General features: G+C 37.3%; 4 protein-coding genes across 5 annotated transcripts; 2 read left to right on the top strand and 2 right to left on the bottom strand.

The window, feature by feature from the left end:
• Positions 1-7,430: 7,430 nt before the first annotated feature.
• On the top strand, positions 7,431-9,447 carry LOC132035013 (factor of DNA methylation 4-like). Its single transcript, XM_059425337.1, has 6 exons — positions 7,431-7,670; positions 8,152-8,220; positions 8,296-8,577; positions 8,965-9,073; positions 9,160-9,175; positions 9,260-9,447. The coding sequence occupies exons 1-6, from the start codon at positions 7,431-7,433 to the stop codon at positions 9,384-9,386; spliced, it is 843 nt and encodes a 280-aa protein (XP_059281320.1). The 3' UTR covers positions 9,387-9,447.
• Positions 9,448-13,751: 4,304 nt separating this feature from the next.
• On the bottom strand, positions 13,752-28,541 carry LOC132032374 (putative F-box protein PP2-B12). 2 transcript variants are annotated; one of them, XM_059421982.1, is made up of 3 exons: positions 28,084-28,541; positions 14,474-14,592; positions 13,752-14,290 (listed from the first exon to the last, which is right to left on the bottom strand). In XM_059421982.1, exons 1-3 carry the CDS (start codon positions 28,339-28,341, stop codon positions 13,858-13,860), a joined length of 810 nt encoding a protein of 269 aa, XP_059277965.1. In that variant the 5' UTR covers positions 28,342-28,541; the 3' UTR covers positions 13,752-13,857. The 2 variants fall into 2 exon arrangements, with proteins under 2 accessions (XP_059277965.1, XP_059277966.1); XM_059421983.1 differs by having other exon boundaries at positions 14,474-14,575; positions 28,084-28,223.
• A 2,344-nt stretch (positions 28,542-30,885) lies between these two features.
• On the bottom strand, positions 30,886-36,042 carry LOC132034282 (uncharacterized). Its single transcript, XM_059424582.1, has 6 exons — positions 35,676-36,042; positions 34,754-34,871; positions 33,887-34,098; positions 32,489-32,516; positions 31,633-31,741; positions 30,886-31,137 (listed from the first exon to the last, which is right to left on the bottom strand). The coding sequence occupies exons 1-6, from the start codon at positions 35,925-35,927 to the stop codon at positions 31,056-31,058; spliced, it is 801 nt and encodes a 266-aa protein (XP_059280565.1). The 5' UTR covers positions 35,928-36,042; the 3' UTR covers positions 30,886-31,055.
• A 32,681-nt stretch (positions 36,043-68,723) lies between these two features.
• Positions 68,724-69,530, top strand: LOC132035014 (NAC domain-containing protein 96-like). The gene is made up of 2 exons (XM_059425338.1): positions 68,724-69,191; positions 69,267-69,530. Exons 1-2 carry the CDS (start codon positions 68,724-68,726, stop codon positions 69,528-69,530), a joined length of 732 nt encoding a protein of 243 aa, XP_059281321.1.
• Positions 69,531-72,089: the final 2,559 nt, after the last annotated feature.

The following is a 72,089-nucleotide window of genomic DNA, read 5'->3' on the forward strand; positions in this document are numbered from 1 at the left end:
GATGAGACGGGTGTGCATTCCCCAATGAATGCAGTAAAATCCATTGTATCGGATAGAGATACAGCTAGCCCGGTTCAAACGGTAACCGGTAAAGACTTATCAAATCCATTAATGGCTGTCACTTTGCTAAAGTGAAGATGAAGGATGTTTATCTCTTCAGACAAGACGAAGACTACCAAAGACATTAACACTAGGAGACAATTCAAAAAAGAAAAGTTTATTCAAAAAAGAAAAAAAATGATAAAATAGAAGACATCGTAAAATAGACATTGGAAAAGTTTTTTCAAGAAAAAATCAAGAGAAGCATATAATTAAAAATCCTAGTCCACAATTTTCTCCTAGTCCAGATTTGTCTCCAGTGCATAGTTCAGACCCTGAAGGATTTATTGAAGATTTTCATAATAGTGCATTCCAAGATTCACAAGACCCAAACGATGTCGATTCGGGAATGAGTTTTGATTCTGTTGCACTACACAATCTAGACACATAAAAAGGGATGATAGACATATAATTATGATAGCTAAGACAAAGAAAAAGCAGATTCGTTGAAGAAAGCAACAAAGACAGATGAAGACAACTTTGATAAAGTATCTTTAATAAAGCAGCTACAGGACCAACAAGGACAATAATACATAGACTCTTCTGAAATTTTCACATGACGATGGGGCCCCAAGCGCACCCGGCTGAATTTAGAAAGATTCTTTAACAATTTGAAATCCGAAGGTGAAGTCGGGAAGCTCCTATAAATAGAGGACATTTGTGAAGACAAAAGACATCATCAACAACACATACAAGCACCAAACACCGAAAAATCCATATTCCTCTTCCCTTTCGCCAAATGCCTCAACTCCTTTTTCCAAACCAAACTTTTGTAATATAAACCTCTAGTATAAAATAGCTTTAGTTTTCCAATAATCCTCCAAGTGTGGGAAATAGTCTCTGGGGTTCCCCGAAAGGGCAACCTCTCTCCGTCTTTAAGTCATGTAAGTTTTTATAACTATGTTTCTGTATTACTCTCCCAGTTATGTACATTATTAAAGTGTTTATTGTAAATCTATGTTATATAAATCTATGTTTAAGTAATTTCTTGTTATTGTGAATCTGTTACTCTTAGTATATCGTATTCTCTTAATTTCTTAATAAACTCGATGGATTAATCTGTAAATTCCTAGGTGTTGAGAGGCCATTAAAATATCCAAAAATGATAAAGGAAGAATTGTTGGCCATGTCCGGGGTATGGTTAAAGAAGAGGATTATTAAGAACAGAGGTTAAGAGAAAGAGATGAACAGTGTAACAAGATTCATAATTGGACAGAGTCCATATTAAGTAAAAAAAAAAAAAAAAAAAAAAAAAAGGGAGATAAATAGAAACCTAAAGATATAACTATATGATAAGAAGACATTTAGGAGTGAGGAAGTACCGAGTAGGATTATTTAAAAACTGAATTTTTCTATCTATCTCTAATTCTTGTGATTTTAAGAAATCGAAATTCTGTTCTAATTTTTTCAAGATTTTCTTTTGTTTATCTTTGCGAAGATTCTATTATGTCTAATATTCAACTTGTATTTTTATTATTTTCTTGAGATTTTTCACTTACGTAACTCTAAAGACAATCAACAAAGATTACAAGAGTTAATAGATATAATATCATGTTTAGAATATAGACTATTAGGATATATAAGATCTCGAAAATTCTCTCAGAAACAAGTACCAAAACGCTTTAAACCATATTAATTATCTTTATATGAAAACACAGCTTTTCGCAAGACAAATAGCTATTAATTATTGGAATTTATATAGAGACATAGAACGTAAACAAGAGCTAAGAAAAATTCATATTCCCCTTCCCTTTCACTAAATGCCTAAACTCCTTTTCCCAAACCAAACCTTTGTAATATAAACCTCTAGTGTAAAATAGTATTAGTTTTCCAACAATCCTCCAAGTGTGAGAAATAGGCTCTGGGGTTCCCCGAAAGGGCAACCTCTCTCCGTCTTTAAGTCATATAAGTTTTTATAACTACGTTTCTGTATTACTCTCCCAGTTATGTACATTATTAAAGTGTTTATTATAAATCTATGTTATATAAATCTATGTTTAAGTAATTTCTTGTTATTGTGAATCTGTTACTCTTAGTATATGGTTATTCTCTTAATTTCTTAATAACTCGATGGATTAACCTGTAAATTCCTAGGTGTTGAGAGGCCATTAAAATGTCCAAGAATGATAAAGGAAGAATTGTTGGCCATGTCCGGGGTGTGGTTAAAGAAGAGGATTATTAAGAACAGAGGTTAAAAGAAAGAGATGAACAGTGTAACAAGATTCATGACTGGACAGAGTCCAGTAAAAAAAAAAAAAAAAACTCACACTTAGAGGATTATTGGAAAACTAATGCTATTTTACACTAGAGGTTTATATTACAAACGTTTGGTTTGGGAAAAGGAGTTGAGGCATTTGGTGAAAGGGAAGGGGAGTATGGATTTTTCTATGTTTGGTGCTTATATGTGTTGTTGATGATGTCTTTTGTCTTCACAAATGGCCTCTGTTTATAGGAGCTTCCGGACTTCAACTTCAGATTTCAAATTGTTAAAGAATCTTTCTGAATTCAGCCGGGTGCGCTTGGGGCCCCATCGTCACGTGAAAATTTCAGAAGAGTCTATGTATTATTGTCCTTGTTGGTCTTGTAACTGCTTTGTTAAAGCTACTTTATCAAAGTTGTCTCCATCCGTCTTTGTTGCTTTCGGCGTCTACACTTACTATAGAATATATACTTTCATTATCAGACATGTATTCGTCCACATTTATTAAAGTGTCTTGAAAATCTTCTATTAATTGAGAATTTCTTGTTTTATTGTTTATTCATTTGGGCATGTATAAGCTAAATGTTCTACACTTCCACAAGTAAAACACTCTAATCTACTCTTGTAATTTCTTTATGTTCTATATTTTCTAACATATATATATATATATATATATATATATATATATATATATGTAATATAAAACTAGGCATAGATAAGGTGATTTGACACCTCTCTATGATCAGCAACGGTATTTATCTTTTTTCTCCTAATTTTGGCATTTTCCCTAATTTTTTCCCATTTATTTGCTATTTTAAAAAAACTCAAAAAGTGACTCATTGAATTTTAATGCTGTTTAAATCGGGTAATTGCTCATTCTCACGTTTCTTCCCTATTAAATCTCTACACGACTACACCGACGTCCCTTGCCCATTAAATTAATTAATATCATTAGCATTATCATTAGCGTCAAGTATAACGTAAGTAATCAATTTCAAAGGTCTGACAACCACACTCATTGCAACAGGCTATAAATATTAGTAGGGGCCTAATTCCATATGCACTGCAAGAAATTCAGTTCAAGAGAAAATTGAACACTGCTTCACGGCGTGAAATAATATTTTTTAGGCTTTTTAGTGGAGTATATTTTTCGTTGATAATTAGACAAAAATGCAAATATCATGGTCATGCCTAGAAGAACTAAGATTAAGTTTACATAAAAATGCGACTTTTTTTTTAATGCCAATAATATAGAGCATCCAATCGAATATTTCTAGGGTGTTGGAGGCTATAGTATAACAAGGTTAAAGGAACTATGTGCTATATCTGAGAATTTAAAGTGAAAATCAAATTAACTAATGGAATTTATTAACTTTCTTAATCACACTCACACTTATGTGACAGATTTAAGTTCGTTATTTTAACTTTTGAGGATCATGTTCATTACTTAAGACTTGAATGATTACAATTCTCACCGAGTCAGGAGTTTTGAATGGTTAATTTAAGATTGAAATGGGAGGATAAAGATAGGATGAAAATCTACAAAATAAATTAAGAAAAGGGAAAGAAAGTATTAGAAACGAGGAAATTTGATCGCATAAATGATGGGATACATTTAATTAATCATTGATCTTTTTCTTAATTTCTTTTCCTTATCTATAACATTTTTCGTATCCTATTCTTTACTTTTTTAGTCTTTATTTATATTTTATGAAATATAAGTGTCAACAATTCATACTACTAAGGCACAATATATTGATTAAGAGAAAGGCCTAAAAAAGAAGAAGAAAAGGTGAGTTATTATTGCAAGGTTACATCCCCAGATTTTACAACACCATTAATTTGTTTTCTTTTCATTACTTTTTTTTTTATTTTTTTTTTATATACTGATCTAAACATGCTATTTTTTTCTGCCCTGCATTATTTCTCAAAATATTATTTCTACCAAAATCAATAAGACGCTAAAAGAATCATGAAAAAAGCTATTTGATTGTAAAATTGATTTTTTTAATAAAATTATGATACCCATGATAAAGTATATATATTTATGACCGCGCGAGCGAAGCGCTACCAAGCACATTAGTTAACTTATCCACGCTTCGCACGGTAAGAAATTACAAAAATCACGAAAGGATATATTTTTTTAAATAAAAATTAGTCGACATAGAAAAAAGATAACTTTAGCAAAACAAAAATTAATATGTAATAGTATAAAACATACGTATAAGGAGATCCACGAATGAATATATAAGGAAAAATACATTAAAACATAAAATAGAAAAGTATACCTAAACAAAAGCCTCCCACTTTTGGTAGTTAAACTCTACAATATGACATTTCTGTTTAGTTTATTTTAGAAATTTCAAAAGTCTCAAAATATACTGCTACTAATAAACATTATTTATAATAATTAATATTATTTGAACAATATATTTTGCATTACTTTATTATAAGAAGTCAAAAGCAACTAAATATACCTACTTAATTTTTCATCTTCCACTAATAGTTACTGTAAATATATCTACTTAACGTTTCCTTTTCCATTGGTAATAGTTAATATCATTATACCTATTCAATCTCTTCCACGGTAATACAGTAGTTATTTAGTATATAGAATAATATTTACCATTAATAATTAAAATTATCTCTACTATTTGTGAAAAATATTTTTTTGTTTTTACCTTGTTTTAAAAGATCAAGAGTCTAAATATAACTATTGAGATATTCCTCTTCCACTATACTATTAGTTTTTACTCGATATCAAAAATCAATTTTTGATCTTTATGACATTATAAAACCTTTTATCATTTTTTTTTATAATTGCTCTTTTGTCAATTATTTTATGTTTTTTAACCACAATATATAACAAATTTTTATTTTTCTGCAACGATGAAGAACGACAATCCTGTATTACCAAAAATTATTTTGCTGAATAACAATCATGCATGTATCAACATTTTTCCACATAAGCCACATGTAGAGTTGTAAATTTAAGTCTTAGTATTTAACTGAAGCAACTTTTAAATCTCAAATTATACGTAGTTCATCTATTAAAAATAATGTTCATATCTCTAAATGATGTTTATCTAATTAGGAAAAATGTATATTATAAAATTTCCATATGATTCGATACCTGAGAAATTAAATAGTCGCACAAACCTACGGCTTCAAGTTGAACCCTCTCGGATAATGAAATGGACTATTAATTCAAATGTCAAATACCTTATTGGAACTATTTGACTTAAGCGAATTAATGAAGGTCTGAAATTTTTGACAACCTTTTTCCATCCATCAATTGTGCTTCTGCAACATCTACTTTAAACTCTTTCACGAAATAAATCGAAATTACAAAAAAAAAAAAATACATTAAATTAAATCAACGACCTCGTGCGAGATTCGACATTCGTCGAGTGAAATTTCACATAAGAAAAAGTGTCTTACTCAGTAATAAGTGCTTTGTAGCCCGAATAAAACTCATTTGTTCTCTGAACATGCTCTTTTCCACAAAATCAACAACCATAAGATCCCAATTGATATGAACTTATACAATTATATATGGAGGAGGACCATTAGTTGTCATTAAATTATACAGTAATAATTTGGAGGTTATTGACATGGAAAGGAACGCACTACTAAAAAAACAGGATTTTCTGACAAAAAAAATGGCAATTTCCGACCTCATGAGGTCGGTTTTGGGCAAAAAATGACCTCAAAATTGGGTCGGAAAATAGTGGGTCGGAATTATTACCGACCTCATGAGGTCGGTAACGTTTTTTCAGTCGGGTATTAATTAAATAAAATACCGATCTCATTAGGTCGGTAAATTATATTAATAATATAATGATATGAGTTTACCGACCTCGTGAGGTGGGTAATTTATATGAATATATGATATATTGCTTTAGATTTCCGTCGTCGTGAGATTGATATTTTATAATTTTTCCAAAATATTTGCGGAGACCCGACCTCATGAGGTCGGTAATTTGTAATTTTTGGGAAATTTTTTCTCGAAAACCAACCTCATGAGGTCGGTAATTAGCAATTTCTAGATAATTTTGAGTTTCTGGGAATATTTTGCAGCAAACCGACCTCATGAGGTCGGTAATTTGCAATTTCTGGGAATATTATGCATATAACCGACCTCATGAGGTCGGTAATTTGCAATTTCTTGGAACATTTTGCAGAAAACCGACCTCATGAGGTCGGTATTTTGCAAAAAAATTGGTAGGATCCAGCAGCTATTCCAGCTGCCCCCTGTCAAGACGAAAACAATTTTATATTCAACTAAAACCAGCTCAAATAGCTGCCAACACTTCACCAAACTACTAAAAAACATAAAACATTAAGCTACTTCAACAAACACATATATTACAACCAATAATACGTCAAATTCAATTCGAAACTACTTCAAAGTTGAATCAAAACGTCATTCAAACATTCCGAAGAGACATTACACTAGTTCAACATTCGCAAACATCTACACAACATTAAACTACTTCAACCTTTGCAAACATCCACAAAACATTAAACTAGTAGATCTACACTAAGTTAGTCTACAACATTAGACTACCTCACCCCTCGCAAACATCCACAAAACACTTACACAAGCCACAAATCCACCACAACATTAACATTCAAACATGACTTTGTGTGTTTGACACGTGAGTCCCATCATCATTCGCACCACTAGATTGAGTATGAGGGTTTCGAGCATTATCAAGACACGAGGGAATCCCCCTAGAAGCAAGTAATGCGTCTAATTGGGCCCTCATACCGTCAAACTGCAGGTCCCTCCGCCTCTCTTTCCGGGCGCCAGACACATTTGTTCTGCAATGAAAAGTAAATGAGTTTATTAATAAGGAATCGATCAATTTAAGCGGATTGTTTAAATAAAAATAATGAATGCATATACCTTAAACGCATAATAGATCTGTCTCTGGCGATTTGGTGACATCTGGCCCCAAGTAGGTGAGTCTTTAAATAGTTTTGCTATCTCATCTGTAAGGAGTCTTGAAGCTTTGTCTGGTAACCAACTACCAAAAATATAAAATTAAACACTTAGAAATTTCTTTTTGTCCATAATCTTTGGATAAAGGCAACTGGTGATAGGAGTTTGCTGAATCAGAATAAGATGGCTCAAATGACACGTATGAATCAACCTAGAGCCTATGTGTTTACCAAGGAGCAATCTGACCATATCCTACAAATGCTGAGTAAAAGCAGTTGTTTCTCAGCAAATATGAACAATGTGAATGCTATAGGATCTGGTGACATCTCAGGTAACACAACTGGTAAGGTTTCCGGTATTTCTAATGAGTGCTTAGCTAAGTTAGCTCAGTGGATCATTGATAATGGGGCAACTAACCACATGGTTTCTAATAAAAACATACTAAACAAGTCATCTATAGTGAAAAAAAAAAATAAGAATCCAAAATCAGTATATGTACTTACCAAATGGTGACATATCCATGGTTACTCACACTGGTTCTAGTTCCATGTCACCTAGAAGTACACTTGAGAATGTGTTCTCACTACCTCAGTTTAAGTATAAGTTGATGTTTGTATCTAAGGCTACAAGAGAACTGAAATGTGCAGCCTTCTCTCCTCCTTCCTCCAACGCACCCATTTTCCATGTTTATGTTACACGCATCTGGAAACTTCTTCGTGCAAATATACTATTCCAAAATGAAGCTACAAGAACCTAGTATTTATTTGCGTCCAACTTTAATTATGTTCTCAGTTTAGCTAATACTGTCTGTCATTACATAGTCAAGGAATATATCACATCTATGCTTGGCCTGCTCTTTCTGTGGAAGTGTTTGGCTATAAAATTTCTCTTTTATGTGTTTAAGAATGATAGAGCAGCAATGGAGCAAAAGACGGTTGATGAAAGTGTCTTAAGTTTTGCGGAAGAACAGAAGGTTTGTATTCCAATTCTGTGTTTTTACTCAGCTTATGTAATTAGTCTCTGACATCTTAGAGAAATTTACTTGCAGAAGGTGAAAGAAACTCTCCGTCAGCAGAACATGGAGCTGCAAAAGAAACTCGACTTGAAGCAAGTGCTGGATTTGGAGATAGAACGTCTCAGAGGGGCTATACAAGTAACGAAGCACATGGAAGATGGCCAAGATGGGAAGAAAAAATTAGAGGAGATCGAAGAGAGCTTAAATGACAAAAAAGAAGAACTAGAAGATCTTGAAGCTCTGAATCAAGCTCTAGTTGTTAAAGAGCAAAAGGCAAATGTTGAGTTAAAAGATGCCCGGAAGGAATTGATCGATGTAAGTACAACTCTCTACAGTTAATGTTTGAATAATACTGAAGCTTTTATTTGTCTTTCAAGGGAATAAGAACATCATGAATGATTAGGAGCAATTCATTTTGACCTGAGAGAGTCGCATGTACATGTTCAGTTATCTGTCAAAACCTATTACGAATTCCCTAGAATCTGCACCATCAACTAAGCTTCTCCCATATTCTATGTTGCTGAACATTCCAGTCTAAATATTTATGGATAACTTTAAGTCATAAGGACTTAGCAAGCAGGCTTCATATCATAATGCATTATGCTGTCATGAAAGTCCATCTTTCAAAGTTAGTTTACTTGGGAAAGTCATTATTACATGGTGAAAATGTGACAAATAAAACATGATTTTCATGGCATTTAGGTAATGAAGCACTACTCTTCTCGAGCTTTAATCGGTGTCAAGAGAATGGGAGAACTTGATATGAAAAACATTTCAAGACATAACCAAGATAAAATTCCTTGGAAAAGATGCTGATTTTCAAGCTGCTCAGTTGTGTTCAACCTGGGAACATCAACTTAAGGATCCCAATTGGTATCCCTTTAAAGATGTAACCAGTGAAAATGATTCCAAGGTAATGGATTATAACTTATAGTTATTTTCCATCTCTTTGAATAAAATACTTCTAACCTACTGCTGTGATGGAGATGAATGAAAGTCCCAGTAATAGTAGATGCATAACAACAGAGATGTGGAATTATAAACTTGGAAGGAAAGCTACCCTCAATGAAGGAATAACATATGTTCTCCAGAAGTTGAAGGCCAGTAAAGCAAAGAGGCGTTAACTTTCACGGTTATGTTTACCATTTTGAATTGCATATTATACCTTTCCAAGAAATTACAATATCTGTTTTAGAGACAAAGAAGCATAAGTTTTTACCTTTTTTCAATGGTTGTATATGTCATGACAAAAGTAATTGAACAATTTTCTAGTCGTGCTGCCAAAGGAATCCAAAGCCTGCTTAGAGAATCCATGGCTGAAGCATTAATCTGTTGGTTTTGCCTTGGTTAGTAGTTGGTTATATGAAGCCAAATTTTCCTTTTATCTTGAGTTTTGTTATTACTTTTAGGGGAAATTATTGAAAATTCAAATTCAAATTCTAAATACTAGTCATGTATACATGTATTCAGGGGTTAACAGTATGAGCCATGTTAGCTATTGGTCACAAGACTTTGATCTATTTCTGAAAAATCAAAGGCACAAGCTAAGTATACCTGATGAAATTTAGTTTTTACCTTGATTTTTCAGAAGCTGGTTTAGCTCCTCGCATGTTAAGCATTTTGAGTACTGATTCATGCATATGCAATTACTGCATCCTCTGTAAAGTATACCCGATAGCTAGCTCTTAATACTTCATTTAACAAATTTCCAGATTGACAAACTTATCTAAGGGGAAACTTCACAGTTATTTCTTTGGTCGAAAGAGTAACAAATTTTTTGTTCAACCAAGTAACTCATTTACAGCTGCTAGTTCATTGTACCCTAGAACTAGACCTCAGAAAAACAAAAGCTCTTAATCTATAACTCATAGGAAGATGGCGATTAGGATTAAGATAAGGTAAGGAAGGCGGCGGCGATGACTAGCAGGAATGACGGTGACGTCGCCGGATTTATTAGGGTTAGACGGAGAGGGGAGAGAAAAGGTGAGAGGAAAAGAGAGAGAAATGGGACTAATTGGATGCGTCTGGATATATTATTTGATTAATTATACCGACCTCATGAGGTCGGTATATTTAATAATTTTATTTTTAATTTAAATAATACCGACCTCGTGAGGTCGGTATTCTTTTAAATTAAAAATAAAATTATAATATTTAGCATCAAATAAATTTCCGACCCAAATTAAAAATAAAAATTGAGGTCGCTACATTAATTTTTTCAAATTTTGGTACAATATTACCGACCTCATGAGGTCGGTTTATTTTAAAAAAAATTAAAAAAAAAAATTACGACTTTACCGACCTCATGAGGTCGATTTTTTTCCGACCTCAACTGAGGTCGGTTTTTTGAGGTCGGAAAATCCTGTTTTTTTAGTAGTGACGGTGGTTATGGACATGAAAAGGGATGGAAGTTATGAATATCATTAATTAATTGTAATAAAGATTGTAATTATGTACAGTTCCTGAGACATTTTCATTAGCCACCTACAATTCATGAAGTCTTTCAATTGCCCATAGTTATTTTCATTAATTGTTGCAATATTTCATTTGTCTTTGGAAGAAAAAAACTTAAGCACATTTAATATAATTAAGAGAGTTAAATGAGTGCTTTTTTAGATTATTTTACATAGACTATAAATGAGAAAAATAGAAAAAAGCCCAAAAAAAGGAAAAAATAGATAAATAAGAATGGTGGTCATAGAGAGGTGTCACATCACCTTATCTATGTCTAGCTTTATATTATATATAGATATAGATATAGATTTGAAAGCATGCTTAGGTTAAAGAGAACAATTTGCATTTGCTAGCGAGAAAAAGGAAAGACCCCTTCTTTAACTGGTCCTATTTGTGTCTTCTAGAATGAACTTAAGAATATACTTTTCAAATAAAAAGGAAGCCAGATAGACTTTTAAATCTTCAAGGGTTATAGGTTCTTGTTGAAACTAAATAAGATTCACAATCATCATTTTAAAAAGGGGAGAGGTGCAAATATACCTCTTGATTTTGCGATTTAGAGCAGATATACCGCCCGTTATACAAGTGGTGTAAATATACCATGCAACTATAAAAATGGTGCAAATATACTTTTTTTGCTGACGGAATTCTTTTTAAAAATCATTTAGTTTATTTTTTAATTAAAAACAATACCACGTGGCTTTAAAAAAAGTCTACCCATTTTTTTTTTAGTAGACATATTTTATTTTATTTTGACAATAAAATATAAATATAACCATACCAACAAATTGAATACACCTAAGGATTACCTAGTACTTAACCACTAGCTGGGGTCAAGAGAAGCCAGGCCTCAAGAAAACTAATTGCAAATTTTAGCCAAAAACTAAGCACATTCCTAATTGCTTTGTATCCTCTAAACATAGTAATTCTCTCCCTAACTATTGTCTTTATTTGTTGAATGAAAAAATCTTTATGTACACACAAAATCTGTACACTCTGCCCTTTGAAAATTTTTCCATTTCTAGCTTGCCATATATGGTATAACACTGCTCCATATCCAGTAGCTATTGTTTCTCATTTAAACTTACTCCACCTCATCTGCTTGAATTGTTGTAGAGTTAGCTGGACACTTCCCAACTGCAACTTGATCCCCAACCAATCTTGTATTCCATCCCACAGCTCTTTAGCCCATTCACAGTCCACCAATAGGTGTGCTGAGTCTTCTTGTTTTTGTGAATTACACAACACACACATGTCATCATCACAGTCAATGCCCAATCGACTTAACCTTGCTCTAGTTAGCAATCTCTGTTGCATTGCCAGCCATACCAGCACTCTATGTTTCGGCAGCAAAATCTTGCTCTGAATCAAGTCAGCTTCTGCAATTTTAGGCCTGTCATCGAGCAATGCAAGAGCGCTCATAGTCACAGAATATTTGCCATTGCTTGTGAGACAGTACCTGTCTTGTGAGTACCAATTGATCATGCTCAGTTTTATCTTGTGAAGTTGCTTCCAATACCAGCTACAGTCTTGCTTTGGGACATGATTCCAAAAATCTACCTCATCTTTCGTATAAATGCCATGCACCCACCTTACCCACAGTTGCTCCTTGCGATGCATAAATTGCCAGATTAGTTTCCCTATAGATGCAATATTCCACAATCTACAGTTTTTCACATTCAAACCACCCTGTTTCTTTGAACAGCATAATTCATGCCAAGCTACTAATGCAATCTTCCTTCCTCTTTAAAACCCCATAGGAACTCTCTACATTGCTTGTTCACCAGTTTCAGTATACTCTGAGGAAGTAAGAATACTGATCCCCAAAAATTATACAAGGAAAATAGCACTGAATTAATTACATGGATTCTACCTGCATATGACAAGTGTCTAGTAGCTGAGGCCCTGGTCTTCTCTGTGAATTGTCCTTTACCCCTGCTATGAATGTGCTTGACTTGTCACTATTTGCAGTTAAGCCAGTGGCATCTGAGAAACATTGTATAGCCTCCATGACTCTAGTTACTGAAGCCTCTGTCCCTTTGCAAAATATCATTAGATCATCAGCAAAAGTGAGGTGAGTAAGCTGTTGTTCCTAGCACATTGGGTGATATCTAAAATCAGGCGGCTTACTCATCCTTGCCATGAGTCTTGAGAAATACTCCATTACCAGGACAAAGAGGAGGGGTGAAACTGGGTCACCTTGCCTTAACCCTCTTCTACCTGGAAAGAACCCACAACCCTCTCCATTAACTTGGACAGAGAACCAAGTTGTAGTCACACACTCCATCACCAAATGAGTAAATTAGTAGACATATTTTTCTAAAGCCACATGATAATTTTTTTCTAGTGGGTCTGGTCTGGTTCGTTTAAAAAAATGGATAGACTTTTTTTTTTAAAGCCTCAGAAATATTTTTTTTAAACGAGCCAAACCCAACCCACCAAAAAAAATAAAAAATTACCATGTCGCGTTAGAAAAATATGTCTACTAAAAAAAATGGGTAGACCTTTTTTTTAAAGCCACATGGCATTTTTTTTAATTAAAAAATAAGCTAAATGATTTTTTTTTTTAAATCTCTTTAGCGAAAAGGGTATATTTGCACTATTTGTGTAAGGGCAGAGGTATATTTGCACCATTTTGTAACGGCAAGGGTCTATATACTTCACTTTTTTAACGGGAATATATCTACTCTAAATCGCAAAGTTGAGGGGTATATTTGCACCTTTGCCCTTTTAAAAAACTTGTACTTTTTCATTTTTCATTTTTTTTAACTCATTAAAATTTCGTACTCATTGAGACAAGGTATACGTGCAAGGCGGGTACCCTAAGAATAAATTATACAAGTAGATTATCCTCTTACAATAGTTTAGATACTTGAAGAATGAGTGGCTTATTTGTGTTAAGTTATGGTTCGTTCGGGGGAGGAAAGCCGAGTGCCAATCATTGACACTACTGATTAGAGTCTTGATATAAATTCATTGTTACATCAAGAAATACAACCATGTACTCTACATAGGCTATAATGGAACACAGAAAATTACAGCAGAAAGGAGATGTTTTCAATGATTCACATTCAATTTGGTACATGCAACAAACAATCAAGCTACAAAAAGAAATTAAAACAAGAGTTATATTTAGATTCATCATTGGGGGCGAAACTCAATTCCTTCAACAATAAGGCCGCTTTTGTCATGCAGGCGCTCAATCTCCATACATCGCGCTTCTACTTCTTCATCATCACCTTCCTTGTTATAAAACTCTCCCAATTGTACTTCCATCCATCCATTGCCTCTTTTCTTTGCATACTTTTCATACAGTGGGTCCGTTTTATTTTTAATAAAGAATCTTGACATACTTGGCATGTACACTTTTGTAGCTCGTTTTGCAGCTTCATTTTCATTCTCATGATTCACAATTCTGATCATTGCATTCAACGTTTTAATACCATATGTGTCATTCAGTAGCTTGAATACAAGATACGCTGCGTAGTTTGTCCCTGGAGACAGCATTTGAGTTTCTATCTTCCCTCGAATATCCAACCAATGTGTACATTTAAGAATTGCCACTTCCGAGAATCTTCGAAATGATTTGAAAAACACATCTATAAGTGGCATTATATATATATATATATATATATATATATATATATATATATATATATATATATATATATTATGTTTTGTGTTCTATTACAAACAAATGAACAACCTTGCTAGTGCAGAGATAGAGAAGATATTAACGAAAAGGAATACATAAAACCTGGAGTCCGGATGAGTAGTCCATTCCCAATGACGTGGGTTGTCAACAAATGCAATGCTAAGTTCCCTTGATGCCACCATGAAACATTTCTTTCCACTCCACCTATCAAGTAAAAGACTCTGCATTTAGTTCAAATTAGAACATTAGGTGAAGTTTTGTGGAAATTTAAAAAATTTAAAAAAAAAGTAAAAACTGTAGTTCAGGAGTTTGTTAGCAAGATGATAAACCAAAATCTTTCAGCACTCATATGTACAAATGAGTGTCTTACAAGGCTGAAGCATAAAGCGGAGCGTCATACCTATCATGGAGTGGGACGTAATTGCAGAGGCGGATGCATGACTTAGATTTAATTGAACGTTAGTCCCATGAGACTCAACAACAACAACAACAACAAGCCCAGTATAATCCCACCATGTGGGGTCTGGGGAGGGTAAAGTGTACGCAAACCTAACCCCCACCTTGAAAGGTAGGGCGGTACATTTCGAAAGACCCTCGGCTCAAGAGAGAGAAGAGAGGAAGACAAGAGGAAAACAAGACAAAAGGTCAGATAGGGCCAAGCATATCGAAAACAATATGATAACACGAATACCAAAAGCGAGAAAGTCATGGTAGAACAGTCCGGAAAGAAAGAAGCATTGAATACTATAGATAAATAAAATAATCAAAGTCCAACGTCCCAACAAATATAAGCAGCAATCAAATGCATAAACCAAAAGGCAATAAACAAATGAGCAAAGCGCAACTACTATGGTGAAAGGGTAAGCCACCTAGCCTTTCTATCCTAATCGAGTCCTCCTGACCTCCTATCTAAGGTCATGTCCTCGGTGAGTTGAAGCCGTGCCATATCTGTCTAATCACCTCTCCCCAATACTTCTTCGGCCTCCCTTTACCTCTCCCGAAACCATTCATAGCCAACCTCTCACACCTCCGCCTTTGGAGCATCGTGTCTCTCCTCTTCACATGCCCAAACCATCTCAGCCTCGCTTCCCGCATCTTGTCCTCCACCGATGCCACTCCCACCTTGTCTCGGATATCTTCATTCCTAATTCTATCCCTCCTAGTGTGTCCACACATCCACCGCAGCATTCGCATTTCCGCGACTTTCATCTTCTGAATGTGACATTTCTTGACTGGCCAACACTCCGCTCCGTACAATAAAGTCGGTCTAACCACCACTTTGTAGAACTTGCCTTTAAGTTTTGGAGGCACTTTCTTATCACACAGCACTCCGGAGGCGAGTCTCCATGTCACACCCTTAATCCGATAGGGTGTGATGGGCACCCGACCCTTACCTAGGGCCGAGCGAACCCGCTGACTCTTGTGACGTTCATAATCCTACTGGGCCCTTTAGCCATAACATAAATACATAACGGAAGTTTTGCGGAAAGTCAAATATGCTTTTCATCTTTTTCAAATCAAATAAAAATTTGTAACATATGAAACTTATAACACAATGCGTAATAATACACTGGCTTACCTAGCCGCTTACATAACCGACATCTTATACCCACGACACTGTCTGCAAAGTCTCTAACACGGAGCATGAAACCATAGCATAATAATCTGACTCGGCAGCGCTCCGGAGAAAATGGAGCTCACCAATCCCGCTAGAACATCTTCTACTAATATCTTCAGCTCACTTGGGTGTACCTGCGCGGCATGAAACGCAGCCCCCGAAGAAAAGGGGTCAGTACGGAATATGTACTGAGTATGCAAAGCAAGAATACCGTGAACAGGATCATAACCGAAGTAAAGAGTACGAAAAGTGAATATAATAGCCAGAATGCCAAAATGCTTAGCTTTCTTTTAAAAAAAAATCATTTCTGTCTCATATATACGGAAAATCAAACATATCATATGAGTTGACATTAGGGGTGGGCATGGAACGGTATGGTACGGTATTTGAAACTTCGGTTCGGTAACTTCGGTATTCGGTTTTTAAAAATACGATACCATTACCATACCAAACTAATTCGGTATGGTTCGGTATTTTTAAGTTCGGTTTCGGTATTTCACGGTACGGTAATTCGGTAACCATAGTTTATTTGACTTCGACTTACGTATATACTCATGTAATAAAGGATTATGACTTCGACTTTTCTCAATTATATTAAACTAACACCATACACAAATAGACATATTTAAAAGAAAGTACAAGCAATTTTCGTCGTTAATCAATTACACAATGGATATTTGAATCACGATAGAGTAGTCAAAGTTCCAAAGTCTAAACAACATTAGCCAAAATTAAGCATAATCTTTAGTCCTATACAATTTTACACCAAAAATTTCATTCAGCAGCAGAGAGAATAGGCCATTTCCACCATTTCGAGTCTTAATGTATTGGAAAAATAGCAGAGACAAATTAAAGGTCGCAACTAGGCCTCAGCACATGTGAAAGACTGAAAGCATGAAACTATTGGATAAAAGGTTAGCTTTGATGGTACAATTTTCTATTAGATACAAATTGGCATTAAATGAGATACGATGTAATTTTTTCTACGAAAACTAGTCTATATATTTAGCGATAGTAAATATAATATATATGGATTGTATATATGTAGTATAAACTTCGGTATGGTATACGGTATCTCGGTATCTATTTTATAAATACCAAATACCATACCGAATACCAAAGAAAATTTAAATTCATACCAAATACCATACCAAATACCGTAATACCAAAACCGCGGTATTAAAAACTTCGGTATCGGTATGGTATTCGGTATATACCATACCGTGCCCACCCCTAGTTGACATTAACCGATGTGGGATTCGCCTAAACCAGTGTGGCATTTGCCTCACCACTGGGTTTGCCCCACCACCGGTTCCGATACCAACTGATCATAATCCAGACTATCTAAATCACATATCATATGCCCACAAAACGTGTCCCGGCCCTCTAGTGAGGGACTCGGTAAATAAGACCTTCATATGCATGTCAATTATCGGAAATCATATGCGAGTTACAGAAAACATGTATAATAATCAGAATATCAAAATGCTTACTGAGTAAAATGCAAATCATGCATAGGCTCTTAGAATATGGTCGCCTCCCGACATTGGCGCCATAACACATCATACTCCGAAGTTTTCATATCTCCGTATTCCCGTCACACGGACATCATATATACCACGGTACTCGGCCAAGAGGGGCGCGGCGTACCGGACACATCATAACACCATTATCCTCGGTTCCCGGCCAAAGGGGCTCGGCGAACCGGACACATCATACTCCAGAAGTTTAACATAATGCGCACGATAACAACCGGCCCCGGGACTCGGCGAAGGAGGTAACAATAATGTGCATGAGCAGAGTCGTGAGAAACTATATGCAATTTAAAAAAAAACATTTCCAAAGATGTAATGGAAAAATCAAAACAAGCTATCATTTCAAATTCGGGACTTAGTCACGTCAAATACCTTTCGGACGACATTCGGAAACGTATCAAATATCTTAAGCATACCAAGGAACCGTAGGAACTATAGTCATATATATCTTTGTGACGGACTCAACAAATGAATAAGTAGGCGACGCTCGAGAGCGAAAACGATAACTAGGTTAAGTTCTTTCAATAAGTCATCAGGACTATACAAACGAATATCTCGGGGACCACGGGTGTGCATCGACCAACCCGGGCCCGCCTATGAAAGTTGGTAACCTTATTCGCATTAAGGTCTTCACGAACAATTTTGACGTTCGATCCGAGCCTTTCGAACTGAAAGTTACGGACGTTCGTAGTTCTGAGAACCTTTTACGACAAAAATCTTGCTATGCAACTTTTAAAGTCCAATCTCACAAAGACATAAGGGCCATAGTTTAACTAAGACATGCCAAAGAAAGAAGGGGTGAGCTTTACATACCTTAGCCACTTCCTAAGCTAATCCGAACTTACGTCTCGACTTCTCACGATCTACAATAATGTCATTAGGTAGCAACCATTAGCCATAAACACTTAAGAATCCAATTCCAAATTAACACTTTGTCTATCGAAATTTCGGCAGCATTTCCCCTATAACTTCAACGTCCCCGAGAATTCAACTCGGCCAAATCAACAACAACCAAACCAACAACCATACTAGCAATATCCATAAGTGATCCCAAAACGCATTCTAACATTAATAATTCCTTTCTACACCATTCGGCAACATTTCATTTATATTCAAATAAACTACTTACAATCAATTCAATACCAATGCTCATATATTCGATTACTAATCCGCAACCATTCACGCATGATTTAAGAACATTCCAAGCAATCCATACAATATTCAAAACAATCCGGCCAACATGTAATGCCACCCGAAACTTACCATATTCCATAAGAGCAATGGCAACACATTTCATTCTTCCACATTCATCCACTATACCAATAATCCGCACGTAATTGACATTATCTTCATAAATACAAGAAACTCTATTAAAGTCACATTATCTTCCAAATCAGCCCACACAATTTATAACTCCAACTTGGATCATTGAACCTTCATTTTACATCATAGAATCCATAACACAACAACCAATACATGCCAAATAGAATTAGTTTTTCACTTCTATACCACACTACATATACACGGCCATATAACACAACACCATAATTTCATGAACTTCATTCCCTTCTACATATCACAACATGCATAAACACCTATAAAACATGTAAGGAAGATTGAGCCTCACCTTTCCATCCATCTTCTCTTCTCGGCGCTTTGGACAAGGCAAGAACGAATGATTTTCTTGTTCCAACAACTACTCCACGTTATAGAGGACCTTCCAATTAGTGGGGAGACAAGGAGAAAATAATTTTTCTCGAGCAAGGCCTTGAGGGACCATTCGGCCAGCCCCTTGGCCGAATTCTCTCTTCCTTTTTTTTCTCCATCTTTCTTGAATTTTCTAGAGTTAGGAATGATGAATTGTGCCTTATAATTCATCACTTGTATATATATATATATATATATATATATATATATATATATATAATTGCATGCACATGGCCGGTCATGTGCCATCTTTTCCCTCTTTTTTTTTTTCTCCAATTTTCTTAAATTTTCTAGACATTTCTTTCGTCACAAAAGATGAATTTGTGACCTTGCCTTGTCATCCATGCATATATATATATATATATATATATATATATAACCTCCACAAGTATAGAAAGAGCACACGTACCATTTCTTGGCTTAAGGCAATTGGCCAACCATATGAGTGGGGCCCACAGCCACCTTGGCCTCTTGGCCATTTCATGAAAGTTTTGTTTCCTCTCTTAGCCCTTAATTTTTTCTTATTCCAAATTTACCCTTAATGTTCCATACCAATAAAAGATGAATTTGCAATTTATACATTCTTAACAAAACCGGAAACAAATATAACCTTATCCTTAACTTTCCGCCATCAACTCGAAATATCCAAATGTACAAAATGCAAGGTGTAACATCCTTCCCCCCTTTAGAACATTCGTCCTCGAATGTTTAACTAACCTTACGGGGTCTCATAAGCACCTCGGGGGAGCTCCCTTCTTAGGGTTATCGCCTACCGCTCATTCATTGATCCCTTAGCTCACCGACCTTCCAGATCCTCCCATGACCGTTACGTGAACTCGGACTCTTATAATCGTAACCCAAGCACCTATGGATTTGCATCTTTATTGGCCACGACTTCAACGGATCCCAAGGTACGGGAAACACGGGTGCAATATCCTTTTCTCTTAGAATAATTATCCCTTTTAGGGTTTGATGGTCAGTTGCCTAATCATTCCTTAAAGCATAAGTCAGTCTCATCTCATTCCTACTTAACTCCTTTATTGCCTGCGACCTACTTCTTCCACTTCTTTACCTTCGCGTATTTGACCGGAATCTAGCTCGTATCTCACTCTTATTCAAATCCTTATCTCCATTATTGTAGTCTTGGTTATCCTTTCGTCAATCCTTATTCGTTGTTAGCTTTCCGATGCAGACTTTTTATCATCATAGTTGGGTACAGTTTTCACGTTGGTGCTTCGTGTGATTCCATAGTATGTGCTCTCAGTTTTGGATTACTTAGTGGTCCATAAACCTTCTTCTAACATCCAGTGAATTCTTTTATTTCCATTTATGAAAGCAGCATTTTTCTCTTTCCTCCAAAATTTTCCAAACTACTAATCACTGTTCCTTTTTATTTTAACTGTCGCTGTCATTCCCAAGTGTCCTCTTGGGTTCATCATCTTTGCTGACACTCTTTTGTACCTTTAGCTCGAAGATCCTTCTCGCTCTTTACTCTCCTATCACACATTATGTTGCAATCTTTGCAAGAATACGCAAAAGGTTCGCATTAGCCCAAGAAATACCTCGGCGTCGCTTTACTAATCCTTATGTTCTACTTTGTCTTCTCTTCCCTTGTCTGACCTCCGGTATCGAAACAGATCCTTAGCTCAACCACAGCCATGCCTCGTCCGTCCTCCGCACTAATTCTATCCTAGTAACCGGCTTAAACTATCGTTACATTTTTCTGTAATGTCCCTGAAATATCACAACTGCATTGTCCTTGCTAAACCTTCGCTCTTCTTACCAAATACGTGCTTAGTCTCATTCTTAGTATACCAATACTTACGGGTGACATCACTATCCTTGTACAACCTGTATAAAGTGCGCTCAATCTTAGACATGGTTCTTTCGTCCTCTCGCATTTCTTGTTCATCCCCGCTCGTCTATTTTGTCTATCTTCCCTTCCTTTGGTCACCAAAACTCACTCGCCCTATTTTGTCATATTTCTTTCCCTTCCTTTAACCACTCTTGACTTTCCTCACTTCCTACCATAAAGGGTTTTCTATTCCCCCTCCTACACGTCCACTTCCTAGCGTCCTGTCACTCAAAGTCTCCGCAATAACTTCTCACACTGCCTTAAATACCATCTTAACTTTCGTCCACTTATTGCTGGTTTTTCGATTTCACTAACTTAATTCAGTAAGGGGGGGTCTCATTGTAGCTCAGACGTCCGTATCGAACACATTACCGTGTCGATTATTCCTATCTCATCCTTGCATTTCCTCTCACCCGCTTCCCCCCTTTAGGGGTGTCCTTATATCATTATCTATTTATACTTGCCTCATGTCCTTACTTCCGATCCCAATTAGGCAATACCCTTACTCCGACTATAAGTATCCAAAGGTCTCTCGGAATATTATCTTTATCCCGGCATACCTTGGTGCTTTCTCTGGCATCCCCTTGTCGTTTCTTCCATTTATGTCTGTCTTTCATTCTACACACGAGGAATCTTATGCCATCTCTGTGCCTCTCAGAACACACTACTCCTATATAATCCTCCTCTCACTTTCAAAACGTATTCTACTCACCCACGTTTATCCGTAATACGCCAGTCATTTTCTGACATTTATTCCATCTTGTTTCTCATCTTCCTATAACCTGGCCTTCCGCCGTCCCGACACTTATGGCACTCGTATCCTCCGTTATACACGTTATAACCTATTACTACACTATTGTCTCGCTTCCTTCTTATTCCTTCCTTCCATTAACTCCCTTTTTTTCCCCGACCTAATCCGCCCCGTCCTACTCGACCTTTTAAGGTTCCTGCCCACTCCGCAGACTCTAATTTTTCTTAGATTAATCTAGCTTCCCGTTTACCTCTTACATCCGAATTTGTAAGACTTTTCGTAAAACTTCCCGTGGGGGTCACCCATCCTAAAATTTCTCTCACTCCAAAGACGCTTAACTTTGAAATTTTGATGAAATACGACGCTTTAATTCGGTATGACCGCGTCCACCTCACCGCACGACCTTCACCACATAATCTAGGACATATTGAAGTCTTATCATATTTCAAACGTCCTCACAACACATCTCATTAGCTGTCTTATTAATGCTTTCCTATCCGTCACCGTTCTTTTTCCTTCATACCCCTGTCTTACTCGTATCATTACTTCCCGTGACTATAATCTTGTCATATTTTTCTCCTACTTATTGACTCAGTCGATGCCTTAATACATATTACTCTATTCAAACCTACCAATCCTTTCTAAATCATCTCTTATTATCGTTAGTCCATTCCAAATTCCTTATTACCATATTCCCATCGACCTCCTGCTTACTATTATCACCGACTCCACAATTAACTTATTCCTAAAAGGCAGCTGTATTCACAGCTCAGTCAAATCCCATCATTACTGTTGACACGACCTTTCCCAGACATATTCTAAACTTACATCTCATTCTCGTATTATTTCTAGAAAAATTTTGGCAAAGTTTCCTCTGTATTCCTTACTATCCCAGAACCTGCACGCAGGAAATACCAACAGTGCCTCACAGGGCCATCATCACATACATATACATATATATCATATCACATCACGGCCACACAGGCTCCCAATATCAACAAAGACAAAAATAATAAACATACCTCGTATGTCCAACTCAAATTGCACCTGTTACACTTTCTTGTTTACTTTCCCTTTTAATCTTCAACTTTTCACTCCAATCGTGTCAATACCGTACTCAACATATATCTTTTGTACCTTTACTTACCTGCGTGCTTCATAGCTTCCCATATCGTTAATCACCTTTCTTCCCGTCGACGTCATTCTTCCGCCGAAACCAGGGTTAGCATAAGATATCTCATTTCCTACGTCTTGGCTCTATGGCACGATCTAAGAAGTGAAAGAAGAGTAACCATCCTAGATGCCCGTAGCCTCCCGTTTATAAATGTGGCCGCTTCACACCATAAACAGGACTCTACCGGACACGACTTTGCAGACAACCCCTAGGACGAACTGCTCTGATACCAATTTGTCACACCCTTAATCCGATAGGGTGTGATGGGCACCCGACCCTTACCTAGGGCCGAGCGAACCCGCTGACTCTTGTGACGTTCATAATCATACTGGGCCCTTTAGCCATAACATAAATACATAACGGAAGTTTTGCGGAAAGTCAAATATGCTTTTCATCTTTTTCAAATCAAATAAAAATTTGTAACATATGAAACTTATAACACAATGCGTAATAATACACCGGCTTACATAGCCACTTACATACAACCGACATCTTATACCCACGACACTCGTCCGCAAAGTCTCTAACACGGAGCATGAAACCATAGCATAATAACCGACTCGCCAGCCGCTCCGGAGAAAATGGAGCTCGCCAATCCCATTTGGAACATCTTCTACTAATATCTTGACTCACCGGGCGTACCGCGCGGCATGAAACGCAGCCCCCGAAGAAAGGGGGTCAGTACGGAATATGTACTGAGTATGCAAAGCAAGAATACAGTGAACAGGATCATAACCGAAGTAAAGAGTACGGAAAGTGAATATAATAGCCAGAATGCCAAAATGCTTAGCTTTCTTTTAAAAAAAAACATTTCTGTCTCATATATACAGAAAATCAAACATATCATAAAAAACATTGACCGATGTGGGATTCGCCTAAACCAAATAAAGGGGCATTTGCCTCACCACCGGGTTTGCCCCACCACCGGTTCCGATAAACCGATCATAATCCGGACTATCTAAATCACATATCATATGCCCACAAAACGTGTCCCGCCCTTTAGTGAGGGACTCGGTAAATAAGACCTTCATATGCATGTCAATTATCGAAAATCATGCGAGTTACGTAAAACATGTTTAATAATATATATATAAATGCTTTACCGAGTAAAATGCAAATCATGCATAGGCTCTTAGAATATGGTTGCCCTCCCGACATTGGCGCCATAACACATCATACTCCGAAGTTTTCATATCTCCGTATCCCCGTCACACAAGACATCATATATACCATCGGTACCCATCAAGAGGGCGCGGCGTACATATACATCATAACACCATTATCCTCGGTTCTCAAAGGGCTCGGCGACTTGGGACACATCATACTAAGAAGTTTAACATAATGCGCACGATAACAACCGGCCCCGGGACTCGGCGAAGGAGGTAACAATAATGTGCACGAGCAGAGTCGTGAGAAACTATATGCAATTTTAAAAAAAAAAAAACATTTCCAAAGATGTAATGGAAAAATCAAAACAAGCTATCATTTAAAATTCGGGACTTAGTCACGTCAAATACCTTTCGGACGACATTCGGAAACGTATCAAATATCTTAAGCATACTAAGGAACCGTAGGAGCTATAGTCATATATATCTTTGTGACGGACTCAACAAATGAATAAGTAGGCGACGCTCGAGAGCGAAAACGATAACTAAGTTAAGTTCTTTCAATAAGTCATCAGGACTATACAAACGAATATCTCGGGGACCACGGGTGTGCATCGACCAACCCGGGCCCGCCTATGAAAATTGGTAACCTTATTCGCATTAAGATCTTCTACGAACAATTTTGAAGCGATCCGAGCCTTTCAGTGAAAGTTACGGACGTTCGTAGTTACAGAACCTTTTACGACAAAAATCTTGCTATGCAACTTTTAAAGTCCAATCTCACAAAGACATAAGGGCCATAGTTTAACTAAGACATGCCAAAGAAAGAAGGGGTGAGCTTTACATACCTTAGCCACTTCCTAAGCTAATCCGAACTTACGTCTCGACTTCTCACGATCTACAATAATGTCATTAGGTAGCAACCATTAGCCATAAACACTTAAGAATCCAATTCCAAATTAACACTTTGTCTACCGAAATTTCGGCAGCATTTCCCCTATAACTTCAACGTCCCCGAGAATTCAACTCGGCCAAATAAACAACAACCAAACCAACAACCACACTAGCAATATCCATAAGTGATCCCAAAACGCATTCTAACATTAATAATTCCTTTCTACACCATTCGGCAACATTTCATTTATATTCAAATAAACTACATACAATCAATTCAATACCAATGCTCATATATTCGATTACTAATCCGAAACCATTCACGCATGATTTAAGAACATTCCAAGCAATCCATACAATATTCAAAACAATCCGACCAACATGTAATGCCACCCGAAACTTACCATATTCCACAAGAGCAATGGCAACACATTTCATTCTTCCACATTCATCAACTATACCAATGATCCGCACGTAAATGACATTATCTTCATAAATACAAGAAACTCTATTAAAGTCACATTATCTTCCAAATCAGCCCACACAATTTATAACTTCAACTTGGATCATTGAACCTTCATTTTACATCATAGAATCCATAACACAACAACCAATACATGCCAAATAGAATTAGTTTTTCACTTTTATACCACACTACATATACACGGCCATATAACACAACACCATAATTTCATGAACTTCATTCCTTTCTACATATCACAACATGCATAAACACCTATAAAACATGTAAGGAAGATTGAGCCTCACCTTTCCATCCATCTTCTCTTCTCGGCGCTTTGGACAAGGCAACAACGGATGATTTTCTTGCTCCAACAACTACTCCACGTCGTAGAGGATCTTCCAATTAGTGGGGAGACAAGGAGAAAATAATTTTTCTTGAGCAAGGCCTTGAGGGACCATTCGGCCAGCCCCTTGGCCGAATTCTCTCTTCTTTTTTTTTTCTCCATCTCTCTTGAATTTTCTAGAGTTAGGAATGATGAATTGTGTCTTACAATTCATCACTTGTATATATATATATATAATTGCATGCACATGGCCGGTCATGTGCCATCTTTTCCCTCTTTTTTTTTTTCTCCAATTTTCTTAAATTTTCTAGAAATTTCTTTAGTTGCAAAAGATGAATTTGTGACCTTGCCTTGTCATCCATGCATATATATATATATAACCTCCACAAGTATAGAAAGAGCACACGTACCATTTCTTGGCTTAAGGCAATTGGCCAACTATATGAGTGGGGCCCACGGCCACCTTGGCCTCTTGGCCATTTCATGAAAGTTTTGTTTCCTCTCTTAGCCCTTAATTTTTCCTTATTCCAAATTTACCCTTAATGTTCCATACCAATAAAAGATGAATTTGCAACTTATGCATTCTTAACAAAACCGGAAACAAATATAACCTTATCCTTAACTTTCCGCCATCAACTCGAAATATCCAAATGGACAAAATGCAAGGTGTAACACTCCATTTCATCCACCCTGCACCAATACGATGTGAAACATCGTCGTCGATATCCCCATCTCCTTGTATAATAGACCCAAGATACTTGAAACTTCCTTTCTTTTGAATGGCCTGGGTACCAAGCCTCACTTCCTCATCAACCTCACACGGTACGCCACCGAACACCGCACTCCACGTATTCTCGTCTTGGTCTACTCAATTTAAATCCTTTAGACTCCAACGTCCGTCTCCGGCCTCCCGACTTATCGTTAACTCGTTGCGAGTCTCGTCAATCAGACTATGTCATCTCTGCGAACAACATACACCAAGGCACCTCACCTTGTATTTGTCGCGTCAATTCATCCATTACCAAGGCGAATAGAAACGGGCTAAGAGCTGATCCCTGATGCAACCCCATCAAAACAAAGAAGTGCTCCGAGTCTTCTCCTACCGTCCTTACCCTGGTCTTAGCTCCATCATACATGTCCTTTATCGCTCTAATGTACACCATAGGTACACCTTTAGCCTCCAAGCATCTCCATAGGACCTCTCTTGGCACCTTGTCGTAGGCCTTTTCTAGGTCAATGAATACCATGTGCAAGTCCTCTTCCGCTCCCTGTCGCTCCACCAATCTCCTTACAATATGAATGGCTTCGTAGTCGAGCGCCCGGCATGAATCCAACCTGGTTCTCGAAATAGACACGCCTCTCTCACCCTCATTTCCACCACCCTTTCCCACACTTTCATAGTGTGACCTAGCGCCTTGATACCTCTATAGTTGTTGCGGCTTTGAATGTCTCCCTTGTTCTTGTACACGGGAATCATTGTACTCCATCTCCATTCTTCCGCATCTTCGCCGTCTTGAAAATGACATTAAACAATCCGATCGACCCACTCCAAGCCTACCACCCGCATTTTTCCAAAATTCTCCAGAATCTCGTCGAGTCCGGTCGCTCTTCCCCCGCGCATCCTACGAACAGCTCCCCTTAACCTCCTCAACCTTTATACTCCTACAATAACCAAAGTCGCGACGCCTATCAGAGTGCTCCAAGTCTCCCAACACAATGTCTCTGTCCGCTCCTTCGTTCAAGAGTTCATGAAAGTATGACTGCCATCTCTGTCTAATGAAAGTTAGTCCCATGAGACTCAAAGTTCTTAATCGTCTGGCAGTGTTTTGAGACAGCCTTGCCTTGCCCCAGAACCACCACCCGAACACGTGCAAAAGAATAGTACTAATTTAAGGAATTCCTCATTTCTACATATTAGATTCTCAGGCTGCTAGCTAGTTCCAGCAGATTACATAATATGGTCAAGATTCATGATTAAAGGACAATGATCAAGAAAGGCTTAATACCTTACACGTTTAAGTCAAGAAAGAGACAAAACTCATATAGTCAATAAAAATTCGAACTCCCACAAACCACATAGTCAAAGTCCTTTGATCACTCTCAATAGTTACTGGCTGGGACATAACTAACAAACCATCATAAACATAAGAATGAGACTTAGGATTGACACCACTAAGAGTGTCGTGGGATAAATAAGACCCTTTCACTTTTAATCAGAGTTCTTAAGTTCAAGTACTAAGAATGAATTAGGAGACATGGGATTTACCAATTTGCCTCCATCGAGGAGGATATGTGAGTGACATAAGAGAGTAACGAAAAGCTCCTTCTTTGTGGCGCAAATGGGAAGAGACGTTGACCTGGGGATTACTAAATCTTGATGAAGAAATCTCTCCCAAACAACATCTGATTCAGTAGCTGACTTGAATCCCTTCGATACAGCTGATGATCTTGCTGCATCTGCTGGAGTCGTCAAGGAAAGGATTGCCGATAGGCAGCCCTCCGGCAATCTCAAGAAATGGTTCATTGTAACCCTGTTTGATAATCATGTTACTTGCTGGACACAAGGGAATATATATAGTATAGTATTTGTTTCGCATTGACCATTCGCATTTTGCTTCCACTTCTTGCCATGAATTTCAGGGTAAGTACTATACACGAATTTTTTTTCTAGTTTCATTATACTACTTTACTACTACAAACAGTAAGTGAGAGTTAACAAACACCTTTCTGCCACATGCTAGCTTCATGGAGTTCAAATTTTATTGGAGGGCAAGTTCATCATTTTATTGAGTTTTAAACTTCCAGTTCATTTTACATTTTTTTGCGCGGATTGCCCTTCTTTTGGAGTGGTCTTTAAATTTTGCCCCTCATATTTGTGGTCTTTAAATTATGCCCCTCATATTGCTGGTCTTTAATTTTTGCCCTTTGCGTTGCAACCCTGAGCGTTCACGCAGAAATCATGAGGTTCTGGGTTCGAACCCCCGCTCAAGCATAAATTAAAAAAAAAATTGCAAGGCAAGATTTGGGTCGCGTGTATGCCGGATCCGGCATACATTTGTTAAGGAATTACCAAAGTTATGCCGGACCTAAGCATACCGCCTTATGGGCGTACTTGGCATAAGTATGCCGGTCCGGCATAACTTTGTAATTCCTTAACAAGTTTATGCGGTCCGCATAACTTGGTAATTCCTTAACAAGTTTATGCCGGTCCGCATAACTTTGGTAATTCCTTAACAAGTTTATACCGAATGTCGACCATATTTATGGACAAACTTTTAATGGGACAGGACATTAAAATCATAACAAACCAATAAAGAATGTGGATGTTCGTTTCTACCTAAATGTATCTTAATGCATATTCGTGTCTTAAAATGTTGCAAATGTACCTCGATCGTTAGTATTTGCACTTACCAAGTTGTGCAAATTGACACATCCTACGATGCACCAAAGAGATAAAATATAAAAACAATATCATTTTTTATGAGCATGCTTTGTTTACGCCTAATGTATGATCTCGTTTCTTTTCAATAAGTATCGCTTTCTTGATGTTAAGTTCAATTTGGTTGCCAATATGCGGAGTTTGAACTAACCAAATTTGGCTTATAAAACAAAGTCTATGTCTTAAGGAAAGTTATGCCTTATAGGGCATACTTTTTGTTATGCCTTAACTAAAAGTATGCCCCATAAGGCATAACTAGGAAAAGACTTTTAGTTAAGGCTTAACTAAAAGTTTGCCCATAAGTATCTTACGATCAGCATAAACTTGTGAAGGAATTACCAAAGTTATGCCGGATCCGGCATAGTTATGCCAAGTCTGCCCATAAGGCATAAGTATGCCGGATCCGGCATAACTTTGGTAATTCCTTAACAAGTGTATGTCGGTGGGGGCATAGCGAAATTTAAACTCTGCCTTGCGATTTTTTTAAAAATTTTTGACTGAGTGGGGGTTTGAACCTGGAACCCGTGGGTTTTAGCCGAAGGGCAAAATTTAAAGATTTCAAATATAAGGGGCAAAATTTAAAGACCACCCCAAAAGAAGGGCAATTCACGAATTGCCCTTCATTTTATTTCATTGGAGGGCAGCTTCAATACACTGACATTGCATGGTCATACAAAAAAGGGAAAAGGGTCAAAAATGCCCTTCTGCTTTGGGAAAAGGGCTAAAAGTGTCATCCGTTACAAATTTGGGTAAAAAATAGCCCTTTCGTCATTAAAGGTTTCAAACATACCTCTATCTTCACGGAAATTCCCAAATCCCCCAAAATTACTCTATTTCATTTTAAAACCCGCTCCATTTAAACCCGACCCAACTACATAAAAAAATCATATGCGACCAACTTGTTTCCGAGTTCTACATCTGGAGCCACTAGGCACAGGAGCGGGTAACCCATATGGGTTTTTATTTAATTAGGTCGGATTTAAATGGAGCGGATTTAAAAATGAAATTAGGTTATGTTGAGGATTTCCGTTAAAACAGGGATATGTTTGAAAACTTCAATGATGGGAAGGGTATTTTTGACCCAAATTTGTAATGAAGGATATTTTTAGCCCTTTTCTCATAGTAGAGGGGTATTTTTGACCCTTTTCCTACAAAAAATATCTCTAACCTTCCGTTAAAACTGAAGTTTATAATCTTGAAATTAAAGCAAATTACACGACATGGCAGGTAAAGATAAGCTAGTATTGTAAAGCTGAGATGCGTAGTCTTAAAAATGAAGCAAGTTATTTGATACAGCAGGTAAAAATAACTTGATACTCCGGATTAATAATCTCTTTATACTATCCGTGCATACAAGTTAAATTCTTTCTTTTCCATGAATAGGAGAATATGAGTTGCGGTTGACCATATTCCATGAACCAGAGTCACTTATTTTGATCAAAAACCATACAAACTGTGGATGTGTATAAATAATCATCTAAAGGAACAATGAACCAAAAACGTTTAAATCTCTCAGGCTCCATGTTTACCACTTATTAAGTCCAGTGGTTCTAAAAGAATTGAAAATCAATAATCATTATTATCCTAAATTAGTATGATGGGGTCGAATCCGCAATGAAAATTGCAACATCAGCAAAATAAGAATCTTTTCAAATTAACACTATTTACAATATTCCCACATGAATGACTTCGAAGCCAAGCATGACGCAGATTCAATTTACACAACTGTACACAATGTTAACATTTACACGCTTTATTCACACAACCAATCCTGTTGAAAGCACACAGCAGATGCATCTTCAAAGAGCCTTAAAAACCATTTTGGTTGTCTTGTGAACACCTTTAGCAGCAAGTCTAACAACAGATCGGCTCTTGTACAACCTGCAGAAACAACAGGTTTAATCACTGCACTTTTACGTCCTAGCAAAAAACGCCAAGCCCTTCAAAAAATATAGTTCATGCATGTGTCGCGAGTCAGATGCATTTGATGTATGGAGATTAGAAGAACAAAATCTGCACTAAAAACTTGATCATGTCTAACGAATCGGTCTAGCAATTGAAGCATTAACTATGAAAGCAAAATTAACAGATCCACAGTTCAACCCAAAGTTCTGTATTTTACACAAGGGCCTAAATTATCCAAGAAATTTCATAGATTACATTCACACATTTCAATTGATTATCCCTGTGGACGTCACTGATGTAGCAGTCCCAATAGAAGAATTTATAAAACATGTAAGATAAGAAATATGTAAGAATTGGAATGGAGAAACATGGTTAGTGATGATTCATACAGCCAACCTCAACTTGTTTGGGAGCGAGGCCTTGTTGTATGAGATGGAAACGTAGAAAAACAAAAGAAAAATGAGTACTCACCCCACTGCAGCAAGTCCCCAGGTGGAAAGGACATAGAACATTTGCGCAGCATGCCAAATATTGAACAATCTTTCTACTTTCCCGGTGCCTTCTAATGCTTTTGTCAAGGCTGTGAGTCAAGTGGAAGACCTCATAATAAGATGATGATCAAGCAAAGAGCACCAAAAAAAAAAAAGGGCAGCCCGTTGCACTAAGCTCCCGCTATACGCGGGGTCCGGGGAAGGGCCGGACCACAAGGGTCTATTGTACGCAGCCTTACCTTGCATTTCTGCAAGAGGCTGTTTCCACGGCTCCAACCCGTGACCTCCTGGTCACACGGCAGCAACTTCACCAGTTACGCCAAGGCTCCCCTTCTAAGATCACAAACACACAATGGAAAATATTAAGGAACAGTCAACCAACAAACCAATCAATCTCCTCTAACAATCAATCAATTAACCAATCTCTAACAATCACTCAACCAATCCATCTTTTCTCATCGAATCTATTTCTAAATCTAGTACTTAACCAAAAAGGTGCACTTTCTCCGCTCCCTATCGAATATTTGAATGCAATTCTCTAACAAGATCGAATAAAATCTCATAGATTTGGAGCTGTCATAAAAAATGAAAAGCATTATCTAAAGGAAGACTATCACAAGTAACCTATCACCTGATCATTTGTTCCTAACCAGCTTTTGGCTAGACCCAGCATTACATTTTGTCAACCTATGCATTAAATGTCCATTATCCTAGAGAGAAAAAGTATGAAAAAGAAAATGTAGAAGCCACTGAAAAATAAATTTCTATCACCTAATCATCAAATTTAGCACCCGACTCTGGATAGAAAGAACAGGAAAGAACAAACAGTAACTTACTCTTTTGCAGTTCTTCAGGAGACATCTTCTGCAATTGCAATACACAGAAACAGTGATAAGAATGACATGACCCAATAAAACTGGAAAGGGGAAATACACTTTTAGTCCATGACTCATTGAGTTACTCTTGTTTCAATCCCTGAGTTATTTCATAAAGCGCATTTAACTTCTAGTTAAACTTAATGTGCGGTTCTAATCCAATCATTGATTAAAAAGTAAACAGAAGTTAGATAGCTCATAGCTCCCACTCTGTTTTTTTGAGGTAAAGGTAACTTTATATTCACACAAAAAACTCATCATTCAAAAGTGATGAGGTGGGATCTTACAACCCACAGTGGGCAATGTTATCTTCAAAAAAAAAAAAAAAAAAAAAAAAAAAAAAAAAAACCTTTACAGTAGTCATATGAAATCAACTAATCATTCTGCACTAGCTTGTTATTGATTCAAGTCTATTGCCAGATTCATTTACATACTTTGGGAGTCCACATCTAGAGCCTGTTTGGATGGGCTTATGGCTTTTGTCTTATAAGCTAAAAGCCGTAGGAATTCTAACTTATGGCTTTCGGCTCATTTTTTGTTATTTTAGCTTAAAAACAAGTGTTTAAAAGCACTTTTTTATCTTACCCAAACACTATAAAAGTGCTTAAAAGCTATTTTGACTTAAAAGCACCTAAAATAAGCCAATCCAAACAGGATCCTACAGTACAAGTTAGCTATTCCAAGCAAATTAACAGATGAAAAAGGGTTCACCAATAGCAATCATATCATTGATCACTAAAGCCTAACTTGAAGAGACAAATCATGAAGGAGGAGGACGGGTGTGATGAGAGGGAAGTGGTGATAAAGGTTGGTGAAAGTGGTGAAGTCTCAGCCAATCTAGAAGGATCATCAGGAAAAGCTGGCGGATATCAACTTTAGAACCTAGCTAATCAATTGGAACGATTTTTGCAGTTCAACAAAGTTCTTTTACATCTCCATTGCCTTTTAACTGTCCAAAAGACTTGCTCTTAAACATTATCCATCACTTTAGAGTGGTGCAAGTGAGATTTATAAAATCTGAAAAATCCTCCCTACTTCCAACATCTCGTTTCCCCTTATAACCCACCACAAGCATGAGACAGCACCAAATCATCTAATGGATATAGAGTGTTGGGTCGCGCGCAAAGAAAGCCAATATATCAGATGCAAAGATAGGAATGTGAGCTACCTAACGTCTGTTATTCCACAGTCAATAATGGGATTAAATCCACACAACTGTTTAAGTTGAAGGTTAAATGTGCTTCGTCAAATAACATGGGGACGAAAACAAGAATAAAACAATAACTCAGGGACTATTTGTTATTTTCCCTAATTGAAATAAGATAAAATATGCATAAATATATATAAATTGCCTCGTACCTGAGCCTTCGAATTGGATACTACGCATCTAGCCATAAAGTTGGCAACTGCATCTACAACATACTCCTCACTAACAATCACGTAATTATCATTATCTATTCCACTTCTTTCTTCAAACTTCCTGGGGACCATTTCCTCAGTCACCCAAACCCACCAACTTGGTTCTTCAAGACTCATGTTTACCAGAAGTTCTGCCGTCTCCATATCAGAACCTAACAACATTTTGTTTGGGGTAAATCACAACCTAACAAAATCTTTCTTTTTTTTTTTTTTTTTTTTTTTTTTTTTGATAACGTAAGGTAACAGAAGCTAACAACATATCAAGAATAAGATGAAGGGAAAAACCATGTTTTGGAAATGGAAAAAATTTATGAGAGGGAACCACCAGTTTCCATACTACTCATCAATCAACTACAGAACTTTGGTAAACCTTTAGACGCTTACGTTCTAGCACATCTTACTTTTCTGCATTGAGAAATTGTCCTTTATCAACAAACTGGATGAGACATATAGAGATTAAGTTTTTCTGAAAAACGAATTAGTTAAATCCCTATGGCTCGACCCAACTCCAATTAATGAATATATTCCTGAATTCATCCAGTCCCGTTCGATCCTCGTACCGCTCAAGATAATCTCCTTTAATATACTTGAATCAACAAATATCACTACAACTATTTTTCAATAACGCGGCATCAGTTACCTGCTACCTTACTACACCCACCAAGGTTAATATGCAATTCATTGACCACTAGACCACACCCTTGGGGAAAATATTACTACAACTTACAAAATTAAATACCATCCATAAAATTACACTTTACAGGTATCACAAAAGCAAAAAAAAGAATAAGACATAGAATAACAAACCAGTAGCCTCCTTGAAAGGAAATTGACAGCCATTTCCATCAACCGAATTTCGATTGAGTGATTCCAGCTGTTTCAAAAAGCTTCCAGAATCCACAGCAGCTAAGAGACGATCATGAAGCTACACAAAATACAAAATAAAAATTAAATATTTTACTAAGAACAAAATCCTACTCCCTCCATCCCAATTAAGTGTCTTACTTTCCTTTCCTTTTTGGTCTGTCCCAAAAAAAGTGTTTCTTTCTAAAATATTTAGCAAGTTTCAAACATCATACATGACCAGTATAAAACTACAAAATTCAAAAGACATTTTAATACATTACACGCATCTTTTTAATTTAGAAGCACAAGAATCAAAAGTCTCTCTTTGTTTCTTAAGCTCCATGCCCAGTCAAATTAAGACACTTAAATTGGGAGAAAAAATGACCCTTAATGTATAGGTGTTGCTTTATTTTGGTCCTTAATATATCCCACTTGATTGAAATGGTCCTTGATGTATGACACAAGGTGTTCATTTTGGTCCTTTACCCTACACCTAACAGATTTGTCTGACCCCACGTGGCTAACAAGATCCACCATTGTTGTCTTCTTTGTTAGCTCCAAAGAAAGAGCTACATGAAACCAAACACCATTTTCTCTAACAAAATTCACTATTTTCAATTTCCAAAAGTCGCCATTTCAGTCAAGTGGGATATATTAAGGAACAAAATAAAGCAACAGCTATAAAATTAAGGACCATTTTGATCGTTTTCTCTAAATTGGGACGGTGGGAGTAATATTTAGATCACATTGGGCTGATTTTAGCCCAACCCATTTATCACCTCAGCCCATTTTGATTGGCCCAATTTCAGCCCAACCCGCGCATTTGACACCCCTATATGTGTGTATATGAATCTTAAAAAAAAAAAAAAAAAAGGGAACATACATCGGGGGGACAATCTTGTTCAAGTAAGGAAGGAGATTGTGAGATGCTTTGAAGAAGCATTAGATTTTGTTGAAGCAAACGTTTAAGCCGTTCATTTTCAGACCTCAACGCTTTCAATTCATCTTCTTCACATACATCTGACGCCGTCGTTTCTGTATGATGATGGTGATGACAGTGTTCCACAGCTGACCATGCCACGTCAGCAACCTCCAACACCGTCTTTGCCACCTCAACTGGATTGTGTCCCTTCATAATTGTGGGATCGATTTTGTAGGGTTTGATATTTGGGGATTTTGTAGAAACCCTAATTGGGGAAGAAAGTAGATTGTTTTTCCTATCTTAGCAGAGAAATTGGATGGAATTTGCGCAAACCCTCTCTCAATTAATACATAATATAGGAAGTTTTCTCAAACTACTCCTTTGTCTTTTTTATTAGTGGCACTTTGGACCCTTATGTTTTTGAAATTCCAAAAGTATTTGTCTAAAGATGAAGCAGCTGGAAATAAATAAAGACAAATTAATAGATTTTTGTATTTCCGAAGTATTTGAAAATCAAGTAGAGGCTTTTGAAGAAAAGATTAGTACATGTATTACCTGTTCCATTTTAATTATGGGAAAATTTTATAAATATACAATTTGGTCATTTACATTGAAAAAAAAAAAAATTCAAAACTTACATTGCAAAATTTTAACCCATATACACTGATATACAATATTATAACCTATATATCCATATACACTCATATACAATATTATAACCCATATACACTTATATACCCATATACACCCATATACCCATATACATAAACACCATATACACCCATATATATTATTATACAATATTATACACCCATTACCCCTGCACCCCACCCCCACCCCCACCCCCCACCCCTCGATTTCTCCATCGCCAACCTCAACCACTTCCGACGACCCATCGCCGTCACCTGCGCTCCACCACCTGCTACCTCTACCACCGCCGTAAAAATTTATCAGAGACGGGGCAAAACCAGCAAACATGTATAAATATATAAAAACAAAAGGACATTCGCCGGAGTTCATGGAGGTCGCCGGAAAAACGTGAATCTGGTAAGATCTGTAACAATACAATTAACATTTTAACAAAAACAAAAAGTCACCGGTGACCGCGTTAAAAAGAGAATCCGATCAGATCTGTAACAATACACCGCGAATCCGATCATATCGTTAGGGGTTGTTTGGCCGGAGATGGTTTGCTTCACCTGAGTTAGACCTGAAACACAAATAGTACAGAAGAAACGTGACCGGGGAAATGGGGAAGAGAGAAGAGGGGCGAAGCAAATGAGGGGAGGGTCATGGTGGGCGATGGCGGCCCGATGGAGGTGGGAGTGAGTGCAGAGAGAGAGGGAGGAGGAGGGAGTGGGTCATTTTTTGAAAGATTTAGCAAAATGGGTCTATTTTGGTAGCATTGCTACCCTAATTGACATAGGGGTGTAATTTCCTCTTTAATTAATGTATCTTCACTTTCTTTTTATGTACTATTTTAAAGAAGAATTTCATAATTTTAATTTAGTAAGAATTTCAGCATTCTCATTTTAATCTTAATTATACTCAATTGGAGTGTGTCCCTTCAAATCTTTTACCTATATTGTGGATTTTATAGGGTTGATTTTTGGGGATTTTGTAGAAACCCTAAATTGAAATATTTCTGGGAAGAAAGTAGATTGTTTCCTTTCTAAGCAGAGAAATTGGATGGGATTTGCGTAATCTAATCAATCAATACATATATAGAGGTTGTTTTCTCAAGCTACTCCTTTGACTTTTTTCTTAATGGCACTTGGACCCTTTATATTTTTCAAATTCCAAAAGTATGTCTAAAGAATGCTAAATAGGCGTTTGGATATGCGATTTGAAACCATGGTTTGAAATCAGCGTTTGGACATGTGATTTCATCTCAAACCATGGAATGAAATCTCAAATCATCCAAAAAGGCATGATTTGAGGTTTCAGACCATGTCCAAACGGCACCGAAGCTACTGAAAATAAAATAAGACAAATCAAAGAGAAAATGATCAAAATGGCTTATTTAAGCTTTTGTTCTATTTAGTTCTTATTGTATAAATATGATGGAAATGGTCGTTAATATATTTAAAGAGGCGATCAACTTGGTTCTAAATCATAAAAGTAAAATAATTGCTATTTTTCTGTCAAAATAAATCGAGTATGTCGCATCTCCCTCCATACATAACCTGCTTAGTCCAATTAAAGACATCTTAGACTTTTCATACTCCACTAATTATATTCATCATAAAATTATAATTCTTTTCAAGCCTTATTGTGGATTTTGTAGTGTTGATTTTTGGAATTTCGTAGAAATCCTAAATTGAATTATTTGGGGAAGAAAGTGTTGGATTGTTTCCTTTCTGAACAGAGAAGAGAATTGGATGGAATATGCGTCATCCAATCAATCAATACATATATATAGGTACTTTTCTCAAGCTACTCCTTAAGTCTTTTTCTTATTGGCACTTTGGACCCTTTATGTTTTTGAAATTCCAAAAGTATGTCTAAAGATGAAGCTACTGGAAATAAAATAAGATACTCCCTCCGTCTCAATTTCTGTAATATAGTTTGACTAGACATGATATTTAAGAAAGAAAGAAAGACTTTTGAAATTTGTGGTCTAAAATAAGTCATAGATATTTGTGTGACTCTAAATCATTTCAGGTAAAAGGCGAAGTATCAAGTTAAATTATTTCTAAATATATAAATGTATCATTATTTTTTAGACTGACTAACAAGAAAAGTGTATCATATAAATTGGGACAGAAGGAGTAAATCAATAGATTTTTGTAGAGAAAATGATCAAATGGTCCTTAATGTATAGGCTTCCGTTCCATTTAGTTCTTATGTTTAAATATAGTATAACGAAAATGATAGTTAATATTTTAAAAAAGAGATCAGTTTGATCCTAAATCATTTAATCAAAAATTTGTTGTTAAAATAAACTGAGGCGCCCGACATCTTTCTCTATTCAAAGCCTACTTAGCTGAGACATTTTTTTCATACTCCATTAATTATATTCACCATAAAATTGCAATTCTTTTTTTCGTCAATAAATGATATTTCATATTAATGAAAAACTAGTTAGCATAGTCAGTGCCAGTTGCAACATTCGTGCTACACCATGTAGCGTCGAAGTTTACAAGTTTCACAAAGTATTACAACCCGGAATAAAGCGTTTAGAAGTAGTTCCTAAAATGCTTGCCCAAAATACTTCATTTGCAAACACCGGAGGAACTATCAAAAACTTTGGGTTGTCAAAAACTTCATCCTTCATTCCTTGCTTTGCTAAGGCATCTGCCACTCTATTTTGCTCCCGATATATGTGCTGCACCAGCGGCTTCCTCAGCTTCATTAGCAAGGACTTGCATTAAAGAATAATGGGGTTAAAAATTTCATGTTCATTGCTGAGCATATTGATTATCTCACTTTAGTCAACTTCTACCCTTAATGGCATAATATTGTTATTCACTGTGCCTTACCTGTACATCGAAAGTTTTTCCGTAGCTTTTTCGAGTTTGAATTAGGCATATGATTGCAAAACTGCAGCTAAATTGTGTATTCTATTGGGTTCCCGTGTTCTTTCAAAAGTTACAAAAAAATAGTTGTAGTAATTAAAATATGTAATGGCTAAATTGTGCATTCTCTTGGGTTTTCATGCTCATTTACAGATCAACTTTTACTCTCAGGTACATGCTTACAGCTCAGATCCTCCATCTCTTAAAGATGCCAGCATTTTCACGCGCTCCTGAAAAAGCATATTTTTCTAAGGAAAAGCGGCAGATCTTAAATGAGAATTTTCGACAAAAAGTTCAAAGGATAGAGGTCTGTTGGAAATTATCACCTCCGTGAGGAGTTGAACTTAGATATATAATACGGAAAAGGGCTAAACATACCCCTCGTTATACTATGGGTTCAAATATACCCTTACCGTTATACTTTAGGTCCAGATATACCCCTCCTCCGTTAAAATTGTCCAAGATGGACACTAAATTTGACGTGGCATGACACCTCAAATGAGGTGAACGCCAACATGGAATGCCACCTCACCACCCCCATCTCTTTCCCTTCTTCTCCCACCATATCATCTCCTCTCCCTTCACAATCACTGCCACCATTAGCACCACACCACTATCTCCACCTTCACTCCCTTTCTGTTACAAAATTAATCCAAAACATGGAATTCCATAAAATTGTTGTCATAACCATTATCATCTTTTTTTTTTCTCAGCACTACTCAGTCAACTCCTTCTCCATTCTTATGTGACACGTCCAACCCAGACACCCAAAAATTTCAGTTCTGTAATTTCTCATTATCCATTACCCAGAGAGTAGATGATCTAATTTTACACCTGAATTTGGATGAGAAAATATCACTATTGGGTAACACAGCACCGACCATACCTCGACTAAATATCCCTGCTTATGAGTGGTGGTCGGAGGCGGGAGGCGTTACACGGCCTATTAACGGAAGGAGAAGAGGTTACTTTTAATGGAAGCATTGCATATGCAACTCAGTTCCCTCAGATAATTAATTCTTACTGCTTCTACTTCTGCTGAACATTTGGTATCGCATTGCTCTGGTATAAAGTAATTTCCTCTTTTAGGCTCGCTATATGGAGGTGGAGGTTGGAGATGGTGGTGTGGTGGTGCTAATGGATAATCGGGTTATTAAGGGAGGGGAGATGACAGTGGTGGGAGAATAAGGGAAAGAGAGGGGTAAATGGGTTGGGTGGTGAGGTGGCATGCCATGTTGGCGTCCACCTCATTGAGCTGTCATGCCACGTCAAATCTAGTGTCCATCTTGGATAATTTTAACAGAGGAGGGGTATATCTGGACCTAAAGTATAACAGCAGGGGTATATTTGAACCCAAAGTATAACGAGGGGTATATTTAGCCTTTTTCCAATAGTTCAGGGGTAAATTTGGCCCTTTTCCGTATATAATATCGTATGGAACTATTCTACCATTAAGCCACTATCACTCATTGGTACAAGGTTTTCATTTTTTTTTAATTATACTCTTCAATTGTATTGCGTGAAACTAACCGACGAACGATTTTCTTAAGAAAAAAAAAGAGTTAAAAATCGGTGGATTTCTGTCGATTTGCTTAAAGATATTTTGTGATTTGAAGCAATGTAAAAAATTCTTGTTTTATGGCATTATGATTGTTACATCATCTTTTTCTCTCATCTGATACTGCTAAAGGGACATGGTCCTATTTTTGTCTCAGGGTTGGCATTAATATGGAAGGTTTACATACGCAACGGATTAATCGAAGTGGTAGCAAAAGCACCAAAGAATCGATAGGTCAAGCAGATATATCAAGCAGTTCCATCAATTATTCTATGGGAATTATGGAAGAGAAGGAATGGAATCAAACATGGGCAAAGAAGTATTGGATGCAAAGTCATATATCGGTGTGTATTCAACTATTCAAAGGTTAGTTCAAATTAGAAATCCCTCATTTAGGTATTTACCTAACAAATGGAGGACTCGATTCAAATGATGGAATACGGAAGAGCTAAGCTAAAAGTTACTAAAGTAATTTGGCAATTACCACCACTAGGGTGGTGTGTTTGTAACAACGATGGGGCATCTAGGGGTAACCACGGAAGAAGTGCATATGGGTTGTCTAAGGGATTCGAAGGAAACCTAATACATGCACAAGTCGAGGACATTGGTTTTGCTACTAATACGGAAAATTTGAGATTGTTGCAATTCAAGAGGCTTTGAAATATACCAAAAGCAAAGATTTTGAATATAATCATTCAAACCGATTCGAAATGGTGCGGAAAATCTTGGCTAATGGTTGGAAACCACCATGGAACATTCTTTGGGTGGGTGGAAGAGATTACGAAGCGAGTAGGGATATGAATGTCGTTTACTCACACGTTGAGGGAGGCAAACAAATTGGCCGATGCACTAGCAAATTATGCTTTAGATCATGGGTCTTTTCAATGTCGAATTTTCGTGATTTAAGAACACATATGAGAAGAATTTTGAATAGTGACAAGAGTCAGATACCGTACTTGAGAATCAGGAGGTGCTAATGATGGGAGGGTCACAGGAGGAGCATATCAGAGGAGTTTTTATTCTAACTGTTTGTTCCTTTTTGCAGGTACATTTTTAAATATCAGGAAACAAAAGCAAAAGCAACAAAAGTGCAGTAAAAAAAAAAAAAAAAAAGAGGAAGAATCGAAATTGCGTGCAAAGAACAAAGGGAAGCAAAGACGAAAGAGAGTATATACGTACTTTCTTAAGGTTAACTTTGATCAAGTAAGGTGGGTTGAAAGTCTATTTGTGGTATTAGCATCGTATGGTGCTCATTCAAATGGCGAGAGATCAACTTTATTTGTTTTAAAGTTAACAAAGAGTGTAACGTATACATACGACCAAACCACCATTAGAAAAGAACAAGTCATAACATCGAGCAACGGAGAAGCTACGAGCACAACGAGGAAAAAGATTTGGGAGGTGTAATTTACCTTTCAAGAACACATCTTCAATCTAACATCGACATATGAATTTGATGTGAAACCAAGCTCAACGAACATCAATTTAGGTCATACAGATTTCAAAAGAGAAGGATTTCAGTTGAATATACAAGGAAAGGAATAAAAACCAAAGATGAAAGCAGAGCCACTCACCGAGAATTTGAGAGGAAAGTTTCTTGGTCTTCAACACGGACGGACACTTGACCTCAAAAATTGCACAAGCTCAACATCGAGGTGGTAGATCGCCTAATTTGCCGAGTTTACCTGGAAGTGTTTCAACAAGAAGATGATTCCACAACTAGAGGTGCGAATCAGAAAGGAATTCATCACCTTCGCACCACCGGCGGCGAGGAACATCAGCGACAAAGGCGGAGAAAGAAAGAGATGAAGCCCCGATTTTTTAGGGTTTCATTTAGGAAAGTCACATTTGATATTTGTTTTTTCTGTTGCTTTTTGTTTTCTTTATTTTGCTTTATTTTGGGCCGACCCGGTTTTGGGTTGGGCTTTTGAACATTGTTTTTTTCTGAAATTAATAAAAAGCCCATATGGGCATAATTGAAACTAAAAAAAAAAAAGTATCTTAACTTTAAAACGAAGAATTATTTTAGCAAGTGCTTATCCTACTTCAATTCTGAAAAAGATTAAGAAATAAAAATATTTTCAATTTTATTAGAAAAAAGAATTTTATCATTATCCAGATGAAAATTAATGATGGGGCTTACTATGATCTTATATATATGACTTATATTATCAGTTTAAAATGTACAGAGGATAATTTTATATTAATTGATAAAACAAGATTAAGAAAGAAAAAAATTACTTCCCACTTCTTTTATTAGTTAAAGGGATTTTAAAAGGAAAGAAACAAGAAAATGTTTCTTTAAAAATAATATTCTTATTAAAAATGTGTTTCTTAGGAAAAGGGCATTTTTTACCAATTAAGTAACAATAGGGGCACTTTTGTTCAATTTCGCATAGGTTAAGGACATTTTTGGACCAAATTATGAACGGAGGGCATTTTTGTTCAATTTCGCATAGTTTAAGGGAATTGTTAGAGTGCTGATGATTTTTGTATTGACCTGTTTCTAGAGTCCAGTGAGTAGATAGTGTCAATAGTTTCAATTGGTTTAATACAATTTATAACTTTTTCAACAAAGACAAACCGTAGTTTTATTACTCGAAATCTGTAATTTTTTAAGACGAGCTACCTAGCTAGCTCAGACAGCACTGTCAACACTTGGGTGATTGGGGGGGTGGGGGGGGAGGGGAGGGAGTAGTACACAATAAATATATGAGAATTGTACATTTTAAATTTGAATAGGGAGGTTTTTAAAGAACTATATTGAAGAAAATTATGATTTATATGTAAATAATATTTCATTTTGTGTCACAAACACCAAATACTTAAAAATTAGATTTTATTAGAAAGAAAGGATAGAGTTGAAAGTTGAATTATTACGTCTCAATTTTATAATTAATTTAGCTTTAATTGCAATAATATTCAAATTTGGTTACAAAGTAAATCAATAGATTTTTAATGTTTTCATTAAACCACTATCACTCATTGGTGTAAGGTTTTCATTTTTTTTAATTAATAGAGAGGACACGCCCGTGCTGAGCACGGGCCCAACACTTTACACGTCAATCTTGCATGAAGTTTGATGCATTTTTTTGTTCCAGGTGAAGCACACCTAATTACAGCTTATATGTGCCAGGGTATACCGGCCCATGCGTCTTGTATACAGTAACATACACTAACACAAATAGACTAAACTTTATCTAATATTATTATCTGACGACATAAATTCAAGTACATTGGTAGCTCTCCCAATTGAAACAAATATAGAACATCATATCCAAGCACTATGACAAGATTCAATTTATTTCATACAATATGTGCAAATAAGCCATAAAAATACAGCAGGTCTCTAAGACCAAAATTTTGCCTCCGTATATGGAGGAGGAGACTTCACAATCCCGGATGTGGTCTTGTGGTTGGAAGGGGTGCCATGAATATCTTCACCTACAATCAAGTTTATAAGAGAATCATAATATTTGGACAGTTAAAATCATCAATTTTGGACAATAAAGGAGGTATAACGAAAACATTTAGCTCATGAAATTTCGATAGTATTGGTGGTTTTATTCATATTGCTATGTTAAATTAAAAAGGTCTCTTAACCAACCTCAAGAAAGTCCTCATATGATACATTTAGGACCTAGCAGAACTTGCAAGGCTACAATTTCCTGCAAAACTTTTTTTCTTGGAGCAGCTTCAAGTGAGATATACTGTCACATTTAGAGCTGCAACAACCGGTTGGGCATCATCAGACCCCGTATCCTAACAAAAACAAAGGGAAAAAATAACATGATGGAGAATCTGCTATAATGAGTGAAGCACGATAATATTCCCAAATATGATCCCATGGAAAAAGGAATATTGGTGGAATGCCCCCTTGATTCCTAGAGGCAAATCAATGACCATTTAAATTTTAATAGACATAATACTAACAGCAAAAAAGTCCGTACACATAACTGTTTCCAAGTTGATATAGGCTACTCGGCATTTTCAGCATTATAAAGTTCACCATGAAGAGAATCATGAACCAACTTGTAGTATCCCCCAACTGCAATTTTATCAGGAAGTTAAATAAGTAATAGGTTAAATACTCAGTTAACTCACCTTGAAAGGGCTATGCTCTGAGGCTTTATTTCGGTCAGATTTTATGCCAATTGCTTATTTCTTTTTTCTTTAATTAATTAGATTAGAATATATACTTTTCAACACCAAAACTCTCTAAATTTCAATGTCAATTTCTAATCCTCTATGGTACTTTCTTAATCAGATTTAGAAAAAAAATTCAACACCAAGATCTAAAGATTCCAATGACTATCAACTATCATTTATTTCACTTTTGTTGATCAGATTTAGAATATTTTTCAACAGTATAACTTATGAGATTCCAACAGAAAATTGTAGTTATATTTCCCCTCCAACAAAGTTTGAAACTTCTAAACCTGAATAGGTATGGAACGCAGAGCAACTGCTAAAACTTTTCTCAAACATCAAAATACCACATCAAAGTTGGTTTGTAAAACGTCAAAATATCAATCCATTAACGTGTATAAAGATTAAAAAAGAACTGTCTTTGGACTACCTGAAAATCTTAAAATTGTACCACTACATCTAAAGTAAAATACTCTTAGAAAATCTGAAGATACCTGTAGTTTTTTTCCAGAAAATTAGGGGAAAACAAATTTTGAAATACGAAACCATAAATAGGGGAAGGAGGAGGAGAGCAAAAGGACCAACAACCAACGAAGCCTAAATTCATCAATGCATGCAATGACTACAACCCACAAATCAGCAAAATTGAAACGAAAATGGAAAATCGACAAAAGGAGACCTAACCAAGGACAAAAAAAATATAATCAAAGCTAGAAATTGAAACGAAATGAAAGAAGGAAAGGAAAGAGGTTGAACTTAGGAGTACATAAAACTTAAAAACCAGAGGAAAGGGGTTGTGATATCTGTCTCTATAGTGAAATACACGTGGTTCACTAACATGAAGTCCAATACACGTGTCCTTATGTAAAGGTGTAAGAGGACACAAAGGGAATTATATAAAAGATCAAGGGCTCAAATGTAACATAAAATTGAAAAGTTTTCTCAATAAAGCACAATGTACAACATTTGGAGCATGTGTTCGTCCTCCAACTCTCATTTCTAATATAGAGTAATATACTCTTCAATTGTATTTTTGCGTGAAACTAACCGACGAACGATTTTCTTAAGGAAAAAAAAACCGGTGGATTTCTGTTGATTTGCTTAAAGATATTTTGTCATTTGAAGCGATGTAAAAAAAATCTTATTTTATGGCATTATGATTGTTGTATCTTAACTTTAAAATGAAGGATTATATCAGCAAATACTTATCCTACTTCAATTCTGAAAAAGATTAAGAAATAAAAATATTTTAAATTTTATTAGATTTTTTTTTTATCGTTATCTAGATGAAAATTAATGATGGGGTTTACTATGATATTATATATATGACTTGTATTATCAGTTTAAAAAGTACATAGGATAATTTTATATTATTTGATAAAACAAGAGTAAGAAGAAAAAAAATTGCTTCCCACTTCTTTTATTAGTTAAAGGGATTTTAAAAGGAAAGAAACAAGAAAATGTTTCTTTAAATAACATTCTTATTAAAATTGTGTTTCTTAGGAAAAGAGCATTTTTTACCAATTAAGTAACAATAGAGGCATTTTTGTTCAATTTCGCATAGTTTAAGGGAATTGTTAAGAGTGCTGATGATTTTTGTATTGACCTGTTTCTAGAGTCCAGTGAGCAGGTGGTGTCAATAGTTTCAATTGGTTTAATACAATTTATAACTTTTTCAACAAAAAAAGGATTCAAAGACAACAAAGACAAATCGTAGTTTTATTACTCAAAATCTGTAATTTTTTAAGACGAGCTACCTAGCTAGCTCAGACAGCACTATCAACACTTGGGTGATTGGGGGAGGGGGTAGTACACAATAAATATATGAGAATTGTACATTTTAAATTTGAATAGGGAGATTTTTAAAGAACCATATTGAAGAAAATTATGATTTATATGTAAATAATACTATTTAAAAATTAGATTTTATTATAAAGAAAGGTTAGAGTTGAAAGTTGAATTATTACGTCTCAATTTTATAATTAATTTAGCTTTAATTGCAATAATATTCAAATTTGGTTACAATTGAAATGTCTAATTCATTTATGTGATAGTTATGTCCACAATTGAAATACTTTCGATTAGAATTTAAATCAGTTAATAGCCACATTTGCGAAAATGATTGGGCAATTTGCAGGATTACCGTTCGCTAGGGGTGGCCTTTAATTTTTGTCCCTCAAATTGGTGGTCTTTAATTTTTGCCCTTTGCCTTTGCAAATTCTGCCTTAAGGTAGAATTCTGCCCATGCAAATTCTGCCTTGAGGCCCAAAGGCAGAATTAGCATGGACAGATTTGCAAAATTCTGCCTTAAGCCAAAATTTGCAAAGACAGAGGGCAAAAGTTAAAGACCACCAATTTGAGGGGCAAAACTTAAAGACCACCAATTTGAAGGACAAAAATTAAAGACTGCCCCAAAGGAAAAGGCAATCTGCGTTAAAAAAAAAAAAAGATTACGTGTTCGTTCAAAAAATCTATTCCCTCTTAAGTTGGGTCGAGACCTGGTCAAAATCCGAGTGACCCAGCCCATGTGCGCCTTAAATTGTTGAAACCCCTTTTTTCATTTTTCTTTATTAAATTTTTAATTCCTCAACGTTCAAAAAATTTAATCTAATTAGCACACAACAATTTAGTTGGTCAAACGGAGTCAGAACTCTTTGAGGATTATGTTGGGCAGTTGTGGTCCTCGTCCTTCAGTAAAAGGTATGTTCACTGGGTCTTCGTGTTTAGAGGAATGATAAGGATATCTGGAATCGAGAGCTAGTTGATTTGAGGATTATATTGTGGTCATGCATGATAGATGTTACACCTCGGAAATTTCCCTTAACGTGCAAGCGAGTAGACTCAAGAAGGGCATGATGAATACGAGGTTTGGGTAAGCAAGGAAGAGTGATCGATAGTCCTAATTAAGATTTCCAAAGACATCCGAGTTAAAGCGAGAAAGTTGTTAAGGGAGTCGAGTTATAAGTTAGCGCGTTGGACGGAACTACGGGTATTGAGTTAACGATGCCTTAGGGATGTTGTGGAGGAGAGTTATAACGTCCCCTAGATTGTTAGTGAATTGATAAACAAGTGTTAAGAAGGTTCCATAAGGATTGGAGATCAAACGAAGCGACGGGAACAACTTTGGCGAAAGCGAGATTTCCACGACCACTTTCGCGGCCCATATAATATTCCACGGACCGTGGAATGGTTCGTGGAATAAGCCAGAGGGGGAGGTACGGGCGGTCGTGAACCACGACCGTTCCACGACCAACAGCCGGGTTCCGCGGACCGTGGAGCTTGATCCGTGGAGGAAGTCCGGCAATTTCGAAATGTTCTAAGTTTATATAAGTGATGCCCACTTCATTTTATTCACTTCCATACACGACTTCCACCCTCTCCACACCTCTAGAACCTTCCAAGTAACTCATCCACAAGAAAACCATAGAAATCAAAGATCAACAACAAGAAATCAAGTGAATCAAGTGAAGGAAACCTCATGGAGATCATCTAAAATCAAGAGAATCCAAGGGAGGTGAAACTAGGGTTTTGTGCAAAGGGTGTGTTATCATCTAAGGGTTGTTCCTCCAGCATCCAAGGTAAACGAGAGCATTAAAGGAGAACGAGCAAGCGATAGAATAAGCTAAACGACAAAGGTATGTAAAGCTTAGCCCTTTCTTTCCAAGGCATGACTTCTATGGCATGAAATTCCTCCTTACTACGAATGTCCCATCTCCAAGAAAGTCAAGAGTCCTCACTAATGGATAGCCATACGAGATAAGAGATAAGCTATGAGCATGATAACGATAATGATGGTAGTAAGCTAAAGGCTAGAGATGCTATAGTCTACGGTATGATGCTCCTAAGACGCTAATGACGCTATATATGTAATCTAATGGCATTGATCATTATGCCCACTCACCTTATGCTTGTTCCGCTGAGGTGAGGCGAGAATACGTATGAATGTTCCATAACGAAGTCGGGGTCCACGACCTTATGTCACCCCGATATAAATGTAGACGTCTTGAGTTCAAATGTATGTGTTAAGGATATGTATAGTTATATGTGATGTAAGAATGCTAAAATATGATGTGCTTACGATGCGATTATGACACGATTAAAGATGAAAGAATAATATGTTCATGAAATAAATGATAGCAACGAACCTACGATAATGTATGATGACAAGTATATGAAGTATATGGTGTCTATGCACAAATATATGTATTATGATGATATGATGAATGCAAGATGATGACTAGATATGTTAAGGTCATGATACCCCTATGTGATATATATGTATATATGTATGTATCGAGCACGGGGGCCGAGGTACGTATGCCGCTAAGCTCATCGAGCCCATGAGGGCCGAGTACGTATAGTCCTAAGCCTATCGAGCCCAAGAGGGCCGAGTACGCATACCGGGGATCCCATCGAGCCCAAGAGGGTCGAGTACGTATACCGATAATGTCATCGAGCCGAGAGGGCCGAGTACGTATGCTAGCGATTCCGTCGGCCGGGGGCGAGTACGAATGATACTAATCTATATGAATACAAGTACGAATGATACCGACCTATATGAATACGATTATGATACATGTATGATATTTTCGGAGTATGATTATGTTATATGTATGATTATGCCATATGCATCACGTCCGTGTGAGTACGAATGAGATAAGTATATGACATCATTACGAGTACGAGTATGCTATGTATATGATAGCAATTAGAGCACGGATATGCTAATACCATGTAAGTGCGGAAGTAAGGGCTATGAATACGCAAAGTACGTGATACGAGCATGAGTATGACAAGAGAATAGATATGAAAGGTAAGTAAGTAAAAGATGTGAATGTATGTATACGAGCACGAAATAGAACATGGAACGTCCTATGGAAAGCAGGTAAGTATTATGAAGAGAATGTTAATGTCTCCTATCTTATGTTATCTCATATATTACCGTTATGTTTCTCCATCATTCTTGCTCATGCTTTACATACTCGGTACAATATTCGTGCGGCGTCCTTCTCTGGGGTTTGTGTTCATGCGGGTAGACGGGGAGACGGTGCCGATTCACGGTAGCCATCGGCGGAGTTGCGAAGCCCTCCTTTATTCGGAGGTGCTATTCGAGACATCATTTTGTGTACATGTATTTTGGGCCGGCGGGGTCCTGTCCCGTCCATATGTTCAGTGTTCTAGTAGAGGCTCGTAGATACGTATGTGTGGGTAGTATTGTCCCATAGTCATTATGTAAAAGGAAGCCTATGTATATTATTATTATTTTGATAGCCCAAAGGGCCTACGTTATATAAGTAAATATGTGTCTCCTATGAAAGTCGTTTTACTATGAATATAAATGATAAGAGAAATGAATAAAGACAGGCTTAGCAATAGAATGAGGGGTGCTCGGTGGTCAGCCTCGGGTACCCGTCGCGGCCCGTAGGTCGGGTCGTGACAATAGAATAGACATAAGGGTTCAGTGTCGAGTTGGTATGTTTGGTTATGCCGCGGGCCAATGGGAGTCGGTGGTTGACTAATAAGAACGACTTCAGTGTTGGTCAAGTGCGAAGCTCCAGTACTCAAGGAACTATCAGGTTTTGCATATAATATTGGATTAGGGTTGAGAGCCTTGTACCTATTGTGTAAGTTCGGCTAGTTCCTACTACTACTGGTGTTACTATTCGGTTGAGTTGATCGAATGAAAGGGATAATCGCGCGAATGGTTAGGGGTGTTCTAGTTCGATAATTGGGACATTCGAAGTGGTAAATCAATGATGAGGTTCGAATTAATTTGAGTTGCAGAGAACATTTTAGAATTTAAGAATTTAAGTTAAGGGAATTTAAGCAAAGACACCTTGGTGGAGGTGCGTGGGGACATTAGTAGGACTGTGTATGAGATACGCTGGACTTAGAAAGTATTCAGTTTAAGAGTTGAGTAAGTTAAGGAAACTCTAGAGTGTATAGTGTGTGGCATGCTACTATCTCCAGGATTGACTCGGCTAGTTTGCAAGACTTATGATTATGCAGTATTCTATTAAGTGGGGTCGAGAAATGGTTAGTCGGTGACAATGATTGTGATTTGATTGACATTGCGGAATTGGAGAGTCAGGAAAAAGTATAGTTAATTATATACACCAGATAGCATATACCTTTTGTAAAGTAAAAACTCCTACGTTCATGGCGTAATACTAAACATCAAGGTGTATTCCCTATGTAAAGAAAGAAATATGATTAGTTCCATACCATCACAAAGACAATTCATAAACTAAATACACTATTAATAATAACATACAAAGTTACCAAAAAAAAACAAAAACATATAAAATGACCAAAATATATAGATCTAATTTTATTTGTAAATAATATTTCATTTTGTGTCATAAACACCAAATACTTAAAAATTAGATTTTATTATAAAGGAAGGATAGAGTTGAAATTTCTTTATTATTTCCTTATTAAATTTTTAATTCCTCAACATTTAAAAAAAAAAAAATCTAATTAGCGCATAACGGTTTAGTTACTTGGTCAAACGGAATCAAATCTCTCTCTCTGTCTCTCTCTCTCTTTTTTTTTTTTTTTTTGTTTTGCAAACAATAGTTTAGATATCGGAAAAGAGTCAAAAATGCCCTTAAACTATGCAAAATTGAACAAAAGTGCCCCTATTGTTACTTAATTGGTTTTAAAGTTAAAATGGAAAAAGGGTCAACAATAACTCCATCGACCATATCTTAAAGATATTTTGTGATTTGAAGCAATGTAAAAAAAGTTTCTTGTTTTATGGCATTATGATTGTTGTATCTTAACTTTAAAATGAAGGATAATATCAGCAAATGCTTATCCTACTTCAATTCAGAAAAAGATTAAGAAATAAAAATATTTTCAATTTTATTAGCAAAAAGAATTTTATCGTTATCTAGATGAAAATTAATGATGGGGTTTACTATGATCTTATATATATGACCTATATTATCAATTAAAAAAGTACATAGGATAGTTTTATATTAATTGATAAAACGAGATTAAGAAGAAAACAAATTACTTCCCACTTCTTTTAGGAGTATTAGTTAAAGGGATTTTAAAAGGAAAGAAACAAGAAAAGGTTTCTTTAAAAATAATATTCTTATTAAAAAAATGTGTTTTAAAAAGAGAAGAAACAATGTGTTTCTTAGGACAAGGGCATTTTTTACCAATTAAGTATAATAGGGGCATTTTTGTTCAATTTCGCATAGTTTAAGGGCATTTTTGGACCAAACTATGAGCGGAGAGTATTTTTTGTTCAATTTCGCATAGTTTAAGGGAATTGTTAGAGTTCTGATGATTTTGTATTGACCTGTTTCTACTTTCTAGGGGTGTTTTGCTAAAAGACCATTCTCAACACTTATTTTGATAAAAGGCCATAAGTCTCAAAGAATTGGCTAAAGGGCCACTATTTATGACATCATCAAATGAGGTCTCTCATGTTGTCACCCCTATACCCAAAGTTTTAAAAAATACAAAACAACCCCCAACCACCAACATTTAATTACCCCAATTTAGCAGCCCCCTTTTTTTTGTTCCCTCCCTCCAAAAGCTCGTTGCTCCCCATTTCTGCACTTTTCCGATCCCGTTTTCGGCTAAATTCCTAGCTTTTCATCTCAAAATCAGTCCCAAACGACGGATTTCTTCCCACTTCAGTCATTGTAACTTAAATCTCTTAGAAAGCTTGAATTATTTTCACTATTGTTGTCAAAGCTCAATTATCAGGTGCCAATTCCGTCTGCGTCTACTGGTTGTGGAGTTCGTCTTTTGTTCTAATCCTCTTTTGGAGTCAATTCTCTATTAAAAGAGTCGTATCCCTGCTATTTTTTTTAGTCTGAATCTGGTACTGTTTTAAGTCTAGGCATCGACCAATTATAGACCATAGCAATAGTTTATTATATCTTTAGTATGACGTCTATTGTAGAATATGTTATAGTAGGTGGTGATTACATGGGTGAATGGGGGGGGAGACCCCAACATGTTGGATTTGGAATTCTGCGAGCAAGGTGACAGTGCCGATCGCCGTGCGTCGCAATGGTACGTATAACATTTTGGTTGAGAGCGTAAAGGAAAGCGGGGAGTTAGATTATGACCCCAGCGACTTGCGCATTAGTTATATGATTAATGCTCTGGCCACTAGGGGAAAAGCTCACCCTTCTTTCATAATGAATGATAGGCATGTGGTGTTGTATATGCTTGATGTTGCCGCTGATGGTTGTAGGCCTGTTTTGAGAATAAATGTTGTTGAGACGTCTCAAGCAATGTCAACATCAGCAGCACTACCCCCACCCCCACAACAGCCAGTGGATGCAAATTCAATGCAAAATGAGAGCATGGGTGATCATTCAATGGATACAGATGATCATGATGTTGATGTCGAAGAGTGTGATGGTAAGCCAAACCAACTTGGAAGGAAGAGAATAATGTGTATCCCTGGCATCGCAAAATCTTTTAAGCCCAAAGGACGTATAAAGGGGAGGAGAAACAAGTGCTCAATTTGCAAGGGAAGCGGCCACAAGAAAACAACGTACCAAAATAGAGAACGATGAACTTGATGTATTTTTCAATATATTTCATTGTGCTTTTCTTGTACTTTCCAGTTTTGGTTCTTCAATTAAATATGCTTTTCTTGTACTTTGGCTTTTTGGTTCTTCAATTAAATATTTCAATGAATGTATTTTATTGTGTTTTTTCTTGAATGCCAGTTCAATATTAATCAACTGTACAATTGTATATAATAAACCAAGACTTTGTTCTATATATCTACTAAGTATAGTAAATAATAAACTTAATATCTAGTCTATACTAGATAACGTATATGATATGTCTACATATCTACTAGGTATAGCCTATACATATATGATATATATTCGCCTTTAAAGCCCATCGATTGCTAAACCGCCAAACACCACCAATTAAAATTCAAAAAGCCTGCGGTTATGTCTAATCAAACCCAATATTAAACGCTACCTCCATGCGCATTGACACGTGGCGCTCACACATTAGCCGTCGATTCACTAAACCGAGGTCATCAGTCTATAAATCGCCTAAGCCTATTTCAAATACACCATCTCATCTCTCTCATCACCAAAAACTCCAAAAAACTTTCAGATCAAAAATGGCGAGAAGGATTAGGAACGGAAGCAAGCGTCACCCCTAACCCGAGCACCACGTCTGCGTTCCTCCTCTTCAGGAACGACTTCCAGAGGCTTTCAGGGGCCTCGGAGAGGATAGGGAGCGGATGGAAACTGCCATTCGCAGAATAGCACGCAACCTGCGTGTGCTTCTTGAGATGGAGGGTGTGGACCCCGATGCTCTGATAACCCCCCACCATCCCCCTAGAATATTAGTTTTTAGTATATTTTTGTATAAGCTTTCAACGATGGAAGTTTTTGGACTTTCATCGCTGAAAGCTTTGGGTGGTGTTTTGGGCTTTTATTTTGTTATGTAAAAATCCACCATATTAATGAAAATAGTTTATGTTATGATCTTTCTGTTCTTACTTTATTTTACGCATCTTTGTTGATTTAATGTTGTTCGATGAGTCGATTAATAACCAAACAACTACCATATCTATGAACCACAAGTTAAGTTGATTAATAACCAATACAATATCTATACTAACTACAAGCTATAGTTTCGTATAGACCATCGGTATATTATAGACCAAGTAACTAAAGGGGACTGTTTTGGAATGAGCAGCCTGGGGAATGTAAAGCTTATAAAAATAATTTAAAAAATAAAAAATAAAAACAAAATAAAAAGTCAAACCCCAAACCCCAAACTGCCTAAATCTAAGGGACCGTGGATAGGTCTATAATATACCAACAATGTATAATCTCCAACGAGCATAGTATATTATAGACTAAGTAAATAAAGGGGACTGTTTTGGAATGAGAAGCCTGGTGAATGTAAAGATCATAAAAATAATTTAAAAAATAAAAAAATAATAAAAAAAGCCAAACCCGAAACCCCAAACTACGTAAATCTAAGGCGTGGATAGGTCTATAATATACCACAAGTGTATAATCGCCAACGAGCATAGTACATTATATATTAAGTTGTTTGTCTATACTCTACTGCATTGATATATAAACCAGGCCACTATTTTCCTAAACAGGCTATACAACAACAACAACAACAACATACCTAGTTGAATCCCACAATGTGGGGTCTGGGGAGGGTAAAGTGTACGCAGACCTTACCCCTACCTTAGAAGGTAGGGAGGCTGTTTCCGAAAGACCCTCAGCTCAAAAGAAAACAAGGGAAAAGAGTTAGATACGGACAAGCAAATCAAAACAATGCGAAAATGAGAAATAGCAAGAGCAAGAGCAAGGAAGTCATGATACAACAGCAAAGATAGACAAGTCCCAACACATAGAAGCAGGATAACAAAACTCCTAATGCGAGAAAGAAAACCTCGCGGCCCCCCACTAGCCCTCTACCCTGATACTCAACCTCCACCCTCTCCTATCACCGGTCATGTCCTCGATAAACTGAAGTAACGCCATATCCTACCGAATCACCTCTCCCCAGATCTTCTTTGGCCTACTCCTCCCTCTCTTCAGGCCCACCACTGCCATCCTCTCACACCTCCTCACTGGCGCATCAACGTATCTCCGCTGCATATGGCCAAACCATCTCAACCTCCCTTCCCGCATCTTATCCACCACAGGGGCCACACCAACCTTGTCCCAAATCACCTCATTCCGAATCCTATCTCTCCTGGTATGCCCGCACATCCATCTGAGCATCCGCATCTCTGCTACCTTCATCTTCTGGTCATGAGCTTTCTTAACTGGCCAGCATTCCATCCCATACAACATGGTTGGTCTAACCACCGCTTTGTAGAACTTTCCCTTTAGAATAGGCGGCACCTTCTTATCACACAACATCCCCGATGCGAGCTTTCATTTCATCTATCCCGCTCCAATACGATATGTGATATCGTCGTCAATCTCGCCAGTCCCTTGGATGATCAACCCCAGGCACTTGAAACTTTCTTTCTTCGGGATGACCCGAGTATCGAACTGCACGACCTCGTCCTCTACCTGACTCACATCACTGAACTTACACTCTAAGTACTCTGTCTTGTCACCGCTTCAGCAGAAACTCCTTGACTCCGTAGTCCGTCGCCAAACCTCCAGTCTCGCAATAACACCGCTCCGTGACTCATCAATAAGCACAATGTCATCTACAAACAACATGCACCACGGTACCTCTACTTGAATGTGGCTTGTCAGAGCATCCATTGCCGCAGCAAACAGAAACGGGCTAAGTGCGAACCCCTAGTGCAGGCCCATCGTGACTGGAAAGTGTTCGGAGTCACCTCCAATCGTCCTCACCCGGGTCTTGGCTCCATCATACATGTCCTTAATGACTCTAATGTATGCTACAGGAACACCTCTAGCTTCCAGACATCTCCACAGCATCTCTCTTGGGACTTTGTCATAAGCCTTCTCAAGGTCAACAAACACCATGTGCAAGTCAGTCTTCATATCCCTATACTGCTCCACCATCCTCCTCACAAGGTGAATGGCTTCTGTAGTTGAACGCCCCGGCATGAATCCGAACTGGTTCTCCGAAATAGATACTATCTTCCTCATCCTCGCTTCCACCACTCTCTCCCAAACTTTCATCGTATGGCTCAACAGCTTGAAACCCTATAGTCAGTTCTGGATATCCCCTTTGTTTTTATACAACAGGATCATGGTGCTCTATCTCCACTCTTCCGGCATCTCCGCCGTCCTAAAAATAACGTTCAACAACTGCGTAAGGCACTCCAAGCCTCCCTACCCACATTCTTCCAAAATTCTATCGGTAATTCATCTGGCCCGGTCGCTCCCCCCTTCTCATCTTCCGCATAACCCCCTCGACTTTTTAACCTTGACCCGCCTGCAGTACCCAATTTGCCTAAAATAATGTTCCAGTCTGCCTCTTCGTTCAAGAGTTTATGAAAGTAGGACTGCCATCTTCGTCTAATAAGGGCATCCTCCACCAAAATTTCCCCTCCCTTGTCTTATATACACTCCACTCGATCCAGGTCCCGAGCCTTCCTTTCCATCGCTTTGGCTAGTATGTACAACTTCTTGTCCCCGCCTTTTCCTCCCAATTCTTCATACAAGCGTCCAAAAGCAGCAGTCTTAGCCGCCGTAACCTATAACTTCGCCTCCTTTCTCACCTTCTTATACTGCTCCCTGTTAGTCCTCTTCTCCTCTTCGTCTGTGCTCTCTACTAGCTTTATATACATTGCTTTCTTACCTTCCACTTTACCTAGTACCTTTCCGTTCCACCACCAGTCCCCTTTATGTCTGTCAGAGTAACCCTTTGAGACCCCTAGCACCTCTCTTGCCGCTTCCTTGATGTTAGCAGCCGTCGTAGTCCACATACTACTCTGTTATATCCCGTATTTTGTACGTTGGAATATTTTAAGTTAGTTGCGAAAGTTAAGGACAAGGCTATTTTTCGATTTGGTGTAATGTATAAGTTGTTTATGAATTTTATTGGTATGGAATATTAAGAGAAATTAGGGGCTAGAAGTTGAAATAAAAATTTCATGAAAAGGCCAAAGTGGCCGTGTGTTAAGGTGGGGCCCACATGTTGGGATTTTATAAAGGACATATGAAGAGATATATGAGTAGTACATGTGAAGTTGAGCAAGTCCTAAGAAGGACCCATAAGCTAAAAATGAGTGTAAGCCCTCCAAAGGGACGATTTAAGAAAACGTCTTCCGGTGATCTGACTTCGAGGGGACAAAGCGGTATTATGAGTTTAGAATTTGGGAAGACTTCCAGAATGAAAGTTGTAGATAATTGAAATAGCTTTCCAACCATAGGTCGTGGGTTCACAGGCGACATCGAGATAAGGAGATATGGACGTTTTAGACAGAAAGGTCGAGCTGAACAGTGGATTCGCCCAACCCGATTCCAAGTCGGGTCAGGCCCAATACCCATGCCATTTAAGTGAAATTTTCAGCTTTCTCCTTCATTTTTCAGACCAAAACATCCAGATTTTCAGAGATGGAGAGAGAGAGAGGAGAGGTAGAGAGAGAAACCAAATTTTGACCACAATCTAAGCCCCGAATCGCGAAGCTCATGAAGAGAAAATTGTTGTACGTTACGTTGCCTTCAATTTGGGCTAAAAATCATCTAAGAAGAAGAGGGTGACATGCTGGCTGCATACTTAAGGTAAGACTAAGATCCCTTTTTCATTGTTAACAAGTTTAATTAGAGTTTTAACGGATTAGAACGGAGAAAATAGCGTTATAAACTAGTTTGTTATTTTGTTGAGATTTATGGATTAAGGGGTAGTTTTATGTGGGTTGAATGGTTGGAATTAGCTGTGTTATGAATGTTTTGAATGTGTTGTAATGTGTAAAAATGGATGGAAATCATGATATGTTGCGTGTTGAAGTTGAGCCGTGTAGTGGGTTTTTTGTAGAATATGAACTAACTAATTTTATTTAGTGTTTTTTGTTGTTGTTGTGGATTATATGATGATAATGAAAGCTTAATGATGTAAGTTGAAGTGGAAAACTTATATGGGCTGTTTTAGAAGCTAATGTGAATTTAATGTAGTTTCTTGAATTGATGAAAATGATATTGTTAACATGCGGATTGTTGATGTAGTTTATGAATTTGGAAGAAAGAAATGTGTTGTTGTTGTCCCTATGGGAATTGGAAGGTTTCGGGCGGCTTTGCACATTGGTTGGGCCGTTTGAATATTGTGTGAATTGTTTGAAATGTTCTTGAATTTTGTTTGAATGGTTTCGGATTGGTATTTGAATGTATGAGCGTTGGATTTGGCTTAATTGTAGGTGGTGATTTGAATGTAAATGAAATGCCGTCGAAGTATATAGAAAAGAGTTACTAATGTTAGAATGAGTTTTGAATCACTTGTTGATGTTGCTAGTTTGGTTGTTGGCATTGTTGTTGATGAATTTGGCCGAGTTGAATTCTCGGGGTTGTTGAATTTACGGGGGAGATGCTGCCCAAATTTACGCAAATAAAGTGCTAGCCTAGAATTGGATTCCTAAGTGCGTATGACTAATGTTTGGCGTCTAATGATGTTATTGTAGATCTTGGAGAAGCCAAGACGTAAGTTTGGATTAATTTAGAAGCGGACGAGGTATGTAAAGCCTAACTTTTCTTTCTCTTGGCATGTCTTGATTGTATGTAGGCTAGAATACGAGTCTCGGGGTAACTCCACTCTTAATATCCGAGCCGTATATGATTCTTGTTTCCTTCGGATGTCAATGTTCTTGATATTGTCAAACTATGGTTCATAAGTCTTTTGTATAGTTGGATTTCAAGTTTTGCGCAAAGAATGTTGCTTTTAAAAGGTTTCGTAACTACGAACAATCGTAACTTTCATAGACGAGCTCGGATCGCTTCGAAACGTTCGCGGGAGATTCTATAATGGATAAGGTCTCCAACTTTCATAAATGGACCGGATTGGTTCGATACTCGTCCGTGGGCCCCGAGACTCTCCTTGTGTAGAACTAATGACTTTCGAAAGGATTGAGTATAATTATTGTCTTAAACTTCGGACGTTGACTACTACTTCTCTAACGACTTTATAATGACGACTATGCCCTTAATTTCCATAAGCTATTTCATGTGGTTTGATATGTGTCTACGAGTCTTAAAGTTCGATTTGATATGTCCCCGATCGACGTTTGAAAGAAACTTGATTTGACTATAGCCTTGGTTTTAAATGATAACCCACTTTGATTATTTTTATGAGTTTTTGAAAAATGTTTTAAATCGTATATAGTCTCCCACGACTCGCTCGTGCATATGGTTGCTATATCCTTCACCGAGTCCCGGGCCGGTTATGTTTCGTGCGCACTTTGATATATTCGGAGTATGATGTGTCTGGTACGCCGAGTCCCTTTGGCCGGTACCGTGTATATTTGGCGTTATGGGGTGTTACGGCGTTATGATGTGATGTGATATGTCGGGTGTCGGAGATATGAAATCTTCGACATGATGTGGCGTGAGCGCCAACGACGGGCGGGCGACCACCGTTCTAAGAGCCCTATGCATGGTTTGTATCTTTATGAGTAAGCTTTTTAATATTTTGAATATTGCATTTACTTTCCGTACTTACGGTTTTGACTGATCTTGTTCACTATATTTCATGCTTTGCATACTCGCACATATTTCGCACCGACCCCTTTCTTCGGGGGCTGCGTTTCATCCGCGTGTGCATGTATACTCATTTTGGATGATCTACCAAATTTTAGGATTCCTGTTCAGGTTGACTTGGAGCGCTCCCCTTATTCTCGGGAGCCTATACTTTGATCCAGCTTATTGTGTAGATATATATGCATATGTTTGTTCACGGGTACGGCGGGGCCCTATCCGTCGTCATATGATTCTCGTTATGCTCCTTAGAGGTCGTAGACATATATGCGTGGGTTATGGGTACTCACTATTCGCCGTGTACGTGTGATTTGTGATTTGGACGTCCCCTATGCTATGACGACCTTATCGGCTTATATGTGATACTATTTTAAGTTATGATAGCGATATGTATATTTGTATATTTGTGACAGCTTCGGGCGACGTTCCACTCTTCGTAAATATATGTTATTTGTACACGGTATAAGTTATTCGTACGCTATTTCGATTTGGGATACTAGGTATGTACGAGTGCCCAATTCGGGGCACGGGTCGCGGCCTACGGGGTTGGGTCGTGACATACTCGCATCCCCGCTACTCTTCCAGGCTCCCAACACCCTCAACCGCTCCCCTAGCTCCTAGGCATTATCCTTGTTCAAAGCGTCCCACCTAATCTTCGGCTAACCCGATACAACTCTCTTTATCCTTTTCCTTTTTATCTCCAAATTCATGACCAAGAGCCTATGTTGGGTCGTGAGGTTCTCGCTCGGGATAACCTTGCAGTCTGAGCATAAACGTCTATCGCACTTTCGGGAGAGTAGGTAATCAATTTGTGTCTTGGCCCTCGTACTCCGAAAGGTGACCAAGTGCTCTTCCCTCTTCTGAAAACTAGAGCTCGCTATCACCAAATCAAAAGCTCTCGCGAAATCCAATAGCGTTGTACCTCCTTCATTCCTATCCCTAAACCCGAAGTCTCCATGCACATCATCGTATCCCCTAGCGGACGTCCTGATGTGGCTATTGAAATCACCACCAAGAAAAAGCTTCTCTGAGTGCGGAAAACCCTGCACAACCTCATCCAAATCCTCCCATAATCGCCTTTTGATCTCCTCATCCCCGTTCTGCCCGCAAAGGCGTAAGCACTAACCACGTTTAAAGTATGCCCTCTCAGCCTACTATCTTAATAGTCATCGACCTATCATTCACCCTCCTGACCCCTATCACCAGATCACGGAGCTCTATGTCAACCAGAATGCCAACTCTGTTCTTACCCTTCGGGCCTCCTGAGAACCACAACTTAAACCCATCTACATTCCGAGCCCTTTCTCCTACCCATCTAGATTCCTAGACACATGCTATGTTGATCTTCCTCTTCTCAAGAATCTTCGCTAACTCTATAGACTTCCCCGTCAGGGTGCCAATGTTGGAGGACCCAATTCTCAGCCTAGTGGCTCCCTTTCCGCCCTTAACCCTTTTCCTACCTCCCACCCCTCCTCCCCCCTGAGGACATGACCTTACTCTACCATCATCCACGGCAACCGCTATAATAAAGGTCTAGCTAAGGTGGCACCAACACTATACAAGCAGAAAATAGAACGACAGGGAGTAGAAATACAGGAATAACTTCGCTAAAATGACGGAACACCAGAAAAATTAACTAACTGTAGCTAGAGGTACCAACTCCAGGCTGGACAGAACCTGAATTAGTTGCTAAGTAGTGCTTATGCTGCTGCCGAAACACTGTCGCTGGGCACCATACCAGAATTATTGTTCACCGAAAAGTATTGTTCACCGGAAAGTACTGTTCCCCGGCGAATGACTGCTGCTCAGTTTCCACCTGTATTGCAGGACCACAAGAAAACCAAAAAAAAAGGGAAAAGAAAAGAGAAGGTTAGGGGGGAAGAGAGATACCACACAAACCCCAACAGTGGTACTAGTCTGCGGTGGTTGTGGAAAGAAGTAGAGGAAGAGAGAAAGAAGAGGAGAAGTAGTACAACGGGAGAAAAGGAGAGAGAGAAAAGGAGAGAGAGAGAGAGAAAAGGAGAGAGATAGAGAGAGAGAAGAGGAGAGAGAGGTGCCGCCGACTTACCTGGGGCGACCTCCGGTGGTCGCTGGCCGGAAAAACTCACAGATCAGGTCAAAGTAGCCTTGTTACCGTTGTGGGAAGAGAGAGAGGAGAGAGAAGAGAGATAAGTCGCTCTTGTTGCAGAAATAGGCTATAATTAAATAAACTAAAATAAATAAAAAGACTTGATGCTATTTTAACACTATATTAACACTTGATTACATCATATTAGACTCCCCATCCATTATACACATGATCCAAAGAGCTTTAAAACAAGTAATGGTAATCATAACACTACTATCCAATAAGTCTGACAATAAGCTATTATTCTCAAAGCACAACCTTGTTCCAAGGAGGACCATTACTTGTTCTAAAGCTCTTTGGATCATGTGTATAATGGATGGGGAGTCTAATATGATGTAATCAAGTGTTAATATAATGTTAAAATAGCTTCAAGTCTTTTTATTTATTTAATTAAATTAAATTATAGCCTGTTTAGGCAAATAGTTGCCTGGTTTATATATCAACTGCTATTTGGACTTAGGATGTATGATGAATTAATAAGAATATGAAGCAAATTTTATTCATATGAGTTTGCGCAAAAATCTTAGTCATAGTCTATAATGATAATCACGTCTATAATAAACATTCAATACATACTCATAGTTTATAATCATAAACATTAACTCAAGTCTATGATAAACAAAAGCACATTCAAGTCCACAGAGCAACAACACAGTTAAATAACCTGGTCATAAATTACCACTTACAAAAATTTGCCCGTCCAAATTCACAAGGCAACAACACGGTTTTTATAAATTGTTTGTTAAAGTAAAAAAACAGTTAAAACTAAGCAATAAAATTATTTGTTATCATCCACCACACACAAATTAATTGTTATCATCCACCACACCTGTTACACCTCGAAAAATTTCCCGTCGATGTACAGTGAACAGACTAACGAAGGACACGAAGTATACGGTGTTGCAATAAGTAAAGAATGACATTTGATGACCCTAAGTAAGATTTCAAAGACATTCGATGTTAGACGAGAAAGGTTGCCAAGAGAAGGCAAGGCATATGATATGTATCGAAAAGGATTTGCGAGTAACAAGTTAATGATGACTTAATAATGTTTTGGAGAAGAGTTATAACATCCTTTAGATTGTTAATGAGGTGATAAACAAGTGTTAAGAAGGTTCCATAAGGATTGGAGATCAAACGAAGTGACGAGAACAAGATCAATGGACTGATGGGTTATACGGCCCATTATACGAATCGTATAATGTTATACGGACCGTATAATGGACCGCAGAACCATCACAGTGAAGGTCCCTCACTGGTGGGATTATACGGTCACTTATACGGGCTGTATAAATTTATACGGACCGTATAATGTGCCGTATAATGGTCACAGAGACGAGATGTTGAAGGGCCAATTCCACGGTCACTTATACCGACCGTATAAGTTTATACGGACCGTATAAGTGTCCGTATAATTTCCCGACGGGTCAGATTTTTGAGTTATTAAAAAGGGGACCAAGTTCATTATTTCATTTCCATTTTTCACTCCTTCTCTCTAGAACTCTCTAGAACACTTTTCCCATAAAAATTCAAGAGATATTAGTGATCAACTACATCAAATTAAGTGAATCAAGTGTAAGAAACCCATTAAAGTTCATCCAAGACAAGAAATCCAAGTGAAGGTGAAACTAGGGTTTTGCTCAAGTGAAGTGTTTGCACCCAAGGTTCATTCCTACACCATCTAAGGTAAGTTTTATGGTATTTCCATGTTGTTTAAGGTATTTGAAAGTTGAAACACTTGGATTATGTAAGGAAATAGGAAATGGGTCATGAATGTGGGAATAGTGTCACTCTTGAGTAAATGTTTGGATTGAGTTACGATTCTTGATACATTATGATTATAACCATGTTATAAATGATATTGAGAGTATGGAATAGACATTGTATGTGAATGAACATAATCGTGTGTTATGACCATGAATATGAATGATTGGAAGTGAATTGAGAAGTAAGGATAATGTAGGTGAATAAAGGCTATTGTTATGATGTTGTGAATGTTAGTGTTAATGTTTGGGAGTTGATATATGATATGGAGGAAGTCGTATAAATAAAGGAGATCTTTGTCCAATTTTCTCTAGCTTTAGTCATGTATGCTAAGTCATCGATTTCCTAATGATAGTATAACTCTAATGAAGGTAGAAACGTGAGCATTGAAGAAGCACGTGCAAGTGATAGAATAGTTGAACGGAAAGGTATGTAAGGCTAACCCTTCGTTCATAAGGCATGGTTCTTTGGCCAATTATCTATTCTTCTATGAGCCTATGATATCCTCCAATGATTCTATCTCCAAAAAGCTACTAAGCTCATGATCCTCGATCTGTTACGATTGTACTAAATTCCTGATACGACGAGTAATCCTCTAGGGATAGATGTAATGAATGACGATAGTAATGATGATAACGATGCTATGAGCTTTCATGTATATGTGCCAATGTATGGCTACTATGAAACCCCGAGCTTATATGGCCGGGTAGAATAATTATGTATATATGCATATTACGTGCGCACCACTACAGTTGGGTACGGATAATCCTGAGCCTTGGTAGGGCCAGGTATGTATGACACTGAGCCTTGGTAGGGTCAGGTATGTGAAACACCGAACCTTCGAGGTCGGGTATGCTATGTAAACGCTATGTATATGATATCCATATGAGTACGAATATGCTAAATATATGCAATATATGTGATATGTATATGATATGAACATGAGTATGAATGGAAATATGACTACGAATACGAGAATGGATGTATGTACACGGTTACGCAATAGAAATGGAATGTCCCTATGAAAGACAAGTAAGTGCTATGATGATGATACTACTATCTCCCATCTTATGATATTTCACATGTTGTCTATTATGCTTTCTTATTGATGTTGATCATGCTTTATATACTCAATACATTATTCGTATTGACGTCCTTTTGTTTGTGGACGCTGCGTCATGCCCGCAGGTGGCCAGGGAGACAGACTTGATCCATAGCCTCATTATTCAGGGACTACATAGCGGAGCTCCATTTCATTCGGAGCTACAACTTTTGGTATAGATTCTTTTGTGTACATATTTATGGGCACGGCGGGTCTGTCCCGCCTATATGATATGACATATTCTTCTTAGAGGCTCGTAGACATGTGTATATGGTTAGATGTGTTTGGCCTTGTCGGCCTATATTTTGGGATATTATTTTGTTAAGCCTCGTCGGCTTATGTACATTTATTTGGGCATAGTTGTTAATGTTGATATAAATGAATTGTCGCCCAATGAGATTAGAATGATGATGAATGAGAAGTATGATTTAGCTATGTGGCTCACCTAGATGTAATGCGAAAGTATGTCAAGAGGTGCCCGGGTGGGTTAGCACCGGGTGCCCGTCGAGGCCCTCCGGTTGGGTCGTGACAACACCCAAATTAATTTCCTCGACAACAGTTGACACAGCTTTGTCAGCGTCAAACTTAACATTAGCTTCATCATTAGGGACTTCTTTCTCATTGTCAGCTTCATCATTGGGGAGTTCTTTTTCTACCTCAACTTCAGCAGCAAGGACTTCTTTATCCTTCTCTCATTCAGCAGCAAGGATCTCGACTTCAGCAGTAGGGACTTCTTTTTCATTCGCAACTTTAGCAGCAGAATCTTTCTCGACTTCAGTAGCAGACGCAGTAACAGGGAGATCTTGAGCATTTGGCACATCGACCTATCGAGCAATTGGCTGATCAACCGCAACCTCACCAACAGCTTCATTGAGAGTCTCCTTCTTCTTCGTCTTCTCACTCTTTCTAATTCTTTCCCCCTCAACATAAGCGACAAGAACCTTCAAAGACTCCTCAATCTTCTCCACACGCAGCTTCAGTTGCTCATGCTCCACCTGCCCACTTGGTGCAGCACGACCTATAGATGTCCCAACACCAACATTATCTTTTGCGGCTGAATTACCACCGAGATCTTCCGAATGATTATCCTCGGCCTTTTGAGTATAGTCTTCATCAAAATGCTCCATGGACTCCTTCCCCTTCCTACTAGAAGCCTTCGAGGAATTTTTTGGTGTAATCAAAACAGTCACGCCTTCAGGTTCACTCTCCAACTCATCAATGATTGGGTCATTATTTTCATCATCATATAGCAGCAGAATTTTCATATAATCCTGCTCCAACTCACGCACTGTAGGGATGAGGTAAGGGTGCGCCCTCTACAAATAAAGAAAACATTAACATTAAGCTTATCTTTTTGCCAAAAAATTAATAATAGACTCCAAATTTATACCTCGATAACTCCAGCTCTCTTAAATGGATCTCCTTCAGCGAATCGCTCCATTTTCTTGGTGTGCCACCTAAGAATCCTAGGAATAGGGAAAGGAACCTCCTCTGATTTCCCAGCATTCCTTCCAAGTGCAGGAAAAGCTTCATATGCCCAGACCTGTAATCACATAAATAAAAACTGAGTGAAAAATAAACAAGACACAGTCTATACTCTACTGCACCAGTGGTCTATAATATTTACCTGAATGCCCAGGGGAAGCCATAGAGAGCATATGATGCAACCCTTTTCTCTGCGTGCACTTGGTGGTCTCAGGAATGTCTATCTTGTTCTTCAAGTAGTCCAGAGTGAGTTCAAATGATTCCTTTCCCTAAGGATAGCTACTGAAGAACTCCAAATCCTCTGCCATTTTTATCGTGTCATGATCCACACCCCTCAGCACATCTTTGGCAAGCAATATTGTGTGCAGAAATCACACTAGACAGCATTTGAGCTTTTCCTCTTTGGTCAGCCTAGGCCCTCTGATCACCGCCAACAACTTTTCCGCAGAAATCTTTCTATCGCGACAAACTTTTGTGTAGAATGTTGCCCCTTTCTTAAGTGCCCTTTCCTCTCTAGTTCGGGTGGGATATGATCCACGCTTTTAGACCAGTGATCAAAGCAAACTCATGCAAGCTAAAATACACGGGCTTGTCGTTCACCAAGAACCGCATCACGCGCTTCTTCTTATGAACCGCATGACGAAGAACCGTATAGTGCACCAACATTCCATTGAATCTATTGAAGTGTTTTGATATTTTTCTTAAGTGACCAAAACAGGAATGCCTAAACATTTTCCTAAGTTTATGATCTTTTATCAATGTTTTAAAATCAGCAAACAATGTCAACCTACTTCTAACCGAAACTTTTGCTGGAAACGATTCGTAATCATCCAGCCAATTGATCAGACCATACTTGTCGACGTCAATTGTCCTTGCACAATAAGGTACGGATAAGGGATCAACATTTTCATCACCACCAGACTCCTCAGAAATATGGGGATCATCTCTTTCACCTTCCTCGACACTATACACATTATTATTCTCCTCCGAGTACGCTTCATTTTCGTGTTCTATGTGTTTTCTTATTTTACCTTTCGCCAACTCTCTACCTTTTCTTTTTCTATCGTCAGATGTGGCCCTAAAACGGGTTTGAATTATGTGCCCTCCTCCAAAGTTTTTAAAATTATAAAGTGACCCTGGGGCCACAACCCTTTACCCTAAAATGAAAAAATATGAAAAAATAAAGGAAAAAGAAAATGAGTGGCCCTTTTGCAAATTAAACTAACGGAGTGGCTTCTTTGCCAAATCTTCTCTAGTTTCTAGAGTCCAATGAGCAGGTGGTGTCAATAGTTTCAATTAATTTAATACAATTTATAACTTTTTCAACAAAAAAAGGATTCAAAGACAACAAAGAAAAACTGTAGTTTTATTACTCGAAATATGTAATTTTTTTAAGACAAGCTACCTAGCTAGCTCTGACAGCACTATCAACAGTATGTATGAGAATCGTACATTTTAAATTTGAATAGGGAGAGTTTTAAAGAACCATAGTGAAGAAAATTATGATTTTATTTTTAAATGATATTTCATTTTGTGTCACAACCAAATACTTAAAAGTTAGATTTTATTATAAAGAAAGGATAGAGTTGAAAGTTGAATTATTACGTCTCAATTTTATAATTAATTTAGCTTTAATTGCACTAATATTCAAATTTGATTACAATTGAAATGTCTAATTGATTAATGTGTTAGTTATGTCCACAATTGAAATACTTTTGGTGAGAATTTAAATCAATCAATAACAAGATTTGCGAAAATGATCACCTTTTCATTTAAAAAACCTATTCCCTCTTAAGTTGGGTCGAGACCTGGTCAAAATCCGAGTGACTCAGCCCATGTACGCCTTAAATCGTTGAAACCCCTTTTTTCATTTTTCTTTATTCAATTTTTAATTCCTCAACGTTCAAAAAGTTTAATCTAATTAGCGCATAACAATTTAGTTGGTCAAACGGAGTCAAAACTCTTTTTTTTTTTTTTCCTTTCCAAACAAAAGTTTCCATATATGATTTTAGAAAAACACGTTTCCAAATAAAGTTTCACTGCTTTGCGCATAACGATTTAGCTACCTAAAATGCTGTCTATAAATTCTCTCCCTCCTTTCCCTTCTTTTCATATTCTTTTCATTATTATTGTTGAGAGAAAAAAAAAGAATCTGAGGCATGGTTAATTTTAAAGAGGGTTTCCGTTTTCGTCCCAGAGATAGAAAAGGAGTTACTTTCTTGTTGAGATTCATTGCTGGACAAGTTATGAATGATTCTGGTTTTATCACCACTAATGTTGATGTTTACGGTAAACAAGAACCATGGCAGATTTACAATCATGGAGTAGCTTTCGGTAATGATGATGGGGACAACACTTGCAGTCAGTATCGCTATTTCATCACGAAGCTGAAGAAGAAAAACAAGAGTATGTATAATCGCAATGTGGGAAAGAATGGTCGTTGGAAACAACAAGACAAGGGAAAAGCAGTTCGAAAGAAGGGTGGACAAGTGATTGGATACAAGAAGAGCATGAGTTATGAGAACAAGAATTGTAATCTTGAAACATATGGGCATTGGTTGATGAAAGAGTATCAACTCTCTGATGTTATTAGTAACAAGTTTAAGGATGAGGAGCGTAGAGATTGGGTTCTTTGTGCCATCAAGAAGAAGAAGACACGAACCACTTCTTCTTCTTCTTCTTCTTCTTATATTGGTCTGAAGTTGGAATGTGCAGAGAAGATGATTAAGAGAATATTGCAAAGAGGATCAAAACAGAGTATGTATCAAGTAAAAGAATTCTTGATGTCCAATACTGACGAGAGTGAGAAAGGAATGCCTGAAATTGAGCAGCAGATTTCTATTTGGAGCGCCAATGCATTGACAGAGAGTAACAACCAACAACAAGCTGAAGGAGAAATTGCAGATTCTTGTGCTAGCGACCCTATATTCAATTGGACTTATGATGCATCAATCATCCAACAATAATAGGACGATTCTGTCCTTATATTTAATTCCAAGGATTGGAGGGTTGATGAACTTTTATTGTCTATGCAATGAATTATTGGACGAACTGAGATTATGTTATCTAGTTTATGTAACGCTGCCAAGGAATTAGTAGTAATTCTTAGCACTAATTAACTGTACCACACGTACAAAATTTGTTTATATATAACGCAAAAATTTTCAGCTTGTTTGAATTTCATAAGTCCGATGATAAAATTGGAGGTTTATCTTTTAGGTATTAAAATAGCTTACAACATGAACTGTTTGTTTCCCTTCTTTTGTTGTTATCTGTGGGAATTGAATGGTTAGGACTAATGAGTGAGTCATTGTTTAAGGAGTGAATCTAGATACTAAGGACAGTAATTAGTGTCTGCCAATTGTTTGATGTGAGTCTTTTAGTTAGCAGTATAAGTATATATGTGAAAGAAACAACACTCTTTAGTTCAGCAAAAGCAGTGTAGCTAAGGAGTGGCTACATTCAGCTTAATTGCATTTCAAAATATCACAATATATGTGATGGAGAGGTAACACAAATGAGTGAAGAAGTCACTGAGTTCCTTTTTTCAAACTAGTATGACAGAACATGGATCGAGCTAGCTCACACTTAATTCACTGAGTTCCTCATGTACCCCTTTATTCTGTCACTGTTCTTTTTGAGCTGCATACTCTGTTTAAGTTTGCACTGACTTTGCTAATTGGTATTTGGGTGCATAACTAGCTTATTTGTCACTTCACATCAGTAAAAAGGTTCGCCCTAGATCATCTTTTGTAGTTTACTTTCTTAATTAGTGTTGCAATAAACATAAGTTCCAAGGAAATAGTAGACGGGAAAACAAGAAAGGGAAGTTGCTTAATGCTTCATGGTGAAAGATCAATGCATGGAGGATCTCTAATTCTGCTTCAAAGTATTACCATTACTTCCACGTGTGTCTGCCAAAGCCGCATATGGGAGGGGGGCTAATCAATCTCCATATCTAGAGGAGCCGTGTGAGCCTGTATGGTGGATAAGGTGGTTCTGTGATTAAACACAGACAAACTGCAAATGGAAGATCGCACGCCATAGCTTAGGTGTGGCTGTGCATACCCAAGGTAGTTAATTAGAGGTATATAACGGGAATTACAACTAAATAATGGGAAATAAGTTCAAGAAGAGTGCAGTGGTGATGAATGAAGAGGACAGGAAGAGTATGAAATTGACGAAATACTGGGCAAGTACAATGAGTGTAAGAATAGGGGAAGGACAGAGGAAAATGTTCTGGTTTACAAGAACTAGGAGTGGTCTGATTTTCCTTTATTGCTGGAAGTTTTCAATTTATTCTTATAGTTTTTATTTGTTATTTCATTTGCCTATTGGAAATTGGCATGCTTGGCAATGTTTTGTTAGTGCAACTATAGCATGCAAATGAGATTAATAGGAAAAACACTAAACGACTTACAAAAATGGTTAGCTAGGTTCTGGTTATGCAGTCGGACAGTGTTATGCTTGTGGTTTGCTGCAGGCTGAAGAGGGGACTCATGGGATAGGGAAACCACATCCATCCCCGTATGAGGTGAAAGCCTGCTAAACTACAGTGGCTTAGGTAGTTCAGTTGTTTGACTACGAATGGAAGGTCTCACGTCAAACTGAATTATGTTTAGGATATGCATATAATGAGCAATTTAGATTACCTTGAATTTAGAAAGGAGGTATTTAATGGAAATTACGTCTCAATTTTTTCTTGGATAAAGGAAATTTTTGGGCTAGCATGTGCAAGCGTCGACTATTCTAGTGATACCTACTACCTCCCGATAACATAAGTTTCGAATAACACTGTTTGTCAATGCCTAAAAGATGGCATGCTGGACAAAGTTTTTACTTTTTTTGTCTACTGCTTAAGGAGGTATACATGCTTCATTCTTTTCCATCCTCTTGTGCATTTGCTTTCATGGTAGGCATCTCTTCCTAACTGCTAAAGTTGATTTGCTAATTATTCTCCTTGTAGGGCTTCATTGCTGGGAGATACGATAGAGAGGTGAAATTCTTTTTGCAGTATTCCAAACTTTCAGTCCTTTTCTATATCTAAAGTCATGTTTATATCTCCTTAGGATATTTAATGCTAGTTCTCTAACTTTTACCTGTTTTCTGATTGAAGTTGATCACTAATTGCTGCTCTCCTTTTATTATTCCTTCTGTAGAAGATGCCTAATTTATTGGTCATAAAGTGGTTTTTCCTAATGTAAGAGCTCCTATGATCAGTTCCAATGCTTATCCTAGTTTTATAGTAATTCTGACCAAGGCAAAGGCTCTGCAGGAAATAGCAGCTTGTTTCTAGGATCAGTTCTTTTTCTTCTTTCTAGGATTTTGCTTCTTGACAAAGATTACAGTAACAGCCACGTTGCTCCTTCGTAGTTCAGCAATGCATTACGGCCATTAACATATATGCTGCAAATATATAATGTCTCATTTTCGCATTTATAACAAATCATCTAACCATGAAATTTGAAAACATGAAGTATCCGCGTGCTGCCTGGAAAATCAGTTGATTATCAAGGTTTAGCCAA

Source organism: Lycium ferocissimum, chromosome 10 (assembly GCF_029784015.1).
Source record: "Lycium ferocissimum isolate CSIRO_LF1 chromosome 10, AGI_CSIRO_Lferr_CH_V1, whole genome shotgun sequence".
Lineage (NCBI taxonomy): Eukaryota > Viridiplantae > Streptophyta > Magnoliopsida > Solanales > Solanaceae > Lycium > Lycium ferocissimum.

Bases quoted from the DNA above. Each gene is read 5' to 3' on its own strand.
- LOC132035014 (XM_059425338.1), top strand. From the start codon at position 68,724: ATGGTTAATTTTAAAGAGGGTTTCCGTTTTCGTCCCAGAGATAGAAAA. The intron at 69,192-69,266 runs GTTCTTTGTGCC...ATTGGTCTGAAG, and splicing joins ATGAGGAGCGTAGAGATTGG to TTGGAATGTGCAGAGAAGAT.
- LOC132034282 (XM_059424582.1), bottom strand. From the start codon at position 35,927: ATGAAGGGACACAATCCAGTTGAGGTGGCAAAGACGGTGTTGGAGGTT. The intron at 34,872-35,675 runs GTATGTTCCCTT...TATTTTGTGTAG, and splicing joins AACAAGATTGTCCCCCCGAT to CTTCATGATCGTCTCTTAGC. The intron at 31,742-32,488 runs GTAAGTTACTGT...CTTGACTCACAG, and splicing joins TCCTGAAGAACTGCAAAAGA to CCTTGACAAAAGCATTAGAA.
- LOC132032374 (XM_059421982.1), bottom strand. From the start codon at position 28,341: ATGAACCATTTCTTGAGATTGCCGGAGGGCTGCCTATCGGCAATCCTT. The intron at 14,593-28,083 runs GTAAATCCCATG...AACTAAATGCAG, and splicing joins TCCTCGATGGAGGCAAATTG to AGTCTTTTACTTGATAGGTG. The intron at 14,291-14,473 runs GTTTTATGTATT...ATCATTTCGAAG, and splicing joins ACTACTCATCCGGACTCCAG to ATTCTCGGAAGTGGCAATTC.
- LOC132035013 (XM_059425337.1), top strand. From the start codon at position 7,431: ATGGCTCAAATGACACGTATGAATCAACCTAGAGCCTATGTGTTTACC. The intron at 7,671-8,151 runs GTTTCTAATAAA...TATGTGTTTAAG, and splicing joins ATGGGGCAACTAACCACATG to AATGATAGAGCAGCAATGGA. The intron at 8,221-8,295 runs GTTTGTATTCCA...ATTTACTTGCAG, and splicing joins GTTTTGCGGAAGAACAGAAG to AAGGTGAAAGAAACTCTCCG.